This window comes from Perna viridis, chromosome 11, assembly GCF_037379345.1.
Source record: "Perna viridis isolate PV_CMFRI_1.1 ecotype Kerala chromosome 11, ASM3737934v1, whole genome shotgun sequence".
NCBI classification, from domain to species: domain Eukaryota; kingdom Metazoa; phylum Mollusca; class Bivalvia; order Mytilida; family Mytilidae; genus Perna; species Perna viridis.
The window spans coordinates 33,867,340-33,926,887 of NC_142455.1; the positions used below are offsets into that span (position 1 = coordinate 33,867,340).

Below are 59,548 nucleotides of genomic sequence, written 5' to 3' on the forward strand. Positions count from 1 at the left end.
TTCCAACCATATATGTTTGTTGTGGTAGCCACTTAGAATTACATTTCTCTAAATTTTAATCGATTTTCACCCCTCTTCAGACACTCTGAGAAAAATAGTTCTTGTCTCTAGAGAGATTTGAGTTCTCAAGTGCTGATTGGCCAAAATAGAAAGGGACAGTTGGTTGTTGTGTGATTGTATCACATTGTCTTTAAAATCTCATTGGTTGAAAGCAAGTTTCTTAATTTGTTTTCCTGTAACAACTGTTGAAGACAAAGATAGATGGTACCTAGAATTTCGGCCATGACATACATTTGTAGATGCAGAATGACATTTAAGTTTTCGTTTTTGAAAAGTTAAAGAAACAAAATCTACAACTTTGGCTTGTTGATTATAGAATTTCTCACATCTCGAGAAATAATGTATAGGAAAGAAACATTTGGTCTGCCTTATTGTAATATATAGGTAAGAAAGAGTAGGAAACTGTTACACTAATTACATGATTTTAATCTTGTTCACAACACTTTTTCTCACTTATTTGAGGTAAACAGATATTTGACATATTACAAAAGGTGCACATGCATGATAAAAATGTAATTTGTAAACAGATCAATCAATTTATAACAGTTGTTCTTTTTTCTGGTACATATAGATATGGTCCTAGAGAAGTTGCAAAAAAAGAGGAATTCAGCATGAAAGGACAGATTACTTGTGACTTTAAATATGCAACATTTTCCTGTAAATATAGACGGCAGCACCAACAGGACAATGAAGAAAAAGATCTTTCTGTTCAACTTTTGGAGGCTTTAGAACCAGCTGTTTGCTTGGTAACTCACATATGATATGCAGGTTGAAGACTTAGTACCACACTTGCAGTCAAAACATGCTCTGCCATGTAATAGGCAGCAAAATCAGTCTTTTATCAGTGATATTGTTTGCCTAAAATGACCTCTAATATAGAGCTGTCTCCTAATGGAAAATTTCCAAATTGTCAAAAAAATGGGCCGAAAAATTACCCCAAATAAGAACAACTTTCCAATTGGTAGTTAAAGTGCTGGATTTAGTGTTTTCTTTCAAAATTGCACTGAACAGCTCCATATAAAAATCAAACAAATAGATAAGGGTGGATTTGAATGGTAATTTAATGTTCATATGAAAGGAATGAAAAGTTAATAACAGCAAACAACTATATGGCATGTTACCACTAGTTAAACTTTTGTGCTTACTTTGTAAACATAAATGAATTATCTCCGTTTGCCACTGAGCACTCTGATGCTTCATTTGTAAAAGATATCTTTCATTAGCAGAAAGATATGAGTCTAAAGAGGATAGTATATGGTAAAACAACTCAAACTTACCAAAAAATAATTAGTGTGTGTTTTTCAAAGCTTTCCAGAAGAACTGTTTGTATAAATACAAAAACACACAATGACAATAATAAAGTATATATTGCTATCATGTGCCACTCATTCTTTTTTTTCATTTTAAATGGAGTGATGCTTAATACTTGACTTTCATTTAGGTTATTCTTTATGAAATCAACAATTGTAACTGCAAATTCAAGTTTTCATTATTCCAGATTCCTAATACACATATTTCCAACAAGAAGATGGGGTAGTTTTACAAGGTGATATCTCATGAAGAGAAGGGCTAAATATCCATCATAGCTTTATTTTACACCAAGAAAATGTGTTGTTATCATTTGATGGTGAATTCATATATTGGGAAATTCTCTCGTTGATTTTTTTTAAAGGTTTGTGAGGAAAAATTTTTTTGCTGTGTTTAAATTTCACGTTTTGAAAAAATTAATGTGAAATTTTCCCTGTATAAAATAAACATCCTAACCTAAAATCAAGATTAAATCATTTCACATTGATGATCAATGAACCATGACATGTGTAAATATAAAAGGTCTTTTCAGGCACTGTGAGGGGTATTTATATTAACTTGTATTGTGATCTTTTGATTTAATTCAGTTGAATGAAAAAATAAGGAATAACAACTAATATGCTATATTTACAATTGTATATCTATTGAATATGCCCAATTCTAGATGTCATATTGAGTAGGAAAGACATGTAATTAAAGTTCTTGTTAAATTGACATATGTGATTCTTCAAATTGATACATAATAAGGGTGTCATAATCAATGGTCTTGAAATTTTGACGGCCCATTTTGGTCATTTTATCAAACTTCAGAAGTTTGTGTCAGTCTTTTAAATGCTCAGATTATGAATAAACTTTTTAAAAAAAATTTTTGTAGTTATGAAAAGAAAAAATTTGGAATTTATGTTATTTCATCACATACTCTATCTTTTACAAAATATCTGAACGAGTGAATGAATTTTGTTTTGACCACACATGGACGTTCTAACATGTAAACAATATGTCATATCTCTCGGACTTTATCATCACGTCGGCAAATAGCCAAAAACTTAGAATCAACTAAAAATGTTGATTATTTATAAAAGGAAGTAGTAAATACATTTTGTATATTGATTTAAATTGGTTGTTGACTTCTGTGTTGAAAAGATTCAATCAATAAATTAATAATTACAAACTACAATTGATTCATAGTTTCAGCACCATGTGATTTCGTTACCACTGAAAGATGGACCGGAAAAAGAAAGATTCTACAATCTTTTTCTTAATTAAATCAAGAGAAAAATTCTTTAAGTCACTTCAGATAATTCATATACGCTATGGTGCTGCAAATGTACCGTTCATTTAATTATGCAATCAACTAATCAGTTACAGGTAAATCACAGTCACAGGTGACTCATAATGTACATGTGTATTGCTAAATTTATAAGGACAAAGATTGAGGGGAAGGGAGATATTTTTTAACACTGATTGCTCATGGATTCCTTTTTGAAAGACGCAATACTACAACTTTTAAGAGAAATTTTCCCTGTGTCTGTTATTAGCAACTTTTATGGTACCACAAACATAGTGAAAATATGATACATATGAAAATAACCAGATATACATTATAATTTTTTCACTAGAAGTCTATAAACTTCTGTATAAGTCATGGGTTATAATTTTCTTTGATAATTGTTACATTTTCCTTTTTAGCATAAATTCCCAAAAGCGCAGGTCAACATATATGTAGAAGTCTTACAGAATGATGGCAGTGGTAAGTTTATGCTGTCAAGTTAAAAAACACTTTCATTGCAGCTTTCTGTTTACGCCTCTGCAACAAGTATGTGTATAAAGGATGTAGACCTAGAGTAAGGGACATAACCCTTACAAATCATTGGATTGTTTGTATTCAGCACTTTACAACAATGTCATGTAAGGAAATGAAAGCTTGATAGTCTTTGGTGAAATTGAATTTGATATTAACATGTCACTGACTTCATGAGTTATGTCCCTTACCCTAGGTCTACCTCCTTAAATAAAGTTGGTACCTGTAAATAACAATAAATCTAACATCTTTACTGGTTTCAGAAGAGTTTACTGTTCTAGTCAGTCTAATAAATGAGGGCCATCTACTTGTTTTTTGTGTGATGTAAAACTCAATTTCTTTTTCTACAATTTATAGCAACTTCCTGGTGAATGTGCACCAACTGTAATGATTTTTTTGTTGTTGATGAGTATGCCCGGGCGTTTTGACGCTTGGTGCCTGAATGTGAATAGAATTACCTTTAATACACAGGGAACATCTCAAAACATTATCCAGACTTAGTTAAGTTTCGCCCTCTCTGCAGAATTGATAAAATTAAAACAGGAAAACTCATGCCAGTTTTTTATATAATTTTACATTAAATGTATGTAACTTTCTAGTATCTAGGGGATGTTATGCTTGAATTTTTTTCTAGATACACAGAGGGAAATTAGTGGTGAAATTGAGGCCATATTTGTCAAAAGGTTATGATGCAATCAAAGTTGATCTTTTTTTGACAAGTTTAATTTTCATTTGGACAAGTAAGTTTTGATATATATACTTGTTCTATTGGACAAGTTGAAAAAAAAGTTATTGTTGAAGTCAGGAAAAAAATGCAATAATTAGATTACCAAGAAACAAAGTAATAACTACTTTCAATTTTGATACTGACATTATCATATGGAAAATCTTGAACAGCACATGAATGTAAGCTGAGATATACCACATGATAATTTCAGTATCAAAAATGAAAGTAACTTTTATTTTATATATCTCTCTTTATAGTGATTATAGAAAGGAAAATAACAGTAACAAGGAGGATGGAGATGGAGAAAACATCTTGTTCTTTAATGCATGCCTATAGATGATTGGTATTGGAAAGATATATGTTACTAAAATGCAGTTCGATCATGTTCATTTTTTTAATTTCTTGCAGCACTAGCAGCTTCAATAAGTTGTGCTTCCATGGCCCTTGCAGATGCTGGTATTGAAGTTTATGACTTGGTCATTGGATGCTCTATGGTAAAGAAGAATTATTTTATATGTGTTCTGTTTGCATTGTGGGTATAATTTAGTTCATTTAAACACAATGTTTAATGTTACTGGTATAAACAATGATAAAATTCTTATTTTTTGTCAAAACTATGATCTTTCTATTTTCAGATAGTTGTAGAACTGTCATATGATAAATATTTTTTACGCCATAGTTGTTACCTTTGGAAATTAAAAAGACGGAAGCTTTTCTCTTAAAATTGTTCCATACACAGATACATATTCAGTGTGTCAAATTTAATGAAAACATTTATTGGAACTTTCAGAAAATTTATGAAGACAGAGTACTTACAGATCCTACCAATGATGAGGAAATTAACCATAAGGTAATTGTTCATTGTTCAACTCTTAAAACTCTTATGGCATTCCAATTGAAAGGGGTGGGGGATAGGACAAATGCTGGCTGGATGTGTATCATTAGTAACACTTCTAGATGAAATTTGAAATTTCTGTGTAATGCCTGGGGGTGTTTGGGAAATTTATTTGGTGTGACCTCCCATTTAAGTAATCCTCATCTGTATCTCAGTTTTAATAGGCAACGCCCCGTGCGGATCCGGGGGTCAAAAGAATATGGAAAACCTGATTGCAAACCATAGTGGTATACTTTATTGGGAAAGATGCCATGTTCCTCGCGCGTTAAAGAACCCTGCTGTAGTATTCGATAGGAGTAGGAACCTTTGTGCTCCACCACAGGAGGCTAAATTGCCCGACCCTACCCATCCCTCCCTTTTTCTAGTGGCAATCAAAATTTGTCGACCCTATTATCCATGTGTCCCATCCCTTTTTCATTTTATCATCTCTTTCATGTTCATGGCCTGAATATAGCTGAAATATTGCTGCTCGGGCGTTAAACCTCAACAATCAATCAATCCACTAATAGGCAACGCCTCTCGAACTGCTGAATGGAATGTAATGCATGTGGATCATGTGCTTTAGAGAAGCTGTTAATTATATCTGTATTTTTTTCAGGGTGAGCATTGTATGAACAACAGTAGTATTACTGTAGGCTACATGCCTTCATTAAATCAGATATCAGCTGTCACATCAAATGGAGAAATACAGATTGACTTTTTAAAAAAGGTAACTGAAGATGGATTTTTATGTTATTTCTTTATTGTGATTTGACTGTATGTCTTAAACATGTGGTGAATTACAATGAGGATACAAAAGGAAGTTTACTGTACCTCTTCTGAAAACCTGAAAACTCATTGCTATATCTACAAGATTAAATATCAACATCTTCCTGACTGTTCAACATTGGTTTACTAAACCAATATTAAGCACCATAGTGGTCTTATGGTAACATGCTCACCGCAAGTGCAGAAAGTAAATCGGAAGACTTTATAGTCAGTATTTCTCTGCCAAGCACAAGATATTGAAGGGGATAGAGTGATGACTGATAGCTGTGGAGTCAAAATAATGTGTCAGAGTGGTGTAACATGCCTACCCACGGGATACATCATTAAGATTTGGCTCAGTGTGTTAGACTAGTACAAAGTAGGGTCTGTTCATTTGTTCAGATGTTCTTGTTCTGAAACTGCCGAGATATCTGCCGTAGGGCATTAAACCAATCAAAACATATATTAAACAAATGCTTATTCACTGTTCATACACTTTTAGGATTCCACTTTCCCATTAACAGGGGCAAGTGCCATTTTGATTAGGGAAAGTGGTTTATTATTATATTACTTTCCATTCGGAAGTAGGAAGTGGTTTGTTTCGCTGAAAAGCAGACTTAATTGAATATCTGCAATAGGGTGTTAAACCACAATCAATCAATCAACTAACTGTTTGAAAGTTAATTAGTTTTTTTTTATTTTCTGTAAAACCTAAAAAATTATTGAAAATCCTGAATCGCTGCCTAAAATATTTTCATCTGTATCGGATATAAATTGTAAATTATCTTTTGTAGGCAATGGCTGATTGTGTCCAGGCCTGTCAGAAAATTTATCCAGCAATGCAACAGACTTTACATAAAAATGTAAGAGACAAATTAATGAAAAATGAGAGGTAATTAAAAGTTTCTAAAACAAAGTATTTCATGGTTGTCATTTTTTTGTTTGTAGAATCCGTCAAAGCATGTTTGTTGGGATCTGTGTTAGTGTTTAACAGCAGTGTTGAAAGGTAGAACATTTTCATGTGCCATTTCAGTCAAACAGATACATATGCATGTGACACTGACAGTTTGTCAAACTCATTTATCAGTTTTTGGTTATGCACTCACATACCATTGAGGCCCCATATCGGTATATCTTGCATAAAATCACTTTTAGGAGTCCTTGTGATCCATCTCTACATGCAAAATTATAGGTTGAAATCTGGCATTGAATTAGCCATCATTTTGTGCATTTTATCTGTTAAATGTTTGTTGGTTTTGACAGTGTGCTTTGTCTTTGTGTAGGGATATATAAGAACTTATGGTATTGTCAGAGTACTATACTGTAATAATGGCTGGAACATTTAGTCTTTTTGTCTCATGGAGTTTCCATACATATCTGATTAATATGGTTTCTAACCTTATTATCCATAATTGAAAGTTGTCCTTTTGAGTAATGTAGTAAATGATAGGTAAATACAAAATAATGAACAGAAAGGCAAACTAATGGCAAAAGTCAAAAGAAGGAAAGTTCGATAAACAAATAACTTTATCAAGGAACAAAACTGGAAAGTTTTAATGACCTCAATGATCCTGACTTGTTGCAGACAAATGTGTTGCATTATTTAGTATTTTAACATATCCAATGTAGGTATGGAAAAATGTTTATTCTCACCTTTTTGTAAAAAAAAAAAAACAAAATAAAATGAATGCATGTATATAATATAATAATGTAAAAGCCTTCAAAACATTTTGAATATCATTCTGACATCGAAAATGGGAATAACAATTCAAGTAAAAACTGAAATTTGTAAAAAAAAAATGTACATTCAGAATACTTATCCAGGGTCTGATACTGACACTTCACCACTACCTAGCCATATTGACTTAAAAGCGGATGTAGTGTCATTAACCCTGCTATCCTATTACAGCATTGTTAATAAAAAATCACATAACGATAGGACTGTATTATATCACAGAGTTCTTTGCCTCTTCTTGCTATAAACGTCTGTCTACTCAATGTTTTGATATTAACTTGTTGTAACCAAGGCAACTGCACCTACATGCACATTACACGATTGTGGATTATTATATTCTTAGAGTTGAAATATACGTGTAATAACCCATCATTTCGACAGCTCTACCCAAGCTGCTTAAGATATAATGACTGATTTAAAGATCACATTAACATGCTGGTGTCAAGATTAATACAAAAAAGAATGGCAACAATGTAGTTTTAACGGTTCACAAAAAAAGTTCACAATATAAGTATTAATTTGTTATATTTATGATCACAGAAATTCTGTTGGATTCCTCCATCTGAATCTGAGCAATTAGCAGCATATCACAGCTATCTTTTTCCCCTAGCCGTCTCTCTCTGTCAGCTGGACACGGCAGCTAGAGTCTGGTCAAGTTTCTCTTTCGCCCATCGAGATTCTAGAGTGTTGGAAACTCTTTCCATGAAAGCACTTCGAGCCGGACGATGACGTACTCGAAAACGCTACAAAAAGATTTTAAAGAAATATTATGAATTGTTCATTATGACATTTTGATACTTATGACTGAAAATTACTGTTTAAAAAGCGATTACGCATGGCTCGTCGAATTTACTGAATTTACGACTTACAACGTAAAGAATTCGAGAGAGATTCATGAGCGCGAGTATTAGGCCACTGGTTATATTTTAACCAGATTGAACTAGAAGTTTCCATTCACTAGTATATTGAGTATAATTTGCGTGAAAATATAAAACAAAAACAAGCTAGCGGGTTAGTCTGATTTTCGCTTGACTTTCGAGTTCACTGCACTGTAGCTCTGTGAAGCAAATGATAAGCATCAGTTTATCTTTTATTTTTATTTACACCTCATTCATTGTTTCGTCCGATATAAAATATAATGTGTATCTTTCTGTACGGAATGGCACGATGTTTAGGTTCTAGTGTATGCCCTGTTTCTTTTTAATCGAAAAAGAAAAAATATAATCTTATGCCAGCTTGAACTATCTGAACCAACAAACAGTAATAGGATGGTACCACTTTAATCGGATATATACACACTACTGGCCGAAACCGTCCGTACAGGACTAGGAAGGGTAGTCAAGGACATTAAAACCCTATTTAGTTAGTTTCTGCCTGAAACAGTTTTAACTTTTTCTCCATTGTTGAGTACAACTTCAACTTTAAAGAATAAAGAATGTTTAAAGACGTAGTGGTGGATCCAGAGAGGGTTGCAGTGGGTTAACACTCCCCTTTTATCAGGAAATTTGTCGTTTTCACATGTAAAACTGACAAGAAATGGCAAATAAAGTCCTAACACCTCCTTTTTCTCAAGAACCTTGGCTGGCACCCCTCCTTTCGAAAGTGGCTGGATCCGGCCCTGAAGACGCCAATAGAAACCAGTCGCCTGTCTTCTGAAGCTGAAAAGCCGCCCCCCCCCCCAAAAAAAAAAAAAAAAAAAAAAAAAAAAAAAAAAAAAAAAAAAAAAAAAAAGGAAAGTAGAGGCCACGGTGGTGTTACTTTTCATGACCTTATACTCACAGACTCATTCCTATCAAAAATTGTACACCGGAAAATGGTATTTTTTGTGAGACATTCATAAAAAGAAAACAAAAATAAGTGACCACAATACATATTTGGAAAAAAAAATACCACACAAAAAGCATTCTGATTCTGTGACAACCAATCTACTGCTAGTATTGATGTACATGTAACAATCAGCCCTAACCCTAATACATGTAAAACTTTCAGTATATCCAACTTGTTTGAACGGCATAAATATGTACACATGCCTGTACTGAATCCAGTTAATATTCCTCGCGTTTTCAAAAGGTGAAGATTTTAATGTAATACTATTTCACTCGTAGTAGTGCTGTTACCTAAATGGTACTGACTCAATTGTATACATGTACATGAATTTTAATTATCAAATGCATGCAAAATATTTTAGGTCTCCAGCAGCCTGTCTTGTTTCTTATATTAACGCACATATTTGTACTGTCTGATAAAGACATGGGTCCAAGTCAAAAACCTTCGAGCTCTATATTCATACGTCTGTGTTAAAAATGTTCCATGGGGTTGAACTGTGTGATTCTACAGTTCATACTCGAAAATATTCTGGTGATATTAAGTTAAGTTACCGTAAATTCCCCTGGTTTGATTGGCCACTTTTCTTTTGGAAGGATCAAGTTGGAATCAAAAGGAGGCTGTGGAGTTTTTGGAGGCGCCATCTGTCGGCCCTTTATGTCTCTGTCTGTAGCTTTGTCTATTCTTGCTCCATGAACTGAAATGATAATTCCTCTGGCTATATGCATGTACTACTTTATATGGTAATGGGATGGGAAATCAACATAAATAGTATCCAAGTGAAATATGTTACACTTACAATTTGTTATAGTTTGCCGTAGATAGTACACAATGTACTACATGTAACAGCTCAAGCATTACTTAGTGAAGTTCACGGTAAATTGTCTAATATCAAAGTGTTGTCAGACGTTCTAATGATCTTGACATATGTATTCACAATCCTTTATTCTTTTTTTAGTATGTTAGCTCGACTGTATGCCTACAATTTTGTTCCGTTTAAATTATTTATGATAAAATACAATTGCATATGTATTATTGCAAAGTTCTATGCGTTTCAGTTGGCATGTTCTGATGTAAATGTCCCTTATTAAATAAGAGTGTATCTAGTCTATAGATAAAACATCGAAGTACATCTTCTGTAGAACTTACTTATATCAAGTCTGTCTGAGTGGAATTTGATGTTGTATGGATCTTTGTCATATTTGCTTAAAAATTCTGGAAGTCCTAATTTCTTTATCGGTGGATACTGAAAAGGTAAAAGAAATGAAAGATAGACTTATTTTCGAAATACTGCATTCAGAAGCTACGGTATCGTTAAGGAAGATGTGTATTTTTACAGACTCTGAAATGTGCCATCGTCTGGGACATGTCATTTATAGACATAGGTTCGGTAGCCCAATATAAGCCTTTCCAACTCAAATATAATGCGCACCCAGTCTCCGGATGACATTCACTTCTGTATTATTAATCTTCGTTTCACTATTAGCTTTTCCTTTCATGGACATGAAGTTTTGATCGCGAATAATAATATAGCAAGAGTATTCGAGAATTCAAAACAGTGTTTAAAACCTGGGAACAAACAGGACACGACCGTCATGGACATTGCCGAAGTCGACAGCTTAATTTTGTAAAATTTGTCAGTAGCACCTTCTGTTGCCTAAATCAACTCATATTTTACAAAACTCTTGATTGGTTTCATTACTAACATAAACAAGTTCAAATAATAACCAAGAAAAAACAGTAAGGTTTAATCAGTTTATATTTTACCCAAAATACTGCAGAAAAACAAAGCATACATGTATGTTGATCTCTTATGATAGTGCGGATTTTTTAACTTCACCTACCCCTCTAAAATCGTGCTCTTTTAAATCTTCAAAAGCTCCTGGTTTGTACATTCCTTCTGACACAAACTTTTTCTTTGCAGTGAAAGGTCTCATCATACGAGCCATTGTTTCGAATCTAACTTTTTCCTCTTTCCGAGGTAACAAAATGTGGGGTATCACCTTTTGCCGTTCACGTTTGAAAAATTCCCGTTGTCCCGGAATGGTTCCATAGTTCCATGGTTGCATTGAGTCACGTGAATTTCGTTTAGGTGGTTTTGGCGCGAATATTTGCGGTCTGAAATCAGGGGGTGGTCTTTTCCATATATCATTGTCTTTTATAGGTTCTACTGGTTCGTATTTTTCACTTCTGATTTGAATAAGGGATTCGTTAGCATCGTATTGTGTCTTTGAGTGAAACCCGAATGGAACTATCCCGAGAGAACTTGCTGCACTCCCGATTCTCTCAGGGCTACCCCTCGATTGGTAGTCGGACTGGCTCATCCTTTAAGGCACGTCCTGGAATGCTGATAGGCTGAAGAAACAGAAATATAACTTAAATAATATCCAAAACCAATAACATATATACTGTGCTATATGCCTGGTCTAGACTAATTGTTTCGTAACGCTTTAAAGTACTGTACTCTGTGCAGTGATACGTCCCCTGTTATATATCAGGCGGATTTCGTCTAACCTAGTTATTGTCTGTAAACTGCATTGTCTCTTGTGACTCATTGTAATTACAAGTTTGTTTGTAAGAATTTGAGCTTTACAAACCTAAATATCAATTTTGTAACTTAGTTGCAGTGTTCTTCTACGTGTGTGCGTAGGAAAATGTCTTATTGTACAGTTTTAGTCATAAACATATTTAAGTAGCTAGCTTTCTGAATTCAAATTATTGTATGTGCTTTTAATTCGGCTTCTTTCAATTGATAAATTGTATGATATTGAGCTGAAAAGCCTCTGCTATCCAAAAATCAATGTAAATGTTTGCGTTAAGGTTAGAAAATTCATTTTACGCTAAGTTACCGAGAAACAAGATAGACATCAAGTGCCAAAGTTAAGCCTAGTGTTTAGTTATTTGTTTTAAATTGCAAAACGATTTATTGATTCTTACCTTTTAATCTACTTTGTTAAACAGTTGAAATGGGGCGAATTATTTATGTTTAAATTATTTGTGTTGATTGGTATAGAATTGACGAAGGTCAATACTCCGTGATAGTCAATGTATTTTATGATGGTACAATATAGAATTGACGAAGGTCAATACTCCGTGATGGTTAATGTATTTCATGATGGTACAATATTTTGTATCGAAAACTTTGATATCAGTAGTAAGCAGTATCTACATTGTATAATGTTTTCAGTTGGTTTAATTTTCCTTTGTACGACAATTTAAGAGCATTTACTTACATGAGTAAAACTCGTCAGACTAGAGCAACCTATGGAGAAAAACTTTGTCATTTTCTGTTAAGTAGAAATATAAGACAAAATGTGTTGGTATCTACTCTACCATAACCATTCATTCTGTACGTGCATCTAGAAGGCGTAACCTTGCATGATTTAATAACTAAGATGTTATTTGACAGGATTTTCACCCGAATTTGAGTTGATGAAATTTGTAGGAGAGTTTACGTGAACTTCATGTGAATTGTATATAAACTTTAACATGAAGTACGGATTACGTGAATTTCATTTGAAGCTCGACTCACACGAATTTCACGTAAACAAATTACGTGTGTGTGTGTGGTATCCGAGAGTAAATGATTTACATATTAATTACTTATTTACTGTCATAAACATGTACACGTATATATTTATATAAAAAAATAGCTCTATTTAAAAATCAAGGTCGGTGAATTGTTATAAAATATATATTGTTTGTCTGTATGCATGCATGTTTTACCTCATCTAGTATGTGTCTAAGGGTTAGCAATTAAGTTAAAAATAGTAAAGTTGAGATATTTGTTCTTATACTGCTTGAAAACAATACACTTTAAATGAACGTGATGTATCATAAATGTACAGCTATTTTACCCGTCGAATCAAATGACAAATTTGTCCGTATTATTTTAAACTATTTCTGTTGAACATGATGCTCTGTTTTAGCAAGTTTATGTATTGAAATTTATTCAATAAAACTATTCCGATTCTATGTACATGTACATACATGTACATCAACTTCTATTGAAGAAGAACATAACTATATTCCAAATTATTAACTGATGACTTAAAATACAATGTAAATTGCCCCTTTAATACAACAGGAGGTTTTAGCAACCATAATTTATACAGGGCAATTGCCCTGTATTAATTTAATACAGGGCACATGCCCTGTATTAATTCTGGCCCTGTATAAAAGTTAAACTTGTCATCACTAGGAAATATGTCATACTGAGCTGTATTTAAAGGTTTGTACAGATAACTCCTGTTATTTTAAGTCATCAGTTAATAAAGGGATCATAAAATGGTTATTTTCATATTAATCCTGTATTATGTCCTCTTACAGTCGTATTGGGTTTCGACCACTTGTATTGGTGATCTCAACCCAATACGACTGTACTTGGACATAATACAGGATTAATATGAAAATAACCATTCAATAACCCTATAATAGTAAATTCACTGAAAATATAAAACTTGTACAATTTTCGTACGTTGCAGTCCAACCTCTTTCAAATGGAACTGAAATATTTTAACGACTACGTATTCTGTTCCATTTAAAGTCTTTTCTCTCAGTCGAGTGAGTGTCGAATGGTTTAATGTATAACAAAATGATTAAATTTCTTTTTTTCTGAATAGAGACATTTAAATCGTATCTCTATCTTTTAAAACCAGTTATTTAAATATATTTTCCTTCAATTTAAATTGAAACCCTTTAGACCAAATGGAACTATCGATAGATAATAAGATATAAGTACTGACAAATGCCATAATTTTTAACAAAACATTACATCTAGAAAATCTAATTGAGAATATATTGATTACATTAAACATTAATTACAATCGCTGCCTATTGTGTTGTAGCATTTTGAATCGGTCAACAGCAGAGCTTAAAACAATCAAAATGACTAAAGTCCAGGTTCGTGAAACTTTATAAGTGATATTAAATGCACTTTTTAAAATGTCAGTCCTGTACAAAAGCTTTCTGTATTTTAGTTTATGTATAGGGATGTGGCTTATATTTGATTTATATGAGTAAAGCGATAGTCTTTTGTCATTTTCTGTTTGCTGTTTGGCACGGGTTCGTTTATAAAGAAAGTCATTTACGTACATTTTGAACGATGGATATTCACAGAATTTAAAAGTTATTGACTTACCAGAATTAATAGTCAACATTAAATAGATCCTTGTTTAAAATATGCAAATATTATCCACAAACAATTTCCGAATTAATTAAATTATTTCGTATTTAACTTTTCCACCGGAAAGCAGACATGTTGCTAAGCAAACGACGCCACTTTCATGTTTTCAAAGCCATGCGCAGTCTATGAAGTTAATCTCCGGAACGCTTTTTAAACTACATAATACAGACTGTTTAGATATAAATAGTTAAATCCCTTTAAATGTACCTACCAATTATCGGATTTTAAACCAACATGTAAAATACCTACTGTACGATTATAGAACTGTGATCTGACCGTGGTCATACCTCAAGCTACATGTGTACTGTATATGTTCGATAAGAACGATATTTGTTAAAGTGTCTACTTACTATAAAAAACGTGCTTGACTTTCTGAAACAGGGTTATATTGCTACAACATTAAGGTCATCACTACGGAAGTTTTATGGTCATCATGAATTTGTCGATTGTTATATGGTGTGTCCATCAGAACCAAGAGAACAGAATTGTTCAGTGTCATATAGTTTTCGTTTTTCTCTTTCGTCTATATCTTGGTTCCCTTGATGACTTCTTTGATTTTACACAAAATACCGCTTTGTGATCATAACTTTATATTCAATAAACTTCCAACAAATTAAAGATAACGGATTAATAAAAAGAAATACAACTAAGTAATAAAACACATAGAAAACTTAAAAGTGTACATGTATTAAATGAGCAATGCAGACTGGTGAGTGGTAGGGCAAGCACCGTTTACATGAAACGTCCGCCGATCTGTTAGTTACATTATTGCACAAGTCTTGGATCACTGAACAGATTTATACTCAATTGTTATTAAGATGTATTTTGTCGGTATTGGATACTTACAATAAAAACACATCTCTAAAGAAGGCATCGACCATTTTTATATTGAGGGAGGGGGAGGGCTGGGATAATTAAAAAATAATAATATTAATTTCACTTTGATAAAAAAAAAAATTGTGGCACAAAAAAAAATGAATTCAGTTTCACAATGGTAAAAAAATGTATTCTATTTTTCATGTAAAAAAGTTTAGGTAGAAAAGAAAAAAGGGAAAATAGAAAAGGAGAAGAGAGGTATGGCGTACACATACAGTTAATGTATTATAAACTGTCATTCAACATATTAAGTTATGTATGAGGAAGTACATGTGATAGAGGACAAATCTCATTTCATTTTGCAATGTTCACGTTATAAAGAGTTACGTAGAAAATATAGATATATGTTTTAATGGTCTAGGCCATCAGCATTCGAACTTGTTCAATTTATTTCTGTCGAGAACACAAAAGATCTTTGTAACTTGGGAAAACATATTTATAAAAGCGCCTGTGGAAGCGCTTAAAATCTTGGGGCTTTGATATTAAGTCGTTTCAGGTTCAGTACTTTATTTTGAACAAAACAATCTGTTTGAAACAGGAAGAATGCCCTGTAATAAAAATACAAATATTATAGCATAAATTACTATTTTACTCTTTAAATATTGTAACAAACATATAAAGCAAATGCAATGAAAAAAATTAATACTCTATGCAAAAATCATTTCACATGACGTTCGAATATTGAGTAAAAATTACGGGAAATGAAATATTCGTTTCATCTCAAAATCACCTGATTATGCATAAATAAGTCAATCAATCAATATGTTCATATTAATCCGATGTGCCAAGAAATATTACTAAAACATATAACGGGTATGTTCCTTAAATTAACATTGATTGTTGGTGCTTTCCGCCTGAGCAATCACTATTAAGTTATATTCAGGCGACCGTAAATTAACAAACATATCTGGAAATTATTTAAAAAAATAAAGATAACTATTTGTGCATTGTGTATTGTACGACTCATTTGCGATCAGCAAATTACCAAATATCTATAATTTTCCTGACTTTGAAAATCTTACAAATCATAAAAAATAACAATAAGATATATACAAAAATATTTACCTCACATATCGTGCAAGTGGCACGGATGATTAAGTACATCTAGACATCTTCAAATGCATCTATATCTTTCACAAGCATAAGTGTTCATCCTGTATAACAAAAATAATTATTATAAACCTCTGCTAAAACACATTTGAGGAGAATCAACATGTAGTAACAAAAATACACTTGGAAATATAAATTCAAGATATTTAAATCCCGTATTTATTAGTCTATTTACCCTTAAAATAAAATTACAAGATTCTCTCGTGTAAATGTCTCGCCTAGTACATGTATGCGTTCAACCGTTACTGCTTTGTTATTTTAATGAAAAGTTTGGCTAAGAAATGTTCATTTAAATTATTGAAAAATAAACGTTACTATTCAGTTATACCTAAATCATGTTTTACTTTATTTAAACGGTTATAATATTTAGACATTCATTCTCACGCGCAAACCGACATTCATGAAACTTTCATACCGGATAAACATATTAATTTAAATGATTTTTAACAAAATTAGGCAATAAATTGAGCATGCAAATATAACGAACCTTACTAAGTCATCATGCTAAATACAGTTACTGATTAGAAAAGTTTCCAAGATATATTATTTCCAACCAAGATCTCTGTCAAATTCTTATAGGTGTTGTCAAGTCGGAAACTGAATGGTGAGTGCCTCGCGAACAATACTATTTACCCGCCAGAATAAAGTGTGCGGTTCAACCAAGCATAGAACAGAAAAGACCGAATCCAACCGAGAAAATACGAAATCTCAAACTGATAGAAAAGAACCAGGTTCGAAATGTCTGTCCGTTATGTCGTTTAGGTCTACTAGGTCAAAACGTTAATTTCCATCTGAAATTAACACACATATAAATTGAAATAGGTTTTTATTATCTATGAAAATAAATATCAAATACAAACAAAATTCAAATTTAAGATACAAATAAAATATAAAATACCAGTAATTTTACACACTATCACAGAAGGTGTTCCATATTAGAAATATATTGTAACCCAGTAATTTCCAACGGATCATGATTTATGACTTATATTTCCAACCGTATATTACTGCTGTACAACTGTATTGTTGTTTGTACTGTTTATACCAATGAACTGTATTAGTTTAAAGAAAAATAGTTGAATTGATTAACCGGATCTCTCTCAGTACCCTTAGGTCATATTTAGACACTTAGATAACATTATTTGAAATTAGAAAAGGTGTGGAAGTGATTAAGAAAGTGTCAAACAAAAAATAATAAAATACTGTGTTTTAAAAATAACATGATTTTTTTTTGTATTTTTGGAAAAAATCATTTGCAATTTGATTGTTTGCATCATGTCTGCTAGTAAGACTGTTTAAAATTTTTTTTGTTCCTTTGTCATATATTGTGGTCTTACAAAACATAACGTGTTTGAAAAATAATTAATTACATCTTGAAAAATATTTGAAAAAAATCAAATACATACATTTAATTTATACTAAAAATTAAAGTAATTGCAATGTGATGTATTTGACAATTAATTACTTTTAAAAGTATTTGAAAACATCGTGACCCACACGGGGCAGAAATATTGGAAGCAACCAACCTACTACATACACAATCCTACATAAAGAAAACGGAAAGTTTTCAATACCTTCATAGAAAAAGTCCAAATTGAACCTTTAAAGGTCTCATTAAGGATGAAACCTTACGACACTTAAGATTTAATAGTAGTCTAATGTGCCTACTGTATAATTTCAACACTTTTTAATTCAAACCTGAACGAAAGAAGCTGCTCGACTTCTGAAATTCTGCAAAATATGATGCTTGCTCTGCCCACTAGCAGAGCGTGTGCTCTCCGGCTTTAATTCAATAACAAATAAAGTCATTAACCAATTAAATACCATCCAACATTAAACACCATCTCGCATTTGATACGAAAGCACTGGTCTTATCGCAGACAGCATTCCTACGTTGGGCCAACGTTGATTCAACGGAGTCACTTACGTTGGGCCAACGTTGGGTATCCAATGTTGGCCCAACGTTGTAAGTGCAAAGAAAGCCAACGTTTGCCCAACGGAGGCAAACAAAAGTTGGGCCAACGTTAGCCCAACGTATTGCCAACATTGACCCAACGAATCCCCAATGTTGGGCCAAAATAAGCCCAACGTTAACCCAAGCATTAGTCTGACAATTGTATTCCTTAAGACATTAGAACATAATTTTATTCCGTATTTCCTGGTCATGTAGCAGAGTGCTGATGGTGTACACTCCTTCAGGGTAAGTGCTCACATTTCCCCTCAGTTTATCATATAAATTATTAACAGTAAGAATACACCAATGACAAGCTGATTGTAGTTCACAAGATTAAAACAAGAAAATGTATTATAAAATTAGCAGATACTACGAGCATTGGTATACTAATTATTGAAAATTTGCATTGAATAGACATATGATAATACCTGTCACTGTTATGTGTTTAGCATGAATTTACATTGAAAATATGTATACATTTGTTAACGAGAACTTTTGTTTTGTTAAAGGTGTATTATGCTCTCAGTTACAAAGCTGTATAACGGGGAGTTAATCATGTACACTATTGTTATCATAAATTAGATTTGGTTATTCATGATAATTTTTTGTGTTATTAGGTTCTAAATATTAAATGCGAATACTTGTTGCATGAATATTAAACATGAAGTTAACAGAACTCGAGAAAAGAGCCAACAATACTTTTTTGAAAGAAGTAAAATCATATTAATAAATACATACATTTTGGTGTTTCAACCGGTTGGGCCAACTTAATATTATTCAACGGGTCATAGTTTTCCTTTCCTCGTTTGTCTACCCCGGACTTGACTTTTTACGAGCAACTCGGCGGGTGTTTCTAGAAAAGCAGAGAACGCTTACCTTACCGACTTACATTTTTCCATCAAGAATAATATTAAGTCTTTTTTAACATGTTTGTTACCAAAGTCGTTTCGACGTTGGTTCAATGTTGGTTCAGTGTTGGCACTGGGTTGGACAAATGTAGAATAATGCAAATCATGGAATCATGGTTTTGATTTAGAAATCAAATTTAACAATACTCTCACGCAGAATTCGCTTCTTAAACAAGTTTTTAGAAAGAAGCATAAAGTGAAATGGTTGTTCACATATAGTAGGGCCAACGTTGGGCCAACGTAGAACCTTTTTATGATATGAAAATATTTAATATTTCAAACTGTCGTGATTAATTATTTGGTTGCCAAGTAAAAACCCTTTTGGTTAAAAATAAATAAAAAAGAAATAGTTCCATAACTACGGACTACTACATTGGGCCAACGTTGTGTAGCCAACGCCAACTAAAAGCCAACGATCCAACCATCAGCCAACGTTGGCCCAACGGAGGCATGCAGTCTGGGATATAATTGATGACCCTGAATGCTCTCAACTATTTGAACGTCCACCCATCGCAGAATTATACAGCAGACTGTGGACACACGTCTTTCATGAACAATTAAATTTTCAATCTGCTAAAGAAAAATTCATCACCTGTATATACCGGTCTTTAAAAATACATCTTTTACATAATACATGTAATTAAGATACTATCTACCCAAAAGAACCTGTGATAAAGGATACTACAGACACTGTGAAGTCAGCCTCATATCTTGACCTACACTTAGAGATCGATGATAAAGGAAAACTATTGGTAAAACTTCATGACAGTTTGTTTGTTTGTTGGGGTTTAACGTCCGAGCAGCAATATTTCAGCTATATTCAGACAATGAACATAAAATGGATGATAAAATGAACATGAAATGAAAAAAAAAGGATGGGTCACAAGGATAATAGGGTCGACAAATTTTGATTGCCACTGGAAAAAGGGGGGATGGGTAAGGTCGGACAATTTAGCCTCCAGTGGCGGAGCGCAAAGGTTCCTACTCCTATCGAATACCACAGCAGGGTTCTTTAACGTGCGTGGAACGTGGCATCTTTCCCAACACGGTGCACCACTATGGTTTTTGCGGTCAGGTTTTCCGTATTATAGCCTGACAACCCCAGCATGTAACACGCCAGGGGTACCCCATTCCACTACCTGGGGCACACATCCCAGTTGCTCTGTGGGCAGAGCGCCCAGCCCCCGGCTAGGTTTCTGAGCACTATTTAGTCGCCTTTTACAAGCTTAGCGCTGCTGCAGGCCTATTCTATTAACACCCGGACCTTCACGACAAACGTGATGACTTTTCATTCAGAAATGTCAGCTTTCCTTTCATCTGTGGCAAAATACTTTCAGCAACTACGTATGGAGTTTTCATTTCACAACTCATACGTTATGCTAGAGCTTGCCGTAACTATCGCGCTAGATTTTTACAATTAGGCTCCTGGAACAGGGTTATATTGCTACAAGATTGCAGTCATCACTGCGGAATATTTATGGCCATCATTATGAAATCGTGGATCGTTACGGTGTATCCATCTGCATAATAAAAATGATTTGTGCAACATCTCATCTCATCTTCTTTTCCTCTTTCGTCTACCCCGAATTTTGGTTTTTATGAGCAAGTCGGCGGGTGTTTCTAGAAAAGCAGAGTACGCTTACCCTACCGGTGCACCTGGTCCATGCTCCCAGTTTTTAGTGGAGTCCGGGTTGCTCATTTACCTTTGTTACTTTGTATGTATTATTTAAGTTATTTTATGTTCTTTCTTGTGTTTGTCTGTTTTCCATGTCTGGTCTTTTTCCCTGGATTAAATTCTTTTGATTTTCGCTAAAATGTTGGTTTCCTTGATTATTCATTCCTCATATACCGGTGGGATGGCTGATACAAAATCCGTGAAATATACTTGTGATATGTGTATACATGCATATATTTAAGAATACTTTTAGTTTTTTACTATGACTATAATTGAAATACAACCATGAAGAAGTCTCCATAAGTTATAATGTTAAATATTTGCAATACAGAACAAATATAGGTGAGAAAGAATTTTGATTAGATGAAGTTTTTCTTGTAGATTATTTCCTGCCAAATTGATATATTTCGTGATGTTAAAAGGACAAAATATACAGGTGATAAATCAAGATTGACCATGCATCATTGATTGTAGCGTGGGCTCTGTTATCTTTTAGACAGATATTTTATTCTCATAAACAAGTGTGGACACAGACTGGTAGTACCCGAAGAGCAAAACAAAAACAAAACAAACAAACAAACAAACAAAGCAAAACAAAACAAATAAAACATACGTTTTTCTTGACTGTGTTTGCACTGGCTAGAAAACGCCTCCATATATTGATTCAATTGCTGAATTATGCACATGTTGATAAATATACATATGTTAGTAAATATCTACTGATATCAATAAATCGGGAATAAATTCCACATTGGCTTGCCATAACCATAAGGCAAGTCATATACAAATTACAATGCTTCTTTCTTGAAGGTGTACTTGCATGGATGTGTTGAACTTGCTATGCCATGTTAAGGAGTAATCAATGGAACCAAGATTCTAAGGGAATCAAAAGAAAGTAATCCAGGGACAAAGACCGGACATGGGAAACAGACGAACACAACAAAGAACATGAAGTAAGTAAAATAATACATACAAAGAAACAAAAGTAAATGAGCAACTTGGACTCCACTAAAAACTAGGAGCATGGACCATTTGCACCGGTAGGGTAAGCGTCCTCTGCTTTTCTACAAACTCCCCCGTTAAGGATTGACCACTTAACTTTATGCAGATTAGCTTGGTAAATTTGTTGCTCTAATTCTGAAATTTCAGTATTTTTTTAGATCACAGAAACCAACAATGTGGTATCTGTCAGTCACATGGAAAAGGAGGTATTTATGAACTGAAGGTTTCAAGTCCCGTAACTCTGAAAGAAAGCTGCACATTTGTTGTAGATCACATGAAGTTGAACTTTGTATTTACACAGGATGAACATTTCACCAGAATCAATGTGGCCGTTTTTGGTTCTCATTTTCCTCTGGAGAAAAAGTTTCACCAGAATCAAAGTGGCCCTTTTTGGCCTACATTTTGTCGAAATCATTTTCTTTGGAGAAAAGCCACATTGTGGTACAATTTCAGAAATCAGTTCTGTTTTATTCAAGTTATTATCCAGGCATCAGGTACATGTTTGTTTCTTACCCCTAGTTCTTAAACAGATCTAGTCACAACCCCCAAAATGATACCTTGTGGTATAATCTGAAAAAAAGATCAATATACTTCTACCTGGTCCTTACATGTAACTTTTCATAAATCATGGTAAAGCCCTTTTTTGGCCCATCATTCCTCAATTAAGGGTTCAAATCTTAACCATCAACATTAGTATAGCCTTAGCGATATATAGAACATTGTAGAGCGATATCCGAGACATTCATTTACTTTTACTTGAGTTCCATGTAATATAGTTCAATTATATGGCCCTGTGTAGGTTCGGGTGTTAAAAGAATAGGCCTGCAGCAGCGCTAAGCTTGTCGTAAAAGGCGACTAAATAGTGCTCAGAACCCTAGCCGGGGGCTAGGGCGCTCCGCCCACAGAGCAACTGGGATGTGTGCCCCAGGTGGTGGAATGGGGTACCCCTGGCATGTTACATGCTGGGGTTGTCAGGCTATAATACGGAAAACCTGACCGAAAACCATAGTGGTGCACCGTGTTGGGAAAGATGCCACGTTCCTCGCACGTTAAAGAACCCTACTGTGGTATTCTCCCGGAGTAGGAACCATAGGGCTCCGCCACAGGAGGCTAAATTGCCCGACCCTACCCACCTCTCCCTATTTCCAGTGGCAATCAAAATTTGTCGACCCCCCATTGTCCTTGTGTCCCATCCCTTTTTCATTTCATCAACATTTCATGTTCATTTTATCATCAATTTCATGTTCATTGTCTGAATATAGCTGAAATATTGCTACTCGGACGTTAAACCCCAACAAACAAACAAACAAACATCAATTATATGAAATGCCTGCTTTTGGCCTTAATACCCTAATGGTTGAGGCCATATCTCCAAAAATCAATGCCAACCTTTCTTTTGGATTTTTGAACTTGACCAACCAATACTTTTATTACATGCAATTAACACATGAAACTAAGTGTCTATGGACATGCGCATTGACAACAAGGAAGACAGTGTCAAATCATTATATGACTGCAAATTGTCCAATAAAAACACAATAAATGAAATTTTAATAAATTTTTTTTTAAGAGTTTTCAAGTAATTATTATGTGCAGAGTGAACGTTCATATTTAGTTGTCATTGTATTCTGATGTCACACTTATTTCCTTTTAAAATTTAGATAAAAACAAAAATAAATCCCTACCTATCGACCTTACAAAATGTTAAAATGGTGATCGGAAACATAACATTATTTTCTCGGCCTTCGACATGAAATCACTTTGTAATGCATTTGATATATGAAAGTGGTCACATGACATTTTTCCCGAACATACCGTGACCCACATTCACGGGTATGGTTATGCCCGGGGACTGTGCAAACGCTTCGATGCTTTACACCGTCCGTGAGAGACCCCCAAATGATAGCCAAGGGCGTTAAGAAACACCTCAGCCCGTCATGTATTACAAATACCACATCTGAGTGCTAACCGGGTCTAACAGTATTGAGTATATTTGTTAGCACGAATACGAACACTAAACCAAGTACAGGAACAGCTAGCTGATAATCAGCGTCACTCATATCGTGAAATTGATTGGCTAACACTGTGTTACGAAAGATGTTTAGTTTTAGTGGTTTATATCCTCAAAGACAGTCAAATTATCTCCTAGAAACAACGATGTTCTAGTTGTATAATGCACGAAATGAAGGGTGTAACGGGTATACGGAAAGTGATTTTTTTCAACTTTATTGTTATAGTGTTATTTAACCATAAATGCAATGGACAGTGTACATACATTACATTGAAAAAGACAAGACAACACACACACACACACACAATTTACTTCACACAGGAAAACTTCATACTCCAGAAAAAAACATTTACTTCTTATGAAGATTAAAAGGTAAGCTTAGTTTTTCCAAGCTTATTCTTTTTTTTTGGGAACACATACAAATGTAATTTGTCCGTATTTTAAGATCTTATCTCATGTTGTACTAAAATGTTCAATATGGTTCTTGGTAGGGGAGCAAGGAGTTATCACCAATTATGGACTAACGTTCGAATATTAGCCTAAATATGATCAAAACTGCCAATACAACACAAAATACAAAAGTGCACCAATACGAGATTTAGCCGTCCAATACGGGAATTATCAGTCCAATACGTCATATTGGCCTAGGGCAATATGACGTATGGGACTAGTTAGTCAATGAAGATATAATTGCTAAAAAGTTTTCCATATTGGCTGAGTTATTGGTCCTCGGCAAGCAATATTGGACCATTAACTAAGCCAATATGGAAAACATTGCGCAATTATACCTACATTGCCTAACTAGTCCAATACGATAGGTCAGTTTGGATTTAAACTAGTCCAATATGACGTAGTGGACGGTTAAAAGCCGTATTGGACTGCTAAATCCCGTATGGGTGCACTTTTGCATTTTGTATCGCATTGGCAGTTTTGATCATATTTGGATCAATATTCAAACATTAGTCAATAAAATACTATAGTATTCTGAAGCATATAAACATATTATGTATAATGTAGATATGGTGGAAAATTATTCGAAATAGGCATACATGTAATTAGATTTAGATGATAATCAAACTACTCATGTACTGAATCAATTTATATCGATCATGGAATTTCTACGCCTCAAATAATCGTAAAATTGCGTTCTGATTACGACGGACATTACAAAAAAGACACACACACACACACACACACACACACACACACACACACACACACCAATTTCATAATGCACCATAGCAGTGCGCGAAATATTTAGGTTCGATGTCGGTTTACATGGAACACCTAGAAGAATGAACGCAAAACTCCCCTACATGTACTGCGTAATTGAACTACAAACTACTGGTTAGCCTTTCCCAGTGTCTAAATGTTTTCAAGTCCAAACAATCATGGAAATAAATCATGTCCTTAGATACATGTCCCTTTCAACTAGCTACATTCCTCAGATGATGAGCTTTATAGCTCAAATGCTACAAGTCATCGCATAGACACCTACGTGTCATTTAAAGTGCTTAGTTTCATAGGCATCTAGTTCCAGACACACGTACAGTTTCATAAACGTTAAAATCTTAGATTTTCAACAATTATGTATGGTGCAGACAACACTAGCCATGCACTTTTAAAGCCCTGGAGCACCTTGAGCTCATGCAGCTCTATTACATTGTATCTTTACACAGGGCCAAAATTACCCAATAGAATGATTATTACAAAAAAGCAATATCACCAGACCACAGACTGTCACCATTCCCGAGAAATGCATTATCGAAATTCCTAGTTTTTAACTAATAAAAATACACGATACAGTGAGTGATACATCGGATGGTTTTTGGGGTTATGCTACTTCTTTTTGAAACATTGGGCAAAAAAATGAGTGACAATGATAGCATTGAACCCCTTTCTATATAAAGTTTATTGATCGGATCCACTGTCCCCTTTTTGTAAATATTTGGATCCGTCACAACCTGCAAGAAATATCAGAAGACAGCTTCAGCATTCCGACTGTTTATAGCCTCGCAAGATTTTCATTTCTATCTATATTATGCATCTAAAAATAAACAGACAATTTGAATATATCGACAGTGAATGACTGATTGCATTTTCATTTGGATCGGTTTAATACAAATGTACAATCCTGATTATTCAGCATATTAAGTTCGAAGTAAAAGCTGTTCATTGGGTTTGGTTATTGGCGTAAATAACAGAGAATTAAATTTGACTTATTAGAAATGCCTATAAAATGGACGTAAATTTTTGCATTTGAACCTAAATGGGGTATGCCAATGGCAATACTTTACTGCGGTAGTGTACTAAGATAATTGCAGATGCTATCAGGTTTTACATATCTAAAGGCTCTGGCGACTGCTACAATGTATATCAATTCTGATCTTCGATCTAAATTGATAAAAAGTCACTATAAACATACGACATCATTAACAGTACATTAAAAAAAAAAAACATTTTCCATTGCAACCATTGTGTTTTGATAACATTTAACCAGATTAGAAGTCGAAATCATTTTACTGAATATTACATGTCAAAGTCTTGATCACTTACCCGTCAACCTGAGACTCCCACAATATACCAACCCGCGGGTCGGTGACCCTTGAGGTCATATAGGTCGAGGGTTGAAATCGTATGTGATACATGACAAAATCCGAGGCCCTTTGGCTGAGATAGGTATCTTGGGATGATATGGCATAATATATGATACGGATTTTGCTATATGTATTGTACGCTTTATCATATATTGGAACACAAAAGAATTATTATAATAGTGATATTTTATTGTTGAGGAAATATATTACCACTCTGATGCTCAAGTACACTTGTATTTCAATTTGATAATATCGATAAAAATTGTTGTTTTTTTCTGCTTTTTATTGATTTGAGTTATTTTCACATATTTACGGTCTACTATTCGGAAAAATCCCGAGAAACGCCGAGTAAAATAATGTTAGGGTGTGATTATCCTGGTTTCCGGGAATACGTTCCAGGTATTACATGTAGCTACTAGCAAATATACTCACACGGAACCGCATGCACGTGATACATAAAATGTGACACGTCATTAACTAGTATACTTTAAGTATGTATTCCAAAAGCTTTCCCGAGATACTCTTTTACATTTTGACCAGTTTTTATTATGTTCTATGATCGTAACAACAATGTTGTGGAGATCCTCCTGGGTGTGTCCGGCGGATCTAAGATGGCGACTTAGAGTGAGGTTTGGTATGCATTTGTAGTCACTGCGATGACCATTCATACGCCTATTGAAAAATGCTCGTTCTTTTTTATCTGATCTTGAACTTTGAAATATTCAGAGACGATTAGTCGAAATCCGAGCTATTCAATCCAAGAAATTAAGAAGTAAACAACTTCACAAATTCACACGAGACGGCGTAAACACCTTTAACAATACAAAAGCACATAATATTTTGTCACAGGAAAAAACTACGCCTAAAAAGTCTCGTAAACGCAGATTTAAGAGAAAATCTAACTTGAAACGAATTTCCACAACGACAGTTGTTTTCATCTTTTACTTTATCTGATACTGAAACCAGGATTTTATCTAAAGGTTTGAATATCCGTCCCACCCCTAACAATATAGATGAAGTTCAACTTGAAGATGACCTGGATAAATTTGCTAGATCCCTCTGGCTCAAAGAACATTTTGCTAACCAACATGAAGACCAGGATATGGACCTTGACAGTTCTGACTCCGACCATGAAGAAAGTGATATATACACTCGAAAATTCAAACAAAAAAAATCAATGGGCTCCTAAATCGAATAAATGTGGCACGCTAGAAAATGTCATTGACAAAATAAAATCAAACACTTATCCAGCAACTACATTCCACCTTTCTTCAACATTACGCCCGATGAGTAAAAAGCAATACAGTCGTGACGATATAGTTATAAAACCAGCAGACAAAGGCAGCGCCATAGTAGTTATGGACAAAAAAAAACTACATCTCAGACCCTATGCGTCAACTTTCGGATGAAAGATTTTATAAAAAAAAACTACCCAGTGACCTTACTGAATCTTTTAGTGAAAAAAATCACTTCAGAACTGAACAAAATGTTCAAGGACGGCAGCATTACTGAAGAACAATTCGAATACTTAAAACCAGAGGATCCAAGACCCGGACGTTTTTACCTTCTACCTGAAATTCACAAAACATATATCCCTGGACGACCCATAGTTTCTGCTAATAGTCACCCAACCGAAAAAATTTCTTAATTTGTGGATTACTATCTCCGACCCCTTGTTCAAAAGCTCCCGTCATATTTAAAAGCCACCACGGACTATCTGAGGAAAATGGAATCAATGAATCCTTTACCTTCCGAAACACTTCTGGTCTCTCTTGATGTTACTTCACTCTATACTAATATCCCACACGATGACGGTATAGAAGCCTGCAGAGAAGCTAGGGAATCACGAGATATTTTGGACCCCCCAACCGACTGCCAAGTTAATGGTACAGTTATGGGAACGAAAATGGCTCCTTCGTATGCTAACATCTTCATGGGTAAATTAGAAAATCAAATAATCTCAACATCTTTATCGAAATCCCTCTCTTGGTTTCGATTCCATCGATGATGTTGACATGAAATGACTGAGTCGAAACAAAATTTAGACAATTTTATCACACATGCCAACAATGTTCATCCATCAATCAAATTCATCCATGAAATTTCTGACACTAAAATCACATTTTTGGATACTACTACGTTTGTAAAAGACGGGAAAATGTCCATAGATCTTTACAGCGAACCAGCTGATAGTCACCAATACTTATCTCCCAATAGTTGTCATCCAAAATATTGCACTAAAAGCATACCATACAGTCAGGGACTTCGGATTCGGCGTATTTGTTCTTCTGACGATACCACAAACAAACGTCTTGATGAACTCCGTGGTCATTTGTTATCGCGTGGCTATAAATCAACAGATATAGATCGGGGATTTGAACGTGCTAACAAAATCAGCCGTAAAGATCTCCTCGAATACAAACCTAAGAAAAAGAACAAAAGTGTCCCTTTTGTGCTTACATAACATCCAGCGTTTGGGAAACTCTCGCAGTTACTGCATTCAAATTGGAAAGACATTCAAAAACATCCCAAGCTCTCCAAGCTCTTTCCTTGGGCCCCGGTCCTGGCATTCCGTAGACCTAAGAGCCTACGAGATGTCCTAGTAAGAGCAGAAATTTCATCTCTGCCCAAACAAAATACAACGGGCCAGTGTCGACCATGTGGAGATAAGAGATGTAAGACCTGTACCCAGATGCTGCACACCAAAACGTTTAAAAGCTACTGCACTGGAAAGGAATTTGCCATTTTTGGCGACGTGACTTGCAAAACCGAAAATACCATATACCTTCTCCAGTGCCGATGTGGTATGCAGTACGTTGGCGAAACAGAACAACCTTTCAACAGGCGTATGAATGGTCATCGCAGTGACTACAAATGCAAACCAGACCTCCCTCTAAGTCGCTATCTTAGATCCGCCGGACACACCCAGGAGGATTTCCACAACATTGTTGTTACGATCATAGAACATGATAAAACGTAAGAGTATCTCGGGAAAGCTTTTGGATGAAGAAATTGCAAACGACTTCTCCAGATGGAATTAACGAGAAAAAATAATTCATTTTAGGTCTTGGTCTAAGCCTGGTACAGCACTACTTGCTATACATCAATACGCCGTACTACTATATTTGGACTTTTTATTTTATTTTTTTAAATTGTTTTCCACAGTTAATGGTAACTTTGATAAAAAGACCCTTTTGTTATTTTTAATTCAGGCTCCTTATCAGTTGCTTATGTGAGCCTTTGATAAAGGTACAATCACCCACAGGGTATGCGATTCAGCTTCTGAATCTGTTTGATCTTGAACTTTGTGACTTTCATGCTTGTGAAGTTTTGTGAGTTTTATGCTGATATAGTTTTATGAGTTTTATGCTGAGGAAGGATATCAGTTATCCGAAATATTCAATTTAAATTTTACCATATTCTGGTGATGTTAAACACATTAAGACGTTTATAGAAGATAATATTTTAATATTACAAAATCATTTTTTTAATATTAGAAAATATTTTTTAATATAAGAAATTCATTTTGTAATATTAAAAATTCATTTTCTAATATTACAAATTCCTGGTTTAGTAATATTACAAAATATCACACATTTAGTAATATTGCAAATTGAATTTGCAGTATTAGAAAACGAATTTGTGATATTAGAAAATGAATGTGCAATATAAAAAAATAAATTTGTGATATTTAAAAATCATTTTTTAATATTAGAAAACATACTTTTTTAATATTAGAAATTCATTTAGTTCATATTACAAACTCATTTCTAATATTACAAATTCAATTTCTAATTTTAAAAATTAATTTTCTAATATTACAAAATTCCTGATTTACTAACATTACAAAATATCACACATTTAGTAATATTACAAATTGAATTTGTAATATTAGAAAATGAATTTTTAATATTAATTCAATTGAATTCTTAGTATAAAAAAAAATGATTTTTTAATATTAAAAAAGAAGTTTGTAATATTAGAACTCTAATTTGTAACATTAAAAAAAAAGAATCATTTTTAATATTAGAAAACTCTCATGTTTGTCCACTTTGGCTTGTCATATTAGTTACTTTATGTTCTTTGTTGTGTATGTCTGTTTTCCATGTCTGGTCTTTGTCCCTGCATGGATAGCATTCTTTTGATTACCGCTATAACCTTGGTCCCCGTGATTACTCTTTTAATAATTGACTTTTAACTAGAAAGTACATTTGAAAATCCAAACACTGTTTACTTTTCCTAAATTTATATTCATAGTTTATCAAGCAAATCAAATACATTCTTCATACACGCTTGTTAAGCTTTAGTTGTTTTGTAAATAATTATTGTCCGTTCCGTATGCCGGATTTAAATCTATTTTTACATACGACCCAGGAAGTATTCAAAATACACACATTGTCACAAGATATGTATACCACGCCATTTTGTGTCAATATAAACAGGTAAACATTAAAGTGACCATATCTTGTTTTATTTAATTTGGTTTTCTGTAAACAGCTGTTGATACTGTGGGGAAACATTTTGATTTTACGACAGATAGATAACAGGTATGTACATATGTAATGTTTGTTGACAAATTAATGAATATCTTCCTCTATATCGTCATGTTAATATTTATAGTACAAAACGAAACCATTAAACGAAATCCTTAGACCTTACGCGTGTATAGTACGCGCAAAGTCTATACTATTTTCAATTGATTCTTTAGTTCTTCGCGAAAAAAACGTTCATTGTACGTCTCTTGATGATATAAATACATGTACATGTAGTGAACTTCTAAATCTTGAACTTTGTCCTATCCTCCATCATTCTATTTGGTCATTGATGCGCCTAATTTGTATAAAACTGATAAGGTAATCTAGCACACGTTCTAGCCAACCAACATAAATTAAAGTCCAAAATATTTTCATGATAGTCATGTTATGTAGGCATATGATGCAAAAAAGGATAGGGATGACACATTTTCACATGATGACCCCCCCCAAAAAAAAAAAAAAAAAAAAAACAAAAAAAAAAACAACAAAAAAACAAAAAAAAAACCAACTAACAAACAAAAACAAAACAAAACAAAAAAACCCCAAAAAAACAAAAACAAAAAACAAAATACAAAAACAAAACAAAAAACACAGATAATAATAAAAAAAATGAGGCAAAACAAAAGATAAAAAAATCAAGCAATGAACTTTTAAGTATGTACATAAATGTAACTTAAAGATAAATTGGGAACGAACGAAGAAAAAGAAAAAAATCAGGATATATCGATTAGCAAATGACAACTCGACTATATAATTTGACTCACTTTAGTAACGAAGACATGTGGAGGAGTAAATCATGTTAATATGAAGAACATACTTTCTGCAACAAGAAGATATTGAACGCGGAAGTGATGTAACAAAAATTGAAAAGAGAAACCAATAAGTAGAAATAAACCAGTGGGCTGTTTCAAAATAATTCATTACAGGTCATTTTAATGTCATACCCACAAGGTCCTCCTCCGCCATACGCTCCTCCTGGGCAGAGCCACGGGACCGGATATCCATCTGCTCCTCCTCCGGCTCAAGGGTATCCATATGGACAACCCGGTTACCCTCAACAGACAGGGGGGTATCCTAGTCAACCTTATGGCCAACCAGGGCCCTATGGCCAGCAAGCAACTACTGTAGTTTATACACAGCCGCAGTAAGTACTTACTATTATAGTAATTGTAATTTTAGTTGTAGATCGCATTACCTGCTTTACACATACCGAAACCACAATTGATAAAACGTCACAGAATATAAAGTCAATTATAAAGCACGCTATTTATGGAATAATCTTTAAACACAAAGCAGGATGTGGTATTCTTGTATATATTGAATGGTATCTGCTCTTATCCAGTTTCTTTAAACAATGACAGAGCTTTGATTGTATACATTAGATACTGTCGTTACAGAATAAAATAGAAAAGAAAGGCGATGGAAATAGAAAATTGAGTCTTTTGAAACATCAGTCTATGTACGTTTGTATCACGCATTTCTGACAAAACTTAAGTGTACATGACTGTATGTGATTAAGATTTGTCATTCCGGTGGGGTTGTTAAATGTATCTCATTGACATATTCACCATATCCATTCTCGTTATATGTACACATCATACATGCCTTAAACAATGTCATTTCAATGGTAAAACAAAAGTGTTTGGGGACTTCTCTTTGCTGAAATACATTTTTAGAAACCATTTATTGTTCAGAGCCTGCATGGTGAACACAACATTTATCATTGGAGGTTAGGCTGAAATGACCTGCCAAATTTTCCCGCCATGTTTTGAGTTTTTTATCCTTTAGGATCAAAATACCTTATGTCACCGGTGCATGTCAGAAACTTCCCTACTATTTCTGAATACTACACAAAATTATAATCCGGATATAATTCCTTTCGTATCATTCAAAACATATTTTATATCCAGTAAATACTTTTCTTCCAATTATGCAGATAAATGATATTCTATTATTTCTGCAAATAAAATTAAGATCTACCAGTGTCTTCAAATCAACTGAAGATTTGAGGGACTCTTTTTGGTCTTTGAAGATGTTGAGTAATAAATTTTCATATAAAGAATTCAGTTCTTACAGTATTGTGGCAAGAAACATTAAATGTGTTATGCATGCACCATTTAACACACTTGTCAGTCAAAAACTCAATCCTTTCATTAATATTTTATAGGAAGTGAAAAGCAGTGATTAAGCCAAGTAAACTTGGCTGGAAAATTCAAATTGATATAGGTGTCTAGTTTTTGAAAAAAAAAAGAAATTTATCTTAAGCTGACATTGGTTTATTTGAGTATAAGTATTGTGTGGAATAAGTACTCTGTTAAAATAGTTTTTAAATGTAAGGGGCAAATTAACTTTTGGACGGGTTTATAAGTTTGTGAAAAAGGTGAAATTGAACAAAATTTTCTTCGAACATCTTCTCCTTTGAAACTACTGAATGGATTTAGATGGAACTTCTGGTGGTTGTTCCTTAGAGTATCCTGCACAAAATTACCGTTAAGAATTTTGATCTGTTAAAACACCTGTCCGCCGTTACTAAAAATAGAACATATCTCCAAAACCGTAAGGTTTAACCAAATTTTGACATGGGTAAAAGTATTCAGCATGATGAGATCTATTTGTGGTCAAATTTTGGTGAAAATCTCATCTGTTGACCCATGTTTGAGTTATTACCCTTTTGTACATTTTTTTTGCTGTTTTTGATGTTATTACTTTCAAAAGTTTTCTCCTCAGAAAGTACAATACAGAATTCAATGAAAGATGGTATTTGTGTTTTTTAGGGTATACTAAACAAAATGACTTTGTATTTTTGACCAAATAAAAAAAACATGACCACCGTTACTAAAAATAGAACATAGGGGTTAGACAGCAGATTTATGCATACCAGTATATCTCCAAAACGGTTAGGTTTAATCAAATTCTGACTTGGGTAAAAGTATTCAGCATGATGAGATCTATCTGTGGTCAAATTATGGTGACAATCTGTTGTCGTATGTTGGAGTTAAATACCTTTTCAGACGTTTTTGCTGTGTTTGGTGTTATTACTTTCAAAAATCTTCTCAGCAACTACTACATTTAAATACAAAATTCAATGAAAGTTGGTAATTTTGTTCTTTATGGTATCATGAATAAAATAGAAATTAGGATTTTTGATCGGTAAATAACATGGCTGCCGTTACTAAACATAGAACATAGGGGTCTAAGAGTAGTTTTTTGCATATATCTCCAAAACGGTTAGGTTTAGCCAATATTGTTCAATATTGTTTTGCTGATAGATAGAATGAAACTTTCAGTTGCTGAAATGATTCTTATTTTAAGGCCTACAAAAGTCCACAGGGATCAAAATTGCCAGACGACTCCATGTAACAGTTATTGCCGTTGAAAGGCAAAAAAATGCGTTTTTAGCAGTGTTCAGCCAATATATTGAAAACTATAATAGATAGAATGAAACTTCCAATTGATGAAATGAACCTCCTTATGATAAGTCCCATCCAAATCTTCATGGAGTCAAAATTTTTGGACAATTCCTTGTTATAGTTATTGCCCTTGAAAGGCAAAAATTTAACCAGGTTAGCGATTCAGGCTCCTGGGAGCCTCTTGTTTGTGTATGCTACAATTTTCACAAGAATCAAAAACCTTCACGCTAACAGCACTCTGAGTAAGATAAATTGTCCGTAATCGTTTAGAACTATAGTTTTTGTCTATAATTCTATTTGGTGTGTTGAAGGCGTTTCAGCAATGAATTATCGGTGTCTTATATTTATGAAAGTAATTTGTATTCTTTTTTTAGAACTGTCGTAACAGAAAGGAGACGAGATAACAGCGACGAATCATGTTTGTTAATTCTACTTGCGGCCTTATGCTGTTGTTGTTTGTGTACGGACTTCTAAAGGGTTGTTAAAACTACTTTGTCATGTCTAAATCTGATTCAAGTAAAATCTTCTAAAACTTTACACTCAACATCATTATATGTTATATTTTCAATTAACCAATTAACATTTTTGTAGTTGATGCAATATTTAATTTAACTAGAGATTTATCTGATGTTTCTGTGGTCAGTAATATGAATATAGATAAGAACGTACTTTTAAGTAAAATGTAAACGGTTTTATTTTGATCAGATTGTGGCATCGAGCATGCTCAAATAGTAAAACATTGATTGGTAAAATTCACAAGCCAGTTTGAAAATGATCGTCATTCAATGGTTGCTTCCATATTTACAGTTGTTTTAGTCTTCCAGTTTAATGATTTTGAGATATCTGCAGATTTACTGTATTGTTAACATAATATACCTGTTTTGTACTGTTATTTGTAGGTATGACCAATACAATTTTGCTTACAGTTTTTTTTCCAGAATTTTCTTCTTACAGGGAAATACTGATTGGTTACTTAGAAAGTCATTCATGTGCTTTTTGTAAAGTTACCCTGTTTATTTAGTCTTAGACTGTCCATTTGTTTGTTTTTCCATATCTTTCGGTGTTACCGTTATTCAGTGTTTCCTTTTATGGTTCAAGTTTTGAATCTTGGTTTATTACTTAGCAACAATGTTTCATGATTGTATTGTTAAAAACGTTTCATAGTGAATTTATGAATGCCTTTTTAAAATTGCATTTTTGAAGAACCGATAGTATATATATATGTTATGATTATATACTTAAATGTTTGGCCAAACATATTTTTTATGATCTGAATCTTATCTTCCTTTCCTCGTATTTAAACAAACTTCAAAGATCTTAGAATCATTTTCTAGATCTGTTTTACTCCATGTGTGGTTCTTGTTAATTTTATTGATTTTGGGTTTTTAAGCTATCGTGCGGGAAATGTACATGTATAATCCAGTCCAAAATCAAACTTTACTTTTCAAGTTTATAATTGTGAATTTGAATTATGAAACGAAGTCGAATATTTCAAAATTCTTATGAAAATAATACAGAAATATGAAAATTCTTATATTCCATTAGTTTCTGTGCAATCAGTATGCTCAGTAATTACAACATTACTTGTACATGTAATAACATTATCATTATACTGTGATATTTATTGTACATGTACACCAAACTCTTCATGGGCCCTTAATTACTGCACCGTGTATAGAGAACATAATCAAATATAGTCTTATTCCTTGACATCAGTTTACGCACTGTAGAGTTGTTGGCATTCTTTGTAATCTCTCATTTTTTGATGTCATTGGTGTTTCACAATCTCTTTTATTAGTTTTTAATAAACAAATATATTTTTTGACATGTTTTATGTTTTAAGAAAATTAAATACTTGTTAATTTTGTATTGGCTTCGCATTTATTTCGCCAGTTTGGTTGTTAATGGTTCTACATCAATTTCAATGTATGTTCACTGTGATAGTCGATTTTAGATTTGTGGAACAAAATCTCCTGGCATACCCATTCCGATATTCTGTTCATTTTGACTTACACTGAAATTGGGATGCGACAGTTTCATTATTTGACATTTGCTCACAGATTTTCTGTTTATATCTGTAACAGATGTCAAAAAGCATTTAGAACTTGCGTGAACCGACCCATATTTGTAGACAGTTCAAATCTATACTGATTTTCAACTGCTTTATACGTGAGTTGTTTGTAGACCAATGTGTAATGGAGCGCATACCTTAGTTTAATCTAAAGAAGAATAATTTTGAGTCACGCAAATACTGTATGTACATGTATTGTATTATTGATAGTTTTGAAAACTACCTTGTAGTCCGAAACCGGCTCTTCAAAGTCAGTGAGGTAAAAATAGAATGGAAACTCCCCTACATTTCACAAAGAGGGTCATCATACTGAACTAGATTAATTGAAATCAGTAAGTTACAATGATCATTAGGTACAAATAAAGAGAATATCATTTTCTGTTAAAACAGGCCCCCTTTTACATATTGATGTGTACTATTCAACAGTGACATAACACAGTATAAAAAGGACGGATATTTTGAAACAGAACAACAGAAACAACAAAGAAGCACACCATAAAATTCATTCAATAATATATCCTATTCCCTCCATGAATATCTCAACATAAACCATAAAGAAAATTGAGATATCCGTAGTTTTTAAAGATTATTTTTGAACAAGTGGTGTGTAAACTAAATTGTTATACGAGATTATCTGTTAACAACTATATCGTTGAACTAGTGAATAACTTTAACTGTAACAAGATTATTCAAACCATGCACAAACATCATTTCTTCGGTTTTCTAGAAGAAAAAAATCTCGTTTTTATCAGATGTGTATCATAAAAAAATAATTTTCAATTGGTTTTGACGATTTCTGTAGAAAAAGAATCATATTTCTATAACGAAAATCGGATTGTTGTTTTTGTCAGTTGTGTATAATAAAAAATTGGTTTTGACGATGTCTGTAGAAAAAAAATATTTAATTTCCGGTGAATTAACAAAATTGGTGTCAGCAATAATCTGCACAAAGTGTGCAGTTAAGAAACCTTTCATTCAAACTGTCGAGAACAGAAGCTTCATTGGGTTCGTCAAATGTTGAACTTGGTTAACAGGAAATTTTTAATCCAAACCCCTTGATGCTAAAATGATACATAGTAATATATGCTTTCCATGAAGAGAAAATAATGTATATGAGAACGTAAATGAGAACGTTTGGGATTGTAAAATAACTTTTAGCAGCATGTAATTGTTTACATTGATTAGTGTTCATTAGTGTTTCATTGACATTTAAAAATCATGCAAACCAGTACCAAATAGCAACATTGTTCATTGGTATATAACAAATAATTATTTTGTTTATTAAGTATGAACTGCAACATTATTTATTTCCTTTACACCCATAAACAATTTATATACTAAAAAATATAAAAAAGTTTCAAGTATTTCAACAAGTGATCAACAGCATAGCTTAAGTAAACAGTTGAAATATTCGTTTAACGTAGCTGAAACCACCATAACAATCACTGTATTTATCCTTCCCATAAGTAAATATATCGCTAAAACAACAGGATTCATTGTCAGTGAATGACCATCACATTCCGCTGTAAAATTGAAATTTCCGGTATGAACCAACCTGAAAGAAATAGAAAAAAATAACAGATATAGCGAGACACAACAAATGCACCATCCTATAACCTTTATATGAATAGTCAATACTGAGATCACCAAAAGTCTTTCAATAAGTGTTAACCCACCTTCAAGTAAGCTCTGAAAGGCCCCTGATAACAAAAGTAATAAATCCACGGTAACAGAGAATGAATTTGAAACAAAACACGTTAATAAAATACGTAAACAACATTTTGAAGAAAAAAAACACGCATTAACTTATCATGTAATAGAAATAGAAAATGCTTTACAAGGTAATTGTATAATCCAAAACTAACGAACAATATCATATATAGTTATACACAGTGACGTGTAACACACCAATATCTCTCAATGGAAAACAGTGACAAAAACACTCGGTTATGTATTTGCTTTCTTTATGTCGTATAATGACTTAGTCGTTAATGTTGTTATCGGGTAGATATAAAGACTTAGTCGTTAATGTTGTTATCGGGTAGATATAAAGACTTACACGTTAATGTTGTTATTAGGTAGAACTAAGAAGTTGTTTCAAGGAGTGAAATATTGATTTCAAGGTCCGTGAAAGAGTAATCAAAGGAACCAAGGTTATAGCGGTAATCAAAAGAATGGAATCCAGGGACAAAGACCAGACATGGAAAACAGACATACACAACAAAGAACATAAAGTAACTAAAATCATACATACAAAGTAGCAAAAGCAAATGAGCAACTCGAACTCCACTAAAAACTGGGAGCATGGACCAGGTGCACCAGTGAGGTAAGCGTCCTTTGCTTTTCTAGAAACACCCGCCGAACTGCTCATAAAAAGTCAAGTCCGGCGTAGACAAACGAGGAAAGGAAAACTATGACCCGTTGAATAAATCAGATTTCATGTTGCAGATGGATACACCGTAACGATCCACGAGTTCATAATGACGACCATAAAACTTCAATCTTGTAGCAACATAACCCTGTTCCAGAAGCCTATTTGTTAGAGGTCTAGTTTCGGCAAGCTGTAGCATAACGTATGAGTTGTGATATGAACACCCCATACGCAGGTGATAAAGGGATGTTGTCACAGATGAAAGCGAAGTTGACAATATTGAATGAAAAGTCATCACGTTTGTCGTAAAGTTTGGTCAATAGTTTTCCTTTACATCGATTTCTAAGTGTAGGTCAAGATATGAGGCTGACTTCACAATGTCTGTAGTATCCTTTATCTCAGGTTCTTTGGGGTAGATGCAATGTATCAAATCCCCGAAATTAGGATTGTTTAAAGATAATATATAGCGGAAACTGAGATTAAAGGATCTAGCCAAACGATATTCTGTGAAGTGTTATAAACACCCTTACCCATTAGAAATGAATATGACATCTGGTTTTAAATTTATTTTTCCACCGGAACAGAATGCTTGCTCCAGTAAACACGTGACTGATTGTATTATCTCTGTCAGCCCATTGCTGTCAAATACACTTCTGTCAAGTTCCAACTGTAATGCTTTAAAAAGAAGAATACGTATAGGAACATTTTGCTGCATATAATCATGAAAAATGTTATTTAAAAAGAGTGCACATATATGCTAGAAAAAGAGTAATAATGTAATAATGGTGAAGGTTTTCATCACACCAAAGTACTTTAACCTGGCTTCATTTCTTGGGCCAATCCCAAGTCAGGAATATCTGGTTTGCTTATGTTTTCACTGTCGGTTTAATTTATGTGAATGGAGTATGTAGAGGCAACTTTTTCGCTGTATAATATTGTTTTTGGGCCAGTTACAGCCTGGCCAGTGGAGTTAGAGAGTCCTTGCTGATCATTGAAGACATATGGGTGGCCTTGAGCTGTTATTTTTCATCCCCGGTGGGAGTATTGTCTCATTGACATATTCACCATATCCATTCTTCTTATATACCACCATTATCCCATTAAGGACAAAAACATTAACCGTAACATTCAGTAACAAAGCATACACTATAAACTAATCATTTGAACTATGATATGTAGGGATTGTGTACGTAAATCATATTAATTAGAACATTATTATTCTTAACATGTAGGCAGAAAAAAAACATTCATTTTTCATACACCTGGAACGAACACGTAAAACATATTAATAGAAAATATTGAGGACTAACATATCAATTCATGAAGAAAATATAGTGAATATTTCTATGCTCATATATTGTCTAATATTACACTTTATTTTATAATAGTTATGATTTTATGAATTTTTTAATACTGTTTTTAGTTACCTACCTTGAAACGAGGACTTCAACCCGGACCTTCCATTACGCCACATACAACGGTAACCTCCATTGGTATTTTGACAGAAAGATCCACTTGGACATGTATTCCACATACATTCGTCAATATCATGCTCACATTGTCTTCCCACCCAACCACCAGGACAGTGACAGTAAAAGCCATATTGTATATTTACACATGTACCGTTGTGATGACAAGGCGAAGAAGTGCACCAGTCAATCTCCGTACCGCACGTGTCGTCTGTGAAACCGATGTCACAGACGCAGCTGAAGTTATCTGCTTTATTAATACAAGTACCCTTGTTTATGCACGGGGAACTATAACAATAATTAAATGATTCGCACCTTGCACCGGTGTAGGTATAGTTACACATACATGTATATTCGATGTCCCTATTAACGCATGTTCCGTTGTTAAGACAAGGCCTAGTATGACAGTAGTTAAAGTCAGAACAATTCTTTCCAACCCATTCTTCTGTACAATAACAAGAATAATCGTATTTGTTATTTATACACGTTGCATTATTTTGACAAGGCGCGAAGTCACAAAAGTCTTCATACTGACACATGTCTCCTCTCCATCCGGCTTTACATTGACAATTGTAACCCAAATTATGTTCCACGCAAGTCCCGGAATTCATACAAGGCGAGCTGTTACAAGGATGAAAATGACATTTATAACCATCTTCTTCGTTGCTACAATTTTCCAATGGTTTACAAGGTTTAATGTAGCAAAAATCTTGTTTTGTACAATATTCTCCAGTCCAGCCTGCAGCGCAGTCACAGTATGGCCCAAAACCCGAATCAATACAATGCCCATTGTTCTTACAGAGTATAGATGAGCAATTGAAACAGTTATAGCCATTTACTCTGTTAACACATTTAAATCCTTTGCTGCAAGGGTTGACATTGCACTCGTCAATATCTATTGAGCATATTTTACCTTCCCAGAATTCATTACAGGAACACTCGAACGAACCATTTGTATTTGTACAAGTTCCATTATTTAAGCAAAGGTCGAGTTTGCATTCGTCGATATCATGTTCACAACTTGTGCCATTAAACCCCGTTTCACAGAGACATTTGTATCCAGGTAAGGTATCATAACAAGTTCCATTGTTATTGCAAGGGTTACTTTTACATGAATCAAGTCTGCTTTCACAATGAAATCCTGTCCAGTCATTTGTACATGAACAGCTGTAACCTCCAGGGGAGTTTATACATGTCCCATGATTTTCACAAGGGTGAAATATACATTCGTCCACATCTTTGTCGCAGTGGATTCCTTTCCAGTTGGTTGGACACTTGCATTCGTATGAATTATCGTGACTTAGGCAGGTGGCATTGTTTTTGCACGGAGAGTTGTCACAAAAATCAATGCGCCTCTCACAAACATCACCTGACCACCCAGTTTCACATAAACAGGTAAAATTGCCTAATGTATTATTGCATGCCCCATGTTCACCACAAGGGTTGAACTGGCATTCATCTATATCAATGTCACACAACGAACCTGCCCAACCCTGCTTACAATAACACTTAAATGAACCTGGCGTATTTTTACATAGACCTTGACTTTGGCATGGTGCGGATTCACACTCATTCAAATCTGTCTCGCATCTTTTTCCTGTCCACCCGTCGTGACAAGCGCAGACAAAACCCCCATATATATTAATGCATCGCCCTTCATGCATGCACAAATTTGTTGTGAGCGAACCGTTCAATTTCAAACCAACTTTACATTCATCCACATCCTTTTCACACGTTGGACCAGTCCATGCATCTGGACATGAACAAATTGTCTGTTCGTTATTATAAAACACTTTCCCACCATTTTTACATGGATTCGGTATATCAGATTTTGCAACATCTTGCTGAATTTCACATGTATCGCCTATCCATCCTAGTGGACAATAACATATAAACTTATCGTAATTAGCGAAGCACATACCTGAATTGTTGCATGGATTTTCATAACATGGATCGCGATATTCACACCATTCCCCTCGCCATCCCGATTTGCAAAGGCATTTTGGTTTTTCATCCACACTGATGCAATGACCATTTTCATTACATGACTTGCTACAATTGAGTTCTACGCGTGATTTATTTTTGTAAATGTCTAACATGGCTTGTTCACATGTTAATCCTGTCCATCTGCCTGTACAATGGCATATAAAGTTACTTATAGTGTCTTCACAAGTACCGTTGTTTCTACATGGACTAGATCTGCATTCATCTGTTAATTCGCACATTTTTCCAGACCTGTCAGCAATGCAGTTACAAGAAATGGAGGTTTGATTATTTGTGCATGTCCCACCATGTTTACAAGGATTTAATGCACAAAAGTCTTTATTATAGCAATTATCTCCAGAATATCCAAAAGGACAGGTGCATATGAATGAGTTACTTTCAGTTGAACAAACAGTATTGTTTTTGCAAGGATTACTTGCACAATGGTCAGCTTTTTCACATTTCTCTCCAGTCCAACCTAAAGGACATATGCAGATGGCGTGGGTTGCATTGTTAGAACAATAGCCATTATGTTGACATGAAGAATTTGAACAATATTCTTTAGTAGTGCAGTTTTCTCCTATCCATCCTTTGGTGCAAGAACAATGATAACTTGTTTTATTATTAGAGCACATTCCTCCGTTTTTACACGGTCTTGTTCGACAGTGGTCTGTAGTACTGCAATTCTTACCAATCGAACCTGTTCGACATGTGCATGTGAATGAATTACTACTTGATGTACAATTAGCTCCGTGATGACATGGGTTAGGAGTGCAAAAGTCCCGTCTTTCACATCTTGTCCCGGTCCAACCCGTCGGACATGTGCATGTGAATGCACTTCTAGTCGTTGTACATTTCGACTTGTGTAGACATGGGTTTGGTTTACAATGATCCTGCAGATCACATTTTGTCCCATCCCATCCAGGTTTACATGTACATTTGAATGTACGACCACTAACTGAACATGCTGCACCATTACGACACGGTGAACTCGAACAATAATTCCAATGTTCACAATTCTTACCAGTGTAACCACCAGGACAATAACATATGTAGTTAGTGCTTCCTTTATTAACACATCTCCCTACATGTTGGCAAGGGGAACTAGAGCATGGTATTTGTACGGTACATCTACTTCCGGTCCATGGTTTGGTACAGATACATGTAAATCCATGGTCATTACTAGTACATCGTCCATGGCGTCCACATGGGTTAGACCGACAATGATCTAACTGTGTTGTATTATGTGTGGTAGTCATTGGTGTCGTCATTTTGCTTTGAGACCTTCCTTCACATCGTTGACCTGTAAAGCCTAGTTTACAGTGACAAACAATTTTGTTTTGGCTTAGTGATTGGCAGGTGCCTCCATTTCTACAAGGGTGACTCTCACAGGTCTCTGCTATCTCACATTGTTTACCATAAGTACCAAATGGACAAATACAGTAATAACTACCTATGGTGTTCGTACAATTTCCTGCGTTGCATATGGTTTTTAAAATATTGCATTCATTAAGATCTGATTCACATGCTATTCCAGACCATCCTAAAAATATGCAATATTGTTTATAAATTAGTCTCAAATTAAGCTTTTAAAAATATGAAACGAACTATTCTATTGATATGTTTTGATCATTTAGCATGTTTTATGAGTAGTTCTCTTGTTTTTTTATCTCTGAAAATATATTTATATTATACGCTGAATCATGTTTACATTATATATCCGTTCCATCCATATAATGACCTTTTGTGGGCATACTTTGTATAATCTTTGAGATATATGTAAATATAAATAAGGCACGGTAGTCGTGCATGTCACACGCGTCATTTGTCCTTCAAAGGAAAAAAGTATTTCCCTTGAAATAATTGCGTCGGAGTGTCAGCGACATCCTAATTTATAGATCATCTGTCTAAAAATGAATGTCTAGACATAATTTTGTCGTGTATGACGAATTTCAGAAGTGACGTGTACAGTTATTAATGTGAAATATAATGTGAGTTATTAACTTGAAACACAGATACACATCATTGTTTAGAAATTCTCGCATATTCTTGTTGGTCGTGACATCAGCTAAGAAACAACAAAAAGGTTCGTTATCAATTTATTCAAATGTTATTTTAGTACAAACGGCTCTGTCCCTCATAGCAAAGCTAAAATCTTTTTAAAACATACGTTAATATAGAAAACAATGATAATTCATTGACACCATTTTTCATAAATCGTATTAACAAATTCCCATGACAACATGTCATTTTAAGCTGTAAGTGCTTTTATCTTAAACCAAAATGAGTAACTTTTCTTATAACTTGGTTCTTTGTTTGTAGATAAAAAGTATTTTTATTGATAAATATACATCACGGATCTTTAATATACCACCATTGTCACGTGACTTCAAGGTTGGTTTGAAAACAGAAAAGTTCTAAAATCACATTAACTCACAATTAACAATATCACCCTTAAGATCTGATTTTTCAAATGCTAAAATCAGTATTCGTCCTTGTCAAATACACGATAACTGTCCTCCAAGACTTCAGAAACACGACTTTCGACAATGGGTAAACAAGGGAAGTGTGTCGCAGGAATATCTTTATGAAAAAATACTTTTTGCGAAAACATTTTTGCTACACAAGTATTTTAATTTAAAACATCTGCTGTACATACATTTGAATGAATTAAAGCGAAGTGAAATTTTACATATATTAGTAGTACAAAAGTCCTCGCTATAAAATATAATATTTGTAAATTTTAAATAGATTTATTTGTATATATATATCTTCCTCGTGCCCATCAACACATCAAGCCCAGTAAGGTCTCAACAGTCGACACCACAACTGGGTGTCTTGTGCTATAATTTTTCTCAATTTCCGTACAGGTCTTCTTGATACATTTCATCTACCATCCTTCGCCATGTCTTTTTTGGCGTCCTCTTTTTCGTTTCCCGTCAATTGTTCATCTAAGTGCAATCTTGGTAATGTCTTCTCTATTTCGCAAAACATGCCCAATCTTAAGTTGTTTATTTACTTTAGTTACTTTGTTTGTATGATTTTAGTTACATTATGTTCTTTGTTGTGAATGACTGTTTTCCATGTGCGGTCTTTGTCCCTGGATTAAATTCTTTTGATTACCGCGATAACCTTGGTTCCCTTGATTACTCTTTGATTACCGCTATAAACTTGGTCCCCTTGATGACTTTCAAACTTTATGATTTTAGTTACTTCATGTTCTTTGTTCTGTATGTCTGTTTTCCTTGTCTGGTCTTTGTTCCTGGATAACATTCTTTTGATTACCGCTATAACCTTGGTTCCCTTGATTACTCTTTCATTACCGCTATACTCTTGATTACCCTTTGATTACCGCTATAATCTTGGTTCCCTTGATTACTCTTTGATTACCGCTATAACCTTGGTTCCCTTGATTACTCTTTGATTACCACTATAATCTTGGTTCCCTTGATTACTATTTGATTACCCTATAACCTTGGTTCCCTTGATTACTCTTTCATTTTGATGTTCATATTGATTGACTCACTTCTCCATATGGATTGCTGTTGGCAGAATGCATTTGTAACCTTGCTTATTCTGACTCTGCTGTCCCATTAGTTTACTTAACTTGCTGCCTAGATATTTGAACTCCTCGACCTCTTCTATGATGTTATTTTGTAGAGACGATATAATACATCCTTGTCGAAATCCAGATGTCACTGGGAACCATTCTGACTGTACACCATAGTGTAATACACAACATTCATATTGGTTGTATAAAGTTTGTACTGAGACACCCATTTTTGATCATAATCCATATGATATGCTCGTAGGATGGCTCACAGGCAGTCTCTTCTGATTCTATAAAAAGCTTTTCTCGATGTCTACTAAAGTGAGGATTAGTTTATTTTACTTCTAAACACATTGCTCTATAATGTTACGGACAAAATATCTGTTAGTAATTCTCCATTTTTACTGATAGTACGTACTAACTCCATGTTACGTGTTAGTGAGTTGTATCAACGAATTTAAGACGACGTATATATAATTTTTCAAAGAAACACTTTTTTAAACATTTATTTTACGTTTAAATTTCTTACTGTAAATAAGCTAAATCAAATTCGTGTGACAGGTGCGTTGATCAAATTTACAGTGTTATAATCGAGACAATCCTATTTTTAACATTTGACACAAAATTTAATTTTGCGAAAACAAGTAAATTAACCCTACACACTCAAATACATAAACACATGAAACAATCAGTAAAAGTGGTTTGCTATCTGAACTCTAAAAAATACCTTCACTATATGCACATCTCAAACATTTTTCGTAGTATAAAAATTGATCTTATAATTGATTAGCAGCCCTTTTTCTACTCAATGGCCGAAATGTGAGACTAAAGAAAGAAAATCGTTTTACCATTATCAGTAATAAAATGCACATCGGCCACTTATTCGTCATAGGTCTATGCCAATACTTAACGTTTGTACCAAAATAGTAAACATTAGAACAAGGGAGACCACATACGCCTATCTGTCAAAATGATATTCAATTAGCACTCATAATTTGTCACCTATGTTCCCACTTTCAAGAACACCGCTAGGTTTTATTATACTGATATTCATTATTCTTATATTAATAATTCAAAATCCGGGGCCAAAATCCTTATTTAAGTCAAAATGTACATGTAAAGTATTTGCCATATGCATCTCCAAAAGTACACTTCGTCTAGGTGGAAAAAAAAATTGATATATTTAATCTTGCAAGGAAATCACATCGACCATATATAAAATGATATTCCGTTTTTGCGTTTTTATTGTTAATACAGTTCTAAGCAATATATTTAATATTACATGTGCAATATTTAATGTATGACGGAGAATTCCTTGGGATTCACTAGGCTATGGAACATTTGAGGTACATGTGTTCAATACCTGTCTTTCGAACGTTTCATGATAGTTTACTTGCAGTATGACATTCATCAAGAATGTAACACGAAATCACATATCAAGTTCTGGTCTGTTAAAACAAGTGCTAAATAAAATAACCGATGTACACAAAAAATTAAAAAAACAATAATGGTGCAGTAATGAAAAAAAAAGATGTATAGTATTGAAATCTACACGTTTACAATTTATGATGTTTTTGCAAGAAGGAAACATGTCGTTTCTTTTAGTAAGTATCATGTGTTGTATTTAGTAAATATCACGTTATAGTAATGAACAAAAGAAATCCCGACGATGTTAGAACTGTGAAATTGGCAAAGCACGTTTTTGGTCGTTCCCTCGGCGGGACAAGAATTCGTACCCATGTGACATCTATGGCAACTAGACCATTCGGCAAGCTAGCAAAATAGCTTTCGCCGGCTGGGTCGTTCGTCCTTGTAAGATTAATCTAGGGTTCCAGCTTAGCACATGATGTATGGTAGAAGGCCCATCTAGGTGTTGTAATGTAGAATAGAGGATCAAATTAACGATATATGTCATAAAAATCAATTTCATACAAACGTCTTAGAATGTGACGATTGCACCATTGGATCAAAATTATACAGGGAAGATAACGTAAGCATCGTAAGGTCTAAATAATTTCCAATGATGTTGGAACTGTCAAATTTGCGAGACAAACTTTAGGTCGTTCCCTCCTCAGGACTCAAACTCGTACCGCTGTGACATTCATGGAAACACCACCAGCATAAAGTCCTGCGCCCTAGACCAAAAGGCCTTTAAATATAGCTTTCCCTGGCCGGGGTTTTCCCCTTGTAGGTTATATCTAGGGCGACTTTAACTTAGTACACGATCTATGGTAGAAAGGGACAGCTCACCTAGGTGAAATGTAGGATAAAGGATCAAACTAACGATCGATGCATGTCACACCATATCAATATTATACCAACGTCTCAGAATGTGACTACTCTATTCGCTACACTGCTCCATCGAATCAAATTGATACAGGGAACATAACGTAAGCATAAAATGATCTGCAAAATTTCAAACAATGTTAGCAGTATCAAAGAACATTTCATTATTTGCCATCCTTCACGGAAGATAAGTATTACGGTTTTGTCTTCATTCACAATGAATAGTTTGTCTAAACATTTTTGTATTGGAAGGACTTCCAGAAAACAGCACCGTGTGGTCCGCAAAATGTAATAGATAAACAGGTTTTTGTGCACGAAATCTAAATTAGTTACCTTTAAGAACTTTATTTTCTTCCGCGCAATGTATTAGGCGATTGTTCAAAGCCGACGTAAGAATCTTCCAAAAGCACTCACATGAATTATTGGATTGTAATAGTTAAGATCCGTCTGATCACCCGCTTTAGTACAGGACCTATAATGCCGCCACCACATTTATCGTGATAAATTTCGTATTCGAAGACATCAATGAAAAGGATTGCCACGTACGGTCTAGAATAATTGGTAGATGTAAGAAACATTGCATCAGTCATACCATAATTGCTGAAATTCTCTCAGATTGCCTTTGGCAAGATAGCTACGTTTTTTTACTTCTTTGACGTTTATGCCTCTTTTTATTTTGTCTTGTTCCTCGATCTATTATACGCATTTCAAATTGACACATTACTTTTTCGCTGCGTGGAGCTCGCCTCGCAATTTTACGATTGACCAGTTGTGCGATGATTTCTTTCACATTTAGTTCAAAGTTGACATTTCTTACCTTCCAAAAAATTATAATCATTTAAAAACACTGACTTTTGATTTGGTATATACAAAATATACAAACATATCATGTAGGTTGTGAAAAAGTCTTTCTTAAGTTAAATATATAACATTCCATCTTTATACCAAAAATGGCAAAGAGACAACAACCCAAACTAAATGTAAAATGTCGGCTCAAAGACATCAGTGGGTCTTCAATCAACGGCGAGAGACCCTCACTTCATAGAACAGCATCTAGGCCAAAAACATCATTTTATATAGGTAATGCGAAATAGTTAATCCGATGTACTTAAGCAACATAAAAGTAAATTTAAAGTGAAAGCGAAAGAAGACATATAGTGGCTAGAAATTCCTTACCCGGCACAGCCGTAAAACAAAATGCCGAAAAATTCTATTGTCTAATCACGATTTTCCACCTTTTATAAATGTGGACGCGTTGAAATATTTTTGATTTCTAAGATCGACTCCCTTTACAATGGCATCCCAATAGTATAATGCTTTACCTGTTTTACAAGGAAGACTGTCAAGAGCATTTTATATAAAAAAACAAGGCTTATCAACGAGGACGTTAATGTCGCTCGAGTCATAAATATTGAAAACAACCAAATGGTACACCTATTTAAAAACATGCGATGATATATATGTAGTTGCATGTACAACTGTAACAAAGTGCGAAATGACAAATGTACGAACGGACGATCTGACACTACGGTTACTATATAATTTCCCCTTTTAAAAAGATTTTCAATCAAAAAACTACTTTATGGTCCGGTTTATATGTTGATTCGACTTCGTCAATATTACATTCATGACCAGTCTTGATAATTTGTCATGTAGTTTGGTTAAAAATGATTCGCTAAAACCAGGTTTTATTGAATATTTTGTAATTTATTATCACAAAATGACGCAACTATCTATAAGTCCTTAGAAATGTGTTAAACACATTGAATCACGTTTACTTCTACGAGGTTGATAAAACCGAGAGCTACGTGTACATGTATAAATGTCGTAGCCAAGGGAACCAAGAATTACAATGTTACTGCACAGATTGAAAAAAGTAAATATAATGAATTTTATAGGACATATGATATATAAAGATTAAGACGGTCATTGTAATTAACATTAACATGGTACTTTTTTGTTTGGGTTTTTTTATTTTAAAGCTATTTCAATTTGTTAAATATATTTGGCATTACCTGGCTTACATCTCGATGTAGAACATCTATGATCTGATGATTGTGAATGCCTAAGGTCACATGGGCGACATTGTGTTCCATAGGAAGTAGACGGACAGTAAAATTTATAATATAACTTTAATCTGGAAAACGTACAAGAAATCTATAAGAACATATACATTTAACTTTATATGCAATGAATAAAAATAAAACAATACGGTGAGAGATAAAAGTAATGGACTTATAGAATGATACTTTGATTCAAAATATTTAACACAATAATGTTAGCCTCAATTTACCAAAGCATTATTTTACATCTTAGTCATTTTGGTGTTGTAATAAAAGTTTATATCTTGACCTACACTTACAAATCGATGGTAAAGGAAAACTATTGACCAAACTTTAGGACAAATGTGATGACTTTTCATTCAAAATTGTCAACTTTCCTTTCATCTGTGGCAACATCCCTTCAGCACCTGCGTATGGATTGTTTATATCACAACTCATACGTTGTGCCAAAGCTTGCCAAAACTACGCAGACTTTTTGTGTCGCGCTAGAACTCTAACAAATAGGCTTCTGGAACAGGGTTATGTTGCTACAAGATTGAAGTCGTCACTACAGAAGTTTAATGGTCGTCATCATGATCGCGTGAATCGTTATGGTGTATCCATCTGCACCATGAAAACTGATTTATTCAACGGGTCATAGTTTTCCTTTCCTCGTTGTCTACCCTGGACTTGACTTTTTATGAGCAACTCGGTGGGTGCTTCTAGAAAACAGAGGACGCTTACCCTACCGGTGCACCTGGTCCATGCTCCCAGATTTTAGTGAAGTCCGAGTTGCTCATATGCTTTTGTTACTTGGTATGTGAGATTTTAGTTACTTTATGTTCTTTGTTGTGTATATCTGTTTTCCATGTCTGGTCTTTGTCCCTGCATTACATTCTTTTGATTACCACTATAACCTTGGTTCCATTGATTACACTTTCATACAAATCAAATATTCGAATGATAAATGATGGTCATAAAACCAATCAATTACAGTGACTGTTGTTAGGGTATAGTTTGCTTTTTTGTATTTTATTAATTGAAGAATGAAATCAACAGAATTGCATCCATTTGCTTAGTCATATTAAACCTGAAAGTAAACTGTATCTTTAACTACTGACTTTTCAAATATGTCATAAAAGTGATTGCTACATTTGTACAAATCAGGTCCCGTTCGGCAACTTGAACGTATTGGTCTCTTTTTAAATGAAAACCGTTTTTTCCTGATCTTATTTATAAAATATTTTAAACTCGAGATGACTGATTGAAATGATGTAGAGGGAACAGAGGAACAATTTCAATAAATGTATAAGAAACATTAGAACCAAGAACTAAGTGTTGAAGTAAGGTTGATTATATTATTAAAATCATATCAAAAATGGTCTGATGAAAACGGATTAAATTGTGGCTATGAAACTGTAATAAAAATTAGCAAAAATTAGAAAAAAAAATCTCGAAACCGCCAGTAAGTATTTGGTTAAGATCTAAGAACAACGAGAAGGGACAATTATCCTGGAAATCCTGATTTTTATAATACATGTGATTGATCTGAATTAAACATAAAGTCTCCTTTATACATATCTTTCTGTGTTATATTTATTACTGATTGCGATATGTTTTAATACATAAAGAAATAAAGAAAAAATGGTATAACAAACTTACCGACTGACAATCTCTAGTTTTAATTCTGACTACATAGTATTATTGGATGTAAGTAATTACATATTTTTCGGATTCAACTTTTTGTATTTGATTTAAACGATTCCCTGCCATAAACATGAATAATATTGATTTTGCTTGCAAAGCTGATAATTAAAAGTAAGATATTAGAGTACAAGAGGAGAGTATCTTTGTAATATTTTATTATGAAGATTCTCGTTCAGTAATATAGTGTAAAGGTTTGTCATAATCACCTGATGTGTGGTGTAAGCGAAATCATTGGAACTGATACGGTAGTTGTTCCCCAACCGACGTTCTCATATGTCTGTCCTATTTGGGATCCAAGAAGAGAAATCATACCTTCATAAATTAGGTAATTGTTGTTCTTGTATAAGTCGTAGACGTACACATATCCACCATAATAAGACTTAAATTAAAAAAAGATATAAAAAATTAACAGTTTTGTATGAAGACGTATAATCATGGCTGATATAATTTATAAAGTATCAACATGTTTCCCTTTCTCTTAGAGGTTTAATAACTACTATTATAGAAATTCATAGTTCCACGTATTTAATTTTTTATATATTATATGTTATTGTCCAGCACAAATTGTATTGCCATTTTGCCTTGACATAGTTGGATGTCCTATAATTATTTTAATTGAAATTTCATATATTTGTCTTTACAAAACAAGTAAGGATTCCAAAGAGATGAACAGAGATCAGAACCAAAGTTTCTCGCTTCACGATTTTCCTAGTCTGTCAATGTTGCCTAGTGTACGTACATTTAAATATTTCTATAGATTTTAATTGTGCAAGTTCGTTTGAAAACCAACGAATTTAAATCAAAGCTTGTGCCTTAAATTTGAATTTTTTAATTTAACCAATCACATGAAAAAGTCAAAAAAGTTAAATATGACAATTTAAATAGAGATCGGAATTTATTTCCACTGAACATTTATGCATGCAAATACAACAAACATAAAATATTTTAACTAACATTTGCTTTTCTTTTAAGGCTTGTTCTTTATTTCATGTGAAGGAAAACAAACTGTTGAAAGGGGCAGATCAATGATATGTTTAATGACCGATCATTAAGGCTTGTTCTAAATCACAAGTTCAATTAAATTACCCTGTGATCAGACAACTGCATTTGTACCGGATTTGTAGTATTGCCAAGGCTTTCACCGAAGATTACTTTAGACGATTTGCTTGGTCGAAACACTACAGTAGCAGAGCCACAAGCGCATCGATTACGAATAAAGCTACAAGATGAAAGATATTATATTAAATATTGCAATACCGAAACTTATGGGCTATTTACTGTGGCTTTATATCAAATATGCTTACATGTAAATTGATGCAGTAAAAGTAAATCTAAATAAACCTCGTCGATTTCATGACATTAATATGTTGTACCGTCATATAGTTTTAATGTACAAAATAGATTAATATAAGTAGCTTTACATTACATGTTGTAAAATATTTTTTTTGACAACAGGACCATCTTTGACATTTTGATTTCAATTAAACATAAATCGTGTATTTAAGTAAATGCTTAGTTATACTTCGAATTCACTTAAAACCATTTAAGACATATTTTTGTTGCATTTTAATAAGTAGATGTTCTATAGAGTTTGAGTCGCTCATCTGAAGAATTGAAATCATTTACATATAGTATCAATTGATACAAACAGTTTATCATTAGATATATTAGAGGACTCTATACCTACAAATGGGAACTGCAGAGCCATCTCAGCCACACAAAAAATCATTTTAAAGAACACTGAGAGCAACAACCCTTTATAGTTTCAACATATTTCCTCTTTGGGTGAACAGTATTTTGTCTTTTTGTTAAAGTATCATACTGTCATTCTACCAGAAAACCATTCGCCATTGAAAAATATTAATTTCTGCAGTATTCGCAAACCCAAAAATTGTGATTTTAAAATATATGTGTTTTAAAGGATAAAAATGCATGTCCTATTGCCTTGTTTATTTGATATATTTTTAAAAGGGGGAATTGAAATGCATAGAAATGAGCCACAAATATTGAGCTAAAAATGACACAATGAAATGACAAAATTTTAGGTTTGTTATTTATACAAACTAGCAAAAAATGTGAAAAGTTATGAGAACATAATTTGAGTTACACTTATATGAAAAAGTAATTGACATGTTGCTACGGCAACGACCCTAAATAACGTCATATCAGCTATGGTTCCGTTAGTATCAATTTTACCCTGTATAAAGCATAGAATGGACGCAATATGCTTTTACAAATCTTGTGATTTGGGCAAACCAACTCCTCCTCTCTCTATGTGCCAATCGGCATATTTGGGGTTTCGCCGGTTGATAAATAAATGACCGTTGAAAGCGTAATCGAGGGAAACAAGGTTATAGCGGTAATCAAAAGAATGTAATCCAAAGACAAAAACCAGACATGGAAAACAGACATACACAACAAAGGACACAAAGTAACAAAAATCATACATACAAAGTAACGAAAGCAAATGAGCAACCCGGAATCCATTAGAATAACCCTGAATTTACGTTGCAATAGATATGAAGCAAATTGAATAACTTATTTTTAACGATCATCTCCGGTCATGAATTTCAGTAAATTATTGCAATAGAGCTACGCCTAATATTTTATTTATGTTGTGCTTGCAAAATACGATTAAACTCCCTCAAAGATATGAAATTTCTCATAATTAGTACCCAACAATGTAATCAATAATCAATTGTCTAAAATAGTTCATTGCAAAATGGCAGTCCCAATACACTAAGAAAGTTTTGTTTATCTTTTGGGTCTTGTTCATTTGTTTCGCGTATTAGAGAAATGAAAATAGTTTCTACATGCAAGACAGACACTCTCAAGCACTTATGAAATTGTAAATCATTCCCAGTATATGAAGATGTAATTACACCAGAAAGCCTATTCGTACATTTTACGAAAGAGTCAATTTGGTTTCAACAAAATTATTGCTGGTTATAAGATCAGGCATAAACATAAAACTACTTTGGAGGTCAATGTACTATTACTCTTTGAGATGTTTCTGCATTAACTGCATTGAAAGAGAAATCGGACCATGGAAGAACTTGCGTAGCTACTGGCACATTGTTCGTGTTGATTCTGGTAAGTAAAATTACAAACACATGTATAATAGTATGAGACAGGTGTTATCTGTAAGAGCACAAAGTAGAGTATATTGAAATTAAAAAAAATATTCTTCTCGTTTACAGTTTTACATCATCTTCAAATTTATTTTCTTCACAATTTAGTAAAAGATGCACATTTCTGTAAGTCAAAATTAAATCAGTCCCTAGTTGCAAACATGTAGCCATTGAAGTTGTTCATTATTTATTTATATTTACTAGTTGCGTCCGTTCGTGATTTTGCAGCTATTCATAGCCCACGCTCATTGGAGGTACGAAAGTCAATGACATAATACCCACTGAACATTATATTACATTCTATTGCTATTTAGTACCATTATGAAGATTTCATCTCATATAAATTACAGTTAAAATTGATATGATTTTCAAAGTCTAAGGTAGCAAATTATATTCTACATGGTCATGCCATGGTGAGCTACGAAGCAAAATATTAAAGCATAGACCCAATTCCGCACAAGAGTGGTAGTACTTAGGGGGCGAGGCCCAGTCTGTAGTCAAGGCATATTGAAATTGATAGCTAGCTTTCAGTTGTACTTGTCACTTGAATAATGTCCATTAAGTACTCTTTGGGAATTTTGATGAATTTCAGGGGTCAAAAACGGTGACTCAAAGATTATCCTCATTTTAGCATTTCATTATTGAGAAAAATCAAAAAATAAAATGTCACTCAACATTTGCTCCATTTAGGTAATATTTGGTACAAATTTGGTGGAATTCTGTATACCTAGATGTATTGACTTCTGCCTTGGTCTATAGTAGAATGACAGTTAAAATAAAATTAAAAAAACAGGCAAAAAGGAAAGTCAAACAAGGCTAGAATAATTTTCAGGAAAAAAAATCGATGGATAAATTAAAATCCTAAATACTTTAAAAAACCATTTATACAGTTCGACCCCTATAAATTATCTGTAGTAACAGGGCATATGTTGGTCGACGGATCGTCAATGTCATTTAAACACACATAACGTTTCATATGATACAATATCTCAATAATGTATCTATGTTTTCTTTTAAAACATGATAAAAAATATTAAAAAAAATTCTGGTCAATGTAGGTCAATTGCTACCCCTACAACTATCACACATTAACTAAATTTTATGGTAATTGCATCCATGTAGTGTTAATATTTCCATATACAATCTTATCTCACTGTCTAAAGATACTAATAGGATGATTCATATACTGCCATTTAAAATGACTGAAATTATTCATACCCGTAACAGAGTTTCATCACAACATGGCATGTCGTTGGGCATCCTCTTTGATTGACACGGGCTCCTTGGCAGCATTGTCCGTTACTAAGCTTGTTGTCAAGTGTTAGTTCTTGAATATGGAGACTCAAGACAGCTTCATTACCAGATACTTGATGCTATAACAATAATCAAGGGAACTAAGATTCTAACGGACATCAATAGAATGTAATCCATGGACAAAGAGCAGACATGGAAAACAGACATACACAACAAAAAACAAAAAGTAACTAAAATAATACATGAAAAGTTACAAAAGTAAATGAGCAACTCGGACTCCCATAAAAACTTAGAGCATGGACCAGGTGTACCTGTAGGGTAAGCGTCCTCTGCTTTTCTAGAAACAATCACCGAGTTGCTCTTGAAGGGTCAAGTCAGGGAAGGACGAAAGAGGATAGGAAAACTATGACACGTTGAACAATTCAGTTTTCATGGTGCAGATTGATACACAATAACGGTCCACGAGTTCATGATGACGACATAAAACTTCTGTAGTGATGACTTTAATCTGGTATCAACATATCCCTGTTCCCGAAGCTTAATTGTAAGAAGTTTAGCGCGTTAAAAAGGAATGCGTAGTTATGACAAGCTCTGGCATAACATATGATTTGTAATGTGAACACTCCATACGCAGGTGCTGAAGAGATGTTGCAAAGATTAAAGGAAAGTTGACGATACATTTGTCGTATAGTTTGGTCATTAGTTTTCCATTACCATCGATCTCTAAGAGTAGCTCAAGTTATGATGCCGACTTAATAGTGTCTGTAGTATCCAGTTGGGAAGATGCGATGTATCAAATCAAAAGTTGATGTCATATAAACAAGTAATGAGCATTTTTTCTATGATGTCGTTCATACAAAAGGCACAATTGTAGCCAAAGCAGTAAATGAGTCTTAATCAAATATCCAGAAAACCATACCAATTTGAAGTTCCCATAATGTCCATACATGTCTATTTTTGTTTTTATTTGTGCATATTTTTTTTTTTATAAAATTTTGGCATACCTACTACGTCAGTAAGTTTATTCGATTATCAGATTATTTTAGCATTATATACAAATTTGAAATGACACATAATAATAATAATGCCATTCAAATATTGCATGTCATTTATAGTTACTACGCATTCGACTCCAATGGAAAATTACGTAAAAAATTTTCATAGAGTAATCAAGAGAACCCAGTTTTGGGTCGAAATCAACATAATATATACCAAGAACAAATACTAGAAAGGAAAAAACAGTCACACAACAGAAATCATGAAGTATCAAAACAAGAAGAAAGAAACAAAAGTAAATGATTCCACTAAAACCAGTGGTAAGCACACTCATCGTGCTAGAGAACAGTCTTTAAACCACTGTTCAAAGATTTAGTCATATGCTTTTCGGCTTTATGTATGACGGACGGAGTTTTTGTATCCAAATAACATTTGGCTTTGTTGACAATATTTATTGATCGCTTAGCTGTTATATTTCAGATGTATCCACAAATGGGAATACGCAAGTCTGCCATTGACACACGCTGTTTGAAGTCATTAGACAATGATATGTTCATCCTTTGTTTCCATCACCCCAGCATAACTTGTATAGTTTTTATCACAATTGCATTGGCTGATAACAAGTTTCTATCTATCAGAGGAGACAAGATATATTCATGTCCTACCACATTGACAACTTACAGCACTTTACGTTGACATATTTTCCTCTCTTGTTGAGTGACAGGTGTCAACAATTTTACTCTCGTGATGCACCCAATGATTTAAAAATTATTTGGTTTGCATTGCGTTCTGACATTGTATTTGGATTCTTATATCTCTAAATAGTCATGATGTTTTGATGCATTTGTGTTAAGCATCCAATAATTACTCATTAATTTATTACATCTTTTGACGATTTACCAAAGCCAGGTACATTTAATAAAACTCAAATGAATCGACACCAGCTGTTTTATGTCCATCTAAATCTATGAATTACGGGCACAGATACGACTCGTTATAAATAGAAACGGATTTTCAGGACCAATCAGATTGAAAATATTTGACAAATTGCCGGTCATGCACGCCATTTCATAATGGGGAGGAAAATATCGATGTTTTATTTTGCTTGATATTCTTAGAAGGTGAATATTTCTAACTAAAGGTCGTTTATTGCATACGAGGGGTTGAAGTTATACGAAAAGTTATGATTTATTTTTGTAGATTTTAGTGCCAGTTGTTCTGTGGTATCTCTTTACTTACTACTACAATACTTAGATAACAGCAAAAAACAGGTTAATAAATGTGACCAAAGGTCTAAACCATACTTACTATTTTGCAAATCAGAACCAATGCGAACAATATAGTTTGTCTTAATCCATACATTTTCACATATTGCATCAACTCTCAGATTAAATAACGTTTATCATACTTGATGTTGTCGGTTAATTATACCGATGAAGTTACTTTATCACTCACATGCAAAGTGTAAAGGTTATGACCGTTTTAATATAATGATAATGTTTTTGTTTTTATTTTTACTTGATTTCTGGATATACAAGATGATTTTATAATACATTTCAACAGTTTATGTTGCGGGTCATTTTTTGCAAAAAAAAAAAAAAAACACATTTAGACAATTGCCGTATCACCATCAGGATATATGTTGAACATTTTGTATTATTGTACTATTGTTTTGTCAATGTATCATTAGAACACATTTTTTTGTTATTTCTATCATTATGTTCTACTTCGATATTGTACCAATTATTATCTTACTCTATAGCGACCATAACATTTTTCACATAAAGGAGATTAGTTTTAAAAGTATCGTTATCACGTAATAACTTTCACTTATCGGAGAAGCCTGTTATATATAAATAAAAAATATAAACTAATTTAAGTGAAAGTAATTGTAGGAATCAGGCAAAATGGGAAAAAATAGAAACATGCATGTCTAAAACCAAACGATCTGACAATGTAATATCACTCAAGGATACTTTCTCTATTTGTAAAAACAATTGTTTAATTTCTTCATTACTGGCTTTACTCTGAAGTTTGTCAATAAAATATAAAAAATGAAGTTTTTGACAGAGTTATTTGTTTTTGAAATGTTCATTTTCAGTGCAGTTCAATGAAATTACAACTCAATGCTACAAAATGATATGAACAATATTGACTCTTTTCCTTGATTCTGATGGTGCGAATAATTAAATTTCTCTATACATTTTTTTTTGTCATACCATGTTTCACCTACTGCCTGATTCTTACAGAGACTGACACTTAAAGCTTAAACCTCTATTAATTATCACATTGTTGTCACTTCACAACAAACTCTACAAATGTATGTTA

At 33.6% G+C, this 59,548-nt stretch overlaps 4 protein-coding genes across 6 annotated transcripts in view; 2 read left to right on the forward strand and 2 right to left on the reverse strand.

Annotated features, from left to right (window-relative positions):
* LOC148603818 (exosome complex component MTR3-like) overlaps positions 1-6,457 on the forward strand; it is a 10,367-nt gene extending 3,910 nt beyond the window's left edge. The window contains exons 4-9 of the mRNA XM_088552080.1: positions 632-806; positions 3,058-3,118; positions 4,305-4,390; positions 4,687-4,746; positions 5,390-5,500; positions 6,333-6,457. Coding sequence (XP_088408206.1) covers positions 632-806; positions 3,058-3,118; positions 4,305-4,390; positions 4,687-4,746; positions 5,390-5,500; positions 6,333-6,434 — 595 coding nt within the window. The 3' untranslated portion in view covers positions 6,435-6,457. The remainder of the gene's footprint in view (positions 1-631; positions 807-3,057; positions 3,119-4,304; positions 4,391-4,686; positions 4,747-5,389; positions 5,501-6,332) is intronic.
* Positions 6,458-7,164: 707 nt separating this feature from the next.
* Positions 7,165-14,432, reverse strand: LOC148603819 (putative uncharacterized protein C7orf78). Of its 3 annotated transcripts, XM_088552077.1 has the most exons (6): positions 14,238-14,432; positions 12,331-12,359; positions 10,942-11,452; positions 10,247-10,343; positions 9,652-9,794; positions 7,165-8,016 (listed from the first exon to the last, which is right to left on the reverse strand). In XM_088552077.1, exons 3-6 carry the CDS (start codon positions 11,419-11,421, stop codon positions 7,897-7,899), a joined length of 840 nt encoding a protein of 279 aa, XP_088408203.1. In that variant the 5' UTR covers positions 11,422-11,452; positions 12,331-12,359; positions 14,238-14,432; the 3' UTR covers positions 7,165-7,896. The 3 variants fall into 3 exon arrangements, with proteins under 3 accessions (XP_088408203.1, XP_088408204.1, XP_088408205.1); XM_088552078.1 differs by lacking the exon at positions 12,331-12,359; XM_088552079.1 differs by lacking the exons at positions 12,331-12,359; positions 14,238-14,432 and having other exon boundaries at positions 10,942-12,313.
* Positions 14,433-30,741: 16,309 nt separating this feature from the next.
* Positions 30,742-36,227, forward strand: LOC148603820 (uncharacterized). Its single transcript, XM_088551367.1, has 3 exons — positions 30,742-30,857; positions 31,877-32,094; positions 34,735-36,227. Exons 2-3 carry the CDS (start codon positions 31,886-31,888, stop codon positions 34,832-34,834), a joined length of 309 nt encoding a protein of 102 aa, XP_088407493.1. The 5' UTR covers positions 30,742-30,857; positions 31,877-31,885; the 3' UTR covers positions 34,835-36,227.
* A 1,431-nt stretch (positions 36,228-37,658) lies between these two features.
* LOC148603821 (uncharacterized) lies at positions 37,659-58,665 on the reverse strand. Its single transcript, XM_088551366.1, has 8 exons — positions 58,529-58,665; positions 56,189-56,343; positions 52,926-53,058; positions 52,046-52,218; positions 50,106-50,227; positions 40,234-43,797; positions 39,333-39,477; positions 37,659-37,986 (listed from the first exon to the last, which is right to left on the reverse strand). Exons 1-8 carry the CDS (start codon positions 58,595-58,597, stop codon positions 37,809-37,811), a joined length of 4,539 nt encoding a protein of 1,512 aa, XP_088407492.1. The 5' UTR covers positions 58,598-58,665; the 3' UTR covers positions 37,659-37,808.
* Between the last annotated feature and the right edge of the window lie 883 nt (positions 58,666-59,548).

Coding starts and splice junctions, on each gene's coding strand:
- LOC148603820 (XM_088551367.1), top strand. CDS start 31,886: ATGTCATACCCACAAGGTCCTCCTCCGCCATACGCTCCTCCTGGGCAG. Junction 32,095..34,734: donor GTAGTTTATACACAGCCGCA/GTAAGTACTTAC, acceptor TTCTTTTTTTAG/AACTGTCGTAACAGAAAGGA.
- LOC148603821 (XM_088551366.1), bottom strand. CDS start 58,597: ATGCAATATGTGAAAATGTATGGATTAAGACAAACTATATTGTTCGCA. Junction 50,228..52,045: donor TCGCTTACACCACACATCAG/GTGATTATGACA, acceptor TACGTTTTCCAG/ATTAAAGTTATATTATAAAT. Junction 39,478..40,233: donor GTTGAAGTCCTCGTTTCAAG/GTAGGTAACTAA, acceptor TTCTTTTTAAAG/CATTACAGTTGGAACTTGAC.
- LOC148603819 (XM_088552078.1), bottom strand. CDS start 11,421: ATGAGCCAGTCCGACTACCAATCGAGGGGTAGCCCTGAGAGAATCGGG. Junction 9,795..10,246: donor CTCAGACAGACTTGATATAA/GTAAGTTCTACA, acceptor TTATCATTTCAG/TTCATGGAGCAAGAATAGAC. Junction 8,017..9,651: donor TCAAACCAGGGGAATTTACG/GTAACTTAACTT, acceptor ATCTTTTTGTAG/CGTTTTCGAGTACGTCATCG.